Source organism: Arachis ipaensis, chromosome B8 (assembly GCF_059453495.1).
Source record: "Arachis ipaensis isolate K30076 ecotype BB chromosome B8, ASM5945349v1, whole genome shotgun sequence".
Taxonomy (NCBI): Eukaryota; Viridiplantae; Streptophyta; class Magnoliopsida; order Fabales; family Fabaceae; genus Arachis; species Arachis ipaensis.
Window position 1 is genome coordinate 127,735,652 of NC_142443.1, and position 72,089 is coordinate 127,807,740.

The 72,089-nt window shown below is 38.3% G+C and overlaps 3 protein-coding genes and 1 non-coding gene across 4 annotated transcripts; all 4 read right to left on the bottom strand.

The window, feature by feature from the left end:
• Positions 1 to 14,214: 14,214 nt before the first annotated feature.
• On the bottom strand, positions 14,215 to 14,322 carry LOC148549803 (small nucleolar RNA R71). The gene has a single exon (XR_015897670.1). It is a non-coding gene; the product is annotated as a small nucleolar RNA R71 (small nucleolar RNA).
• A 10,818-nt stretch (positions 14,323 to 25,140) lies between these two features.
• On the bottom strand, positions 25,141 to 26,872 carry LOC148549804 (uncharacterized). The gene is made up of 4 exons (XM_088495790.1): positions 26,717 to 26,872; positions 26,521 to 26,613; positions 26,302 to 26,403; positions 25,141 to 25,518 (listed from the first exon to the last, which is right to left on the bottom strand). Exons 1-4 carry the CDS (start codon positions 26,870 to 26,872, stop codon positions 25,141 to 25,143), a joined length of 729 nt encoding a protein of 242 aa, XP_088351916.1.
• A 4,032-nt stretch (positions 26,873 to 30,904) lies between these two features.
• LOC148549805 (uncharacterized) lies at positions 30,905 to 32,600 on the bottom strand. The gene is made up of 4 exons (XM_088496066.1): positions 32,391 to 32,600; positions 32,201 to 32,302; positions 31,983 to 32,076; positions 30,905 to 31,158 (listed from the first exon to the last, which is right to left on the bottom strand). Exons 1-4 carry the CDS (start codon positions 32,547 to 32,549, stop codon positions 30,905 to 30,907), a joined length of 609 nt encoding a protein of 202 aa, XP_088352192.1. The 5' UTR covers positions 32,550 to 32,600.
• Positions 32,601 to 32,967: 367 nt separating this feature from the next.
• LOC148549806 (uncharacterized) lies at positions 32,968 to 34,442 on the bottom strand. The gene is made up of 4 exons (XM_088495791.1): positions 34,162 to 34,442; positions 33,768 to 34,079; positions 33,553 to 33,669; positions 32,968 to 33,487 (listed from the first exon to the last, which is right to left on the bottom strand). Exons 1-4 carry the CDS (start codon positions 34,440 to 34,442, stop codon positions 32,968 to 32,970), a joined length of 1,230 nt encoding a protein of 409 aa, XP_088351917.1.
• Between the last annotated feature and the right edge of the window lie 37,647 nt (positions 34,443 to 72,089).

The following is a 72,089-nucleotide window of genomic DNA, read 5'->3' on the forward strand; positions in this document are numbered from 1 at the left end:
TTTCATATTTATGATTTTTATTTAGCTTTTTACATTCTTAGCTTGAATTGATTAATTGGAGACACTTGAGTTATCAAACTCCTTGTGATTGATGATTGTTATCTTTGCTAGTTGATTTGTATTCCAATAACTCTAGTCTTTTCTTAGGAATTGATTGGACCTGAGGGATCAAATTGATTTATCCACTTAACTTACCTTCATAGTTAGAGGTTAACAAAGTGGGAGCAAAATCCAATTCTCATCACAATTGCCAAGAGATTTTTATAATTATTAATTTATTTTTCTTGCCATTTAAATTACTTGTTCTTCATTTCAAAAACCCAAAAATACACTTTTACTTATAACCAATAATAAATCATACCTCCCTGCAATTCTTTGAGAAGACGACCCGAGGTTTCAATACTTCGGTTATCAATTTTATTGGGTTTTGTTACTTGTGACAACCAAACTTTTGAACAAAAGGATTCTCTGTTGGTTTAGAAACTATACTTACAACGTGATTATATTCTTATAAAATTTCTTTACCGATAGAAAATCCAATCGTCAATCATCATTGTTGGCTTTGATTTTGAAGGATTTGTGATAATTTATGATTTTGATTCCTATGATTTTAATGTGTTAAATTGTTGATTCTGAAATTTTTATTCCTTACTTTGATTCTGAGTTAGGTTAAGTAAAATTTTTATTATATCCTGCATATGTATACAAGAGTTTGTATATTAAATAAACTGGAATTTTGTATTAAAGTTGATGTGTTGATGAAAAGAGCATGATGATGAGATTTCTGTAACTTCTATTTTCTGTATCTTAGTTAGTGGCTAAATGACAAATTCAAACCTATCAATACTATATAGGAGTTTGTGCATGCTGTGAACTCATAATAGTCACTCAGTGCCTCTATTATGACCTAGTGGTCCATTGTTTAGGCGTTGTAATTTTTCCAGTTGATCGTCAATGTTGTGTGAAATCTTTAGTTTTTTTTTTTTTATAACAAATTGTCATAAACAACTCTAGTGTTCTATTTATTCCACCTGGCTACAATTATTGCTGAGCACTACAAAAATGGTACAAATGTTGAGAGGTTACGTGAACCAATAACAAGAAGTGGAGTGATAAAGTAATTAGTGAAAAATGGAGGATTTATGCACAACGTAGATTATACACACTATGTTTTTATATTATTGACTTATTGAGTTATTATATGATTTTAACTTTAAATTGTTTTCTTTTCGATGTAGGATTCAAGTAAGTCGGAATCTACCATCACTACTATTACGGGATGAAAGGAGGATTGAGATTTGAGAATTATGTTTTTACAATGCGATGAACTTTGTTTGGTTCTTTATAGATATGGTTGGTTGTTTATGTAATATTTGGTTGTTTATGGATATGTTTGGATGTTTTTGTTTGTTGTTATTGCTATTTAAGTCTTTAAAGACTATGGATATTATGTTTGTAATGACAATTGAGGATTATCTTTATTTTTTTCTAATTTTTTTATTTTTTTCAATTTTTATTAGTTTTTACAAAAATTCGCGGATATCTGTGGAGACCCAGGTTCCCGGCGGATACGGGGTCCCCATTCAACAACTCCGAATTAGATCGGTCTCTCCTCAACAAATAATTGCTTGGGCAAAAAAAAAAAATCTTACCTAAGCGAACAGATATTGGGGGCGGGAACAGATATTGGGGGCGGGGGGCTGGGCGGGGGGCATGTCCTTACCCTCTTGGGGACCCGTTACCATCTCTACTAAGCTTTGCCTCTCCTCCCACTCATGCATTCCCATCGACATTATCGTCCTAGCTCTACCTCTCCCTGTCCTTCTAAGGTATCATTGATGCCCCTTCTAGTACTTACGTTGTCTCGCTATACTTTTTCTCCCGCTAATTCTCTGTGCTTGGCATCGTTCTTGCTATGTGCTCTCCGTTATTTACATTTGTTACTACTCACGCTGCTATTCTATCTCTGTGTATTGTTGCTTGGATTTTCTTTTGGTTTGGTCATCATTCTACCTCCTCGATCTGCTCGTCGTCTTTTTGCTTTTACCTTTTTTAGACATATACTTTTGCTATTCATTTTGGGGTTTTTATTTTTTTTTTGTAAGAATCGAATACGTTTTGGTTCGAGCGAGTCATCGATTTTTGATCGATTTTTCAATCCAATTTCGGTTTTCAATTTAAACGGTTTTAAAAGTTGATCGAACCAGATTTGAGACCAATTTACACTTTTTTCAAGTTAATCGACCAATCGAGTTCGATTTTAGAACTGGAAATGAATAAATTAAGTTGTTGTAAATAGTTGATGATATTAGTGATGATTATTAATTGATAAATATATAATATATAATGATAATAATTATAAAAATATTTTTTGTGTAAGAATATGCTTATCTTAATTTTAAAATAAATTATAATATTTGAGAATTTTATTACCAAAGAGTGGGCATTTTTAATTTTATCTTCTGCATCTAAATTAACAAGTTCACTCAATGACAAAGAAAATAAATCCAAACAGTTAAAGAATTAAAATCATACATAAGTTTAAAAGGAAAAAAAACTATAGAAGAATGTTCTATTTACCAACAATAGCATGCAACAAGGTTTCTAACGTTTTATTTATCACTTTCACTTCGTAGATGACAAGTAGTAGAGTATAACAATTTTGTTTCCAACTTACTCCATAATACTTTCTAAAAATGACTTAGAAATTTCATATAACGAAAACCATGCAAACGAACAACCTCCTTAAAGAATAGATCAGATATTTGTTGCATCATCAAATTTATGACATGCAATGAAATCATCAATTTTACTAAACCTATCTACCACAACAAAAATTTTATCTCTATCCGTCCTAATTCTAAACAAACCAAGAACAAAATCTATAGAAATATCAATCCATAGATACACAGGAATGAGTAAGGCGGTATACAGACCATGTGGCCATAATTAAGATTTAACTTGTTTACATGTAATATTTAGTATAAAATTTTTCAACATCCCTTTGAATATATGACCAATAAAATTTTTTAGATAATATATCCAAAGTCTTATGTACACTAAAATAACTCATCCAACCACTACTATGTGATTCCATAACAAGTAAGTTTCTAAGACTATATTTAGTTTTGAGAACATAACAAGACATGATACTGAGAACCAGAGATAAAGAGTGGGGACATAAAAATTAGTATGTCTTTTAATCTTACCTTGTACTTTTAGGTGCTTTTAGGATTTATGATCCGTGTGAATCACGAACACTTTAGGTAGCAGGTAATGTCAAACCTTTAATGCTCTACATACAACTCTTTATCATAAGTTGAATATTTGCATTGAGTTAAATTGAACTTTTTACTAAAGTAGGTATTGACTTGCTATTCTTGCATAAAAACAACACATATACCAATAGGAGCAAAATATATTGACTTTTTCAGGATATAAAATACAATTTCTTGTAATTTTTGCCATTTAAATCCAACATCATTTTTTATGACCTCTGCGATAGGAACAACAATAGTAGAAATTCTTTTATAAATTTTCTGTAGAACCTAGCTCAACCATGAAAACTTTTTAGAAGTATTTTGAGCCATTGGCCATTCACGAATAGCCTTCACTTTTTCATAATCAATCTCAGTTCCTCTTGTACACACAACAAAAATTAAGAAACACAACTCTATTAATATAAATGTGCACATTTTAAGATTGACATATAATTTTTTCTTCTAAAGTACCCCTAAAACAATTGAGATATATAATAAGTGATCATCCAAATAAGTTTTATAAATGAGAATATTATCAAAATAAACAGCAAATTTTTTTTTTCAAAAAGTCTCACAAAACATAATTCATTAAATGCATGAAAGTACTAGGTGCATTAGTTAACTCAAAAGGCATTACTAACCATTCATATATCCCATATTTTGTTTTAAATGTAGTTTTCTATTCATCTCTGATTTCATTCTAATTTTGATGATATATATACACTATATAATTCATCAAGCATGTCATCTAATCTAGGGATAGGATAATGATATTTTATCGTAATCATGTTTACTGCACGAAAATCCGCATACATCTTCTAACTTCCATCCTTCTTTAGAACTAACAAAACTGGTATAGCACATGAGCTCATGCTCTCCTGGATGTGCCCGTTAGCAAGTAGCTCATGGCCTCTACTTGCCTTTGAAGCTTCTTCATCTCCTCAAAATTACTCCTATAGGCTAGTCTATTTGAAATGCTAGCTCAAGAAATAAAATTAATTTGGTATTCAATCTCTCATAATGGAAGTAAACTACTTGACACCTCAAAAGAAAATACATCTACAAATTCTTATAACAAAGATTATAATGTAACATAAGGGGAAGACGACATCAAATACGAAAATGAACTGAGGAGCAATAGAAATTATTTTGGTGATAACAAAAGAAAAAATATATATTTTAGTTGAAAAACATAGAAATTATTTTGGATTATATAAATATTTTAGTTGACACAAAAGAATAATATAGACATTTTAGTTAAAAAAAATAGAAATTTTAGTTGAAGAATACAAATATCTAAGTTGAATAACACATGAATTATTTTAAATTATGTAGATTTTGATTGAATAACAGAGGAAGAAAAAAAACACATAGATGTTAGTTATACAAATTAATTTTTAAGCTAAATTTCACAAAAACATTACATATAAATAACAGAATAAAAACACATAAATTTTAGTTAAAGAAAATGAAATTGTTTAACTATAAATATTTTTTAGTTGAATAACATAAAAAGTAATATAAAAACTTTAGTTGAATAATAAAAAAAGAAAACATATAAATTTTAGTTAAATAACACAAATATAATTTGAATAATGCATAAATTCTTCTATTTATTGTCATAAAATTTGTGTTTGTCTTAAAATATTATAGCATTGCTTCCAATATCTCATGCCCCAAAACTTGTGTTTATCTTGAAAAAAATCAAGTATTTGATTCTTATGTTTTCCTTCAAAAATTAATGTGATTTACTTTTAAAAAAAATTAATTTTTGTATTTATTCTCACAAAATTTATATGTTTTTCTTGTTGTTTATAGTATTTTCCAACCCAATAGGCTAACGACTAATCTGCTACAGTCTGAGTTCCATTTAAGGGTCTACTGTTGATTAATGAATTGTTGCATGCACAAAACAATATTTAAATTCTCTGTACTCGTTTAAGTGAACAAGTGAATTAACCCAAGTTATTAGTCAAAATTTCTGTGTTTATTGTAAAAAATTTCTAACATTTGCTTCTTGTGTTTTGGTTAAAAAATTTTCATGTTCACTTTAAATTTTGGGCAAAATACATAAACAAGCTATTAGGGTTTAGAATTTACATGAATGTCCTAAATATAAAGAGAGGACGTGAATGCCCTAAATCTATGTAAATTAAATCCATATAATTTGATTTACCTTCATTTCATGTAAATCGAAGTAAACTAATTCGATATACCTTAGTTTCATGTATATCAAAGCTACTAAATTCGATTTACTAGCAACACTCATAATTCGAATCGTATTGATTCGATTTACGTTTATGCATGTAATTCGAATATAACTAATTTGATTTATGTGGGAGAAATGTAATACGTGTAATTCGAATCAATATTATTCAATTTATGCTCAATAGTCCATCATGGTAAATCGAAGTTATTAGATTCGATTTACTTGGAAAGAAATGAATGTTATTAAATCGAAATGACTTAATTCGATTTACTTAAGGAGATTTACTTAAGGAGCGAGTCCTATATAAGTAGGATCATAATGTGGATAGTTGAAGAAAGGTGAATTCACAATGGCTAGTAAAGAAAGCTTTCTAGTTCTTGTGCACTATAAAGGCACGATTAAGAAAAAAATATGAGCGGGTATAAAATTTACTAATAAGGATCCGTTGAGTGTCTTTATTAGACCTTTTATGAGCCTTATTGATTTTCAGAATACCGTACTACAGAAATTGGGATTGTATGGAATGAAACGAATAGAGATTTTATATTATAGAATTCCAATTTCTGTTGTTCACGATGGGGTGAAGTACGACTCGTTTGTGATAGACAATGACGAGGATCTGCAAGTTTTATTTTATTGTGATTGCCAGTTTCCGAAAGTAAGAATCCCTGATCCATTGGCCAAGTTTGTGGATGTGGTTTCTAGTTCAGGAAAGTCGAACCAGAATTATCAATCAGTACTAATGGCAGCAGCCTCCAGTTCAACTCATGTTGGTGCGTCTTCATCTCTACTTGTAATGGCATCTATAGGAGATTTAGTGGCTTCTTTGTCCTTCGCAACCTATCTGCACCGCGATGAAATTGCTGATGTAGGTGCTTACATCAATACTCCTGTTATGACCTCGCATTCTAGGGAGGTTGGAGAACCGAATGCGGTGGAAGACGTGCTAGGGGATGACGATGATGTCAAGCCCACCATGATTGAGGATGAAAACAATGATGACATAGGGAGGAGTATTCTAGTTAGGGCTGGTAGAGTATCGAGTTCGGGAACTCAACAGTATCCACTGCACTTTTTGAATCTAGACTTAGATGCCATGAGACGTCAGGGGTTCCCGGATGTGGAATCCAATTTTGGGGTCAGAGATTCACAGGACATTGTAGGTATAGCTGAGTTTCAAGTGGGTCAATAGTTTTAGAATAAAGAACAAGTTGTATTCTGTGTGAAGACTTATAGTATCCATCGGGGGGTTGAGTACAAAGTCTTAGAATTGGACCATGCTAACTACTACAAAAAGTGTAAGGAGTTCGGAAACAGCTGCAGATGGTCGATTTGGATCACTCAACGGTAATGTAAGGGTATAAGGGAGGTCAGACGGTATAACGGACCTCATACATGTTTGGCCACCTCGATATCCACTAATCACAGGAAGCTTGACTATCATATGATATCTACTTTTATCCTTCCTATGATCAGAGCTGATGCAGCTGTGTCCATCAAGGTACTGCAAAATACGACAGAGGCACATTTTGGGTTTAGACCTATGTACAAAAGGATTTGGCTGGCTAAGCTGAAGGTCATCGCACAGATATATAGGGACTGGGAGGAATCCTATAATGAGTTGCCAAGGTAGGTACTTGGTGTGCAGATAACGATGCCAGATAGTATTACAGTTCTGAACACAAGTCTTATGCGAGTTGGAGGTCAGATTGATGGGTAATCAGTGTTTTTCCACCGACTTTTTTGGTTGTTCCCATCGTGCATCGATGCATTCAAGTATTGTAAGCCATTGGTCAATATTGATGGAACCCACTTGTATGGCAAATATGAGAAAACTTTACTGGTTGCAATTGTTTAGGATGGAAATTCTAATAACGTTCCCATTGCTTTTGCCCCAATAGAGGGTGAAAATGCGAAGACATGGTCGTTTTTCCTGACTCATTTACGGTAGCACATGACTCCTCAACTTGGCATTCTCGTGACATCAGATAGGCACAACAGCATCAAGGCCGCCTTAGAGGCACCTGATGGAGGATGGGCTCCACCATATGCTTATCGTACATTCTGTATTAGGCACGTCGCTGCGAATTTTGCGCTGCGTTTCAAGGGAAAGAATGCAAGGAGGCTTCTAGTCAAAGCTACTTATGCGAAGAATGAGATCGAATGTGACTATTGGTTTGACATCCTTCAGACCCAAGATCTGGCAATGTGTAACTGGACCACCAGGATGGAGTATGACAAGTGGACTCAGCATCGGGATTAGGGTTGAAGATTTGGCCATATGACTACAAATATTTTCGAGTGTGGTAATTTGGTGCTGAAGGGTGTTAGGAACCTTCCAGTTTGTTCCTTGGTGAAGTCCACCTATGGGAGATTGGCGAAGCTCTTTGTTCGCAAGGGAAGAGAGGCTAAGGCACAGTTGAGGATAGATAAGCAATTTTGTCAGTCACTTGTAAAGATAATGGAGGAAAATATAAAGGCATCAAGATGTTTAATGTGATCGAGACTACTTCATCAGGTAACTTCTCACTTGGTACTTACAGAGTCTCGTTGAGAGATCGGACTTGCAATTACAGGTACTTTCAGTCACTTCACTACCCATGTCACGATGCAGTCGCCTATTGTGCATATGCCCCACTGAGTTAGGAAACTTATATCCACGAGGTATATTGACTCAGTACAGTGTTTAATGTCTATAGGATGAGATTCAATCCTCTGATTCTAGAAGGCTTCTAGCCATGTATAATGGTCCAACAGTCATCCCTGATCCTAGTAAGAGACGTGCATCTAAAGGTCATCCGAGGAGATTTAGAATTTGCACTAGTATGGATGAGGTCGATCCAAATAGACATAAGTGGTGTGGGCTATGCACACAGCCTGGTCAAACTCGGCGGAGTTGTCCACAGGGAGGAAGCTCCGGGGGGTCTGGAGCAGCTAGCGGAGTTTAGTGTTTTCTTTACTGTGTTGCCTTTTGTTATGTCCATTGTATTATGCTTTATTGTTCTTTCTCAATGTATGTAGCATTCTGTGTTGTCTTTTCCGTATTTGTAGTTGTATTATCCGTGTTTGCTAGCAATATCATTGCGTGTTCTTTTTCAGCCCGGTGTTACCATCACTTTTTTTTTTCGTTAAATATCAACTAACATCAATTATGACCATCTTTACTATATAGTTACCAACCTTATTCAAGTATTATATAATGACATAGCATGATAACATAATAACATTATAACATAGCATGATAAAATATTAACATGATAGCATAGCCAGATAACCTAATACTGAATACAACAACGAAACAATAATGACATATCATGAAAACACAATAACATATAACATAACAGTCAACCAAATAGTCATAATAGATGTGTCCTTGTGAAGCAGTGGCATGGGCGCCTGATCCTCTATGCTCTCTAGGCAAGAGGTACCTCATCCTCGTCTCCGGTAGGTCCGGGTGGCCTAGATAGACTTGTACGATCGGGGGGTGCCGCTGCAACTGCCGAGGGAAGAGTGCCCCCAATGCAAATGTCTCGTCTAAAGTCTCTAAGGTTGCGTTTGTTTAGAGAGACAGGACATTGAGACAGGGACACTGAGACACAAAAATGTGTTTGGCAAAGGAGATATGGACAAAGACAATGTGTCCAGAGACACTGAATTAATGTATTTTGTGTCCATCCTGACAGGAAGGACACGGAGACACTAACAAGGGACACAACTTATTTTTTATTTTTTCTTTCATTATTTTTGTTAATTTTTCATTATTATATTTTTTATCTCAAATTTTTTGAATGAAAAAAAATGAGAATAAATTGGATTTTCATAATTTGTTCTAGTTTATCGCCAAACAGAATACAATAACACAATTTTGTGTCTCTGTCCATCAGTGTCTTGTCCTATCCTGTTCTCAGTGTCTTTTCCTGTGCTGTTCTCGGAAACAAACGCAGCCTAACGGATGCTCGTTCAAGTCCACATCAAGGGGCGTCTGGTGTCCGACGACCTGCAGTTCACATTGGACTGCCTCATTGTCCTGGATAATGATGCTAATCTCCTCCAGGAAGTGGGATCCTCCGAAGTCGCTATCAACGCCACCTCCACCACCACCATCACTATCATCTCCACCTCCAGCTCCACCCTCATCCTCATCTCCAATGCTATTTTCTCCACCACCTTTACTGTCATCCCCGCCTCTCCTAATACGTCGTCCTCTACCACGACATCCTCCCCTCCCTGCCTATCAACCGTGACCCCTACCTCGTCGACGGCCTCGACCCTTGCCCTCTATGGCATCAATCGCATCATCGAGCCATCTTCACTCTCGATTGCTGGATCATGTCCCAACACGACATCTCCGCTCCACTTGACGTCTCCACTCCACTCGATGTCTGTCAGGAACATCTGGCACCAGATCCATATCAAGGACCTATCCTAGACCTCTCTGTGTCACCTCGATTGGGATAGCATCTGCTCTGGGGTCCCCAAAAAAGAGCTCAGGCAATAAGAATCTCCTTCCATGCTCATGCCACCACTCCAAGTAAGCCTGTGACGATCCTGGGTCTGCCATCACATCAAATCGTAACACATTGTCGGCCCACTAGGTCCAATGTATATGTGATGAGCGGATAATTTATACGCTTTTTGGCATTGTTTTTAGTAGGATCTAGTTACTTTTAGGGATGTTTTCATTAGTTTTTATGTTAAATTCACATTTCTGGACTTTACTATGAGTTTGTGTGTTTTTCTATAATTTCAGGTATTTTCTGACTGAAATTGAGAGACTTGAGCAAAAATCAGATTCAGAGGTTGAAGAAGGACTGCTGATGCTGTTGGATTCTGACCTCCCTACACTCAAAGTAGATTTTCTGGAGCTACAGAACTCGAAATGGCGCGCTTCCAATTGCGTTGGAAAGTAGACATCCAGGGCTTTCCAGCAATATATAATAGTCCATACTTTGCCCAAGTTTAAACGACGCAAACTGGCGTTCAACGCCAGTTCTCTGCCCAATTCTGGCGTCCAGCGCCAGAAACAAGTTGCAAAGTGGAGTTCAACGCCCAAACTGGCACCAAAACTGGCGTTCAACTCCAGGAATGACCTCTACACGTGTAACACTCAAGCTCAGCCCAAGCACACACCAAGTGGGCCCCGAAAGTGGATTTACGCATCAATTACTTACTTCTGTAAATCCTAGTAGCTAGTTTATTATAAATAGGACATTTTACTATTGTATTAGAGATCTTTTGAATCATCTTTGGACGCCTGGTTCTTAGATCAGAGGGGCTGGCCATTCGGCCATGCCTGGACCTTTCACTTATGTATTTTCAACGGTAGAGTTTCTGCACTCCATAGATTAAGGTGTGGAGCTCTGCTGTTCCTCAAAGATTAATGCAAAGTACTACTGTTTTCTATTCAATTCATCTTATTTTGCTTCTAAGATATTCATTCGCACTTCAACCTGAATGTGATGAACGTGACAATCATCATCATTCCCTATGAACGCGTGCCTGACAACCACTTCCGTTCTACTTTAGATTGAATGAGTATCTCTTAGATCTCTTAATCAGAATCTTCGTGGTATAAGCTAGATTGATGGCGGCATTCATGAGAGTCCGGAAAGTCTAAACCTTGTCCGTGGTATTCCGAGTAGGACTCTGGGATTGAATGACTGTGACGAACTCCAAACTCGCGAGTGCTGGGCGTAGTGACAGACGCAAAAGGATAGTAAATCCTATTCCAGTACGATCGAGAACCTCCAAGATGATTAGCCATGCAGTGACAACGCATCGTACCATTTTCACAGAGAGGAATAGGATGCAACCAACGACAAGGGTGATGCCTCCAAACGATTAGCCGTGCTGTGACAGAGCATTTGGACCATTTTCCCGAGAGAGATCGAAAGTAGCCATTGGCACCGGTGACATCCTTACATAAAGCCAGCCATAGAAAGGAGTAAGATTGATTGGATGAAGACAGCAGGAAAGCAGAGGTTCAGAGGAACGAATGCATCTCCATACGCTTATCTGAAATTCTCACCAATGATTTACATAAGTATTTCTATCCTTATTTTAGTATTAATTTCGAAAACCCCATTACTATTTTATATCTGCCTAACTGAGATTTACAAGGTGACTATAACTTGCTTCATACCAACAATCTCCGTGGGATTCGACCCTTACTCACGTAAGGTATTACTTGGACGACCCAGTACACTTGCTGGTTAGTTGTGCGAAGTTGTGAACCATGGTATTGGCATCATGTTTTTGGCGCCATTGCCAGGGAAAGAAAGAGCAATGAATTTTACATAATCAAAGTGTAATCACAATTTCGTGCACCAAGTTTTTAGCGCCGTTACCGGGGATTGTTCGAGTTTGGACAACTGACGGTTCATCCTGTTGCTCAGATTAGGTAATTTTCTTTTCGTTTTCTTTTCAAAAAGTTTTCAAAAATTTTCAAAAAAAAAATTTCTTTCAAAAATTTCTCCTTTGTTTTCGAAAAAAATAAATAAAAATGTTTTCAAAAAAAAATGTTTTCAAAAATATATTTTTCTTCAGAATTTTTAAGAATGAATTCTAGTATTTCATGAAGCATGTTGAAGCCTGGCTGGCTGTAAAGCCATGTCTCAATTCTTTTGGACTCAAGAGAAGAGCTTATTTATCTTTCTTAGCAAATTGGCTGCTGAACGTAAAGTTCTGCTAAAGCTTGACTGGCTATTAAGCCATGTCTAACCCTCAGATTGGAGCTTTAGACTAACATGGCAAGATTCCTGGAATTCATATTAAAAATTTTGGAATCCTTATTTTTGTTTTTCAATTAATTTTCGAAAAAAAAGACAAAAAAATTAGAAAATCATAAAAATCAAAAATATTTTTTGTGTTTTTTGTTTGAGTCTTGAGTCATGTTATAAGTTTGGTGTCAATTGCATACTCATCTTGCATTTTTCAAAAATTTTCATGCATTCATAGTGTTCTTCATGATCTTCAAGTTGTTCTTGGTAAGTCTTCTTGTTTGATCTTGATGTTTTCTTGTTTTGTGTTGTATGGTGTTTTTCATATGCATTCTTGAATTCTTAGTGCCTAAGCATTAAAGATTTCTAAGTTTGGTGTCCTGCATGTTTTCTTTGCATTAAAAATTTTTCAAAAATGTGTTCTTGATGTTCATCATGATCTTCATAGTGTTCTTGGTGTTCATCTTGACATTCATAGCATTCTTGCATGCATTCATTGTTTTGATCCATAACTTTCATGCATTGCATCATTTGTCTTGTTTTTCTCTCTCATCATAAAAATTCAAAAATAAAAAAAATATCTTTCCCTTTTTCTCTCTTAAAATTTCGAAAATTAGATTTGACTTTTTCAAAATTTTTTAAAATCTAGTTGTTTTTATGAGTCAAATCAAATTTTCAATTTAAAAATCTTATCTTTTTCAAAATCTTTTTCAAAAATCAAATCTTTTTCATTTTTCTTAGTTATTTTCGAAAATTATAAAAATATTTTTCAAAAATCTTTTTCTTAATTTTATATCATAATTTTCGAAAATAACATCATCAATTAATGTTTTGATTCAAAAATTTCAAGTTTGTTACTTACTTGTTAAGAAAGATTCAAACTTTAAGTTCTAGAATCATATCTTGTGATTTCTTGTGAATCAAGTCATTAATTGAGATTTTAAAAATCAAATCTTTTTCAAAAACTAATTTCTATCATATCTTTTCAAAAATATCTTCTTATCTTATCTTTTTCAAAAATTTGATTTCAAAATATCTTTTCTAACTTCCTAACTTCTTATCTTTTCAAAATTTGTTTCAACTAACTAACTAACTTTTTGTTTGTTTTCTTATCTTTTTCAAAACTACCTAACTAACTCTCTCTCTCTAATTTTCGAAAATATCTTCCCTCTTTTTCAAAAAATTCTTTTTAATTAACTAATTATTTTAATTTTTGATCTTTTATTTTCGAAAAATTACTAACCTTTTTCAAAAACTATTTTCGAAAATCACTAACTCTTTTTCAAAAATTATTTTCGAAAATCCTCTCCCTCTCTCATCTTATTCTATTCATCTACTAACATCTCTTCCTCACATCACTCACCAAATTCGAACCCCCGCTTCTATCTGTGTTCGAATTTTTCTTCTTCTCTTCTTCTACTAACAATAAGGAACCTCTTTACTGTGACATAGAGGATTCCTCTTCTTTTCTTTTTCTCTTCTCTTTCTTATGAGCAGGGACAAAGAAAAAGGCATTCTTGTTGAAGCTAATCCAGAACCTGAAAGGACTCTGAAGAGGAAACTAAGAGAAGCTAAATTACAACAATCCAGAGACAACCTTATTGAAAATTTCGAACAAGTAAAGGAGATGGCAGCCGAACCCAACAACAATAATGCAAGGAGGATGCTTGGTGACTTTACTGCACCTAATTCCAATTTACATGGAAGAAGCATCTCCATTCCTGCCATTGGAGCAAACAATTTTGAGCTGAAACCTCAGCTAGTTTCTCTGATGCAGCAGAACTGCAAGTTTCATGGACTTCCATCTGAAGATCCTTTTCAGTTCTTAACTGAATTCTTGCAGATCTGTGATACTGTTAAGACTAATGGAGTAGATCCTGAAGTCTACAGGCTCATGCTTTTCCCTTTTGCTGTAAGAGACAGAGCTAGAGTGTGGTTGGACTCTCAACCCAAAGACAGCCTGAACTCTTGGGATAAGCTGGTCACGACTTTCTTAGCCAAGTTCTTTCCTCCTCAAAAGCTGAGCAAGCTTAGAGTGGATGTTCAGACCTTTAGACAGAAAGAAGGTGAATCCCTCTATGAAGCTTGGGAAAGATACAAACAGTTGACCAAAAAGTGTCCTTCTGACATGCTTTCAGAATGGACCATCCTGGATATATTCTATGATGGTCTGTCTGAGTTATCAAAGATGTCATTGGATACCTCTGTAGGTGGATCCATTCACCTAAAGAAAACGCCTGCAGAAGCTCAAGAACTCATTGACATGGTTGCTAATAACCAGTTCATGTACACTTCTGAGAGGAATCCTGGAATAATGGGACGCCTATGAAAAAGGCAGTTCTTGAAATTGATACTTTAAATGCCATATTGGCTCAGAATAAAATATTGACTCAGCAAGTCAATATAATTTCCCAGAGTCTGAATGGAATGCAAGCTGCATCCAACAGTACTCAAGAGGCATCTTCTGAAGAAGAAGAAGCTTATGATCCTGAGAACCCTGCAATAGCAGAGGTGAATTACTTAGGTGAACCTTATGGAAACACCTATAACTCATCATGGAGAAATCATCCAAATTTCTCATGGAAGGATCAAAAGCCTCAACAAGGCTTTAATAATGGTGGAAGAAACAGGTTTAGCAATAGCAAGCCTTTTCCATCATCCACTCAGCAACAGACAGAGAATTCTGAGCAGAATCCATCTAGTATAGCAAACTTAGTCTCTGATCTATCTAAGGCCACTGTGAGTTTCATGAATGTAAGGAGAGTGTAAGGCCATTGACATAACCAAAATGGCCAAACCCAAAGAGGGAGAGGAGGACGTGAATCCCAAGGGGGAAGACCTCCTGGGACGTCCAGTGATCAATAAGGAGTTTTCCTCTGAGGAACCAAAGGAATCTGAGGCTCATCTAGAGACCATAGAGATTCCATTGAACCTCCTTATGCCCTTCATGAGCTCTGATGAGTATTCCTCTTATGAAGAGAATGAGGATGTCACTAAAGAGCAAGCTGCCAAGTTCCTTGGTGCAATCATGAAGCTAAATGCCAAATTATTTGGTATTGACACTTGGGAAGATGAACCTCCCTTGTTCACCAATGAACTAAGTGATCTGGATCAACTGACATTGCCTCAGAAGAGACAGGATCCTGGAAAGTTCATAATACCTTGTACCATAGGCACCATGATCTTTAAGGCTCTGTGTGATCTTGGTTCAGGGATAAACCTCATGCCTCTCTCTGTAATAGAGAAACTGGGAATCTATGGGGTGCAAGCTGCTAAAATCTCATTAGAGATGGCAGACAATTCAAGAAAACAGGCTTATGGACAAGTAGAGGACGTGTTAGTAAAGGTTGAAGGCCTTTACATCCCTGCTGATTTCATAGTCCTAGACACTGGAAAGGAAGAGGATGAATCCATCATCCTAGGAAGGCCTTTCCTAGCCACAGAAAGAGCTGTGATTGATGTGGACAGAGGAGAATTGATCCTTCAATTAAATAAGGACAACATTGTGTTTGCAACTCAAGGATCTCTCTCTGCATCCATGGAGAGGAAGCAGAAAAAGCTTCTCTCAAAGCAGAGTCAAACAAAGCCCCTACAGTCAAACTCTAAGTTTGGTGTTGGGAGGCCACAACCAAACTCTAAGTTTGGTGTTGAACTCCCATATCCAAACTCTAAGTTTGGTGTTGGCGAGTCTCAACAAAGCTCTGCACATCTGTGAGGCTCCATGAGAGCCCACTGTCAAGCTATTGACATTAAAGAAGCGCTTGTTGGGAGGCAACCCAATTTTTATTTATCTAACTATATTTTTCTTAGTTATATGTCTTTATAGGTTCATGATCATGTGGAGTCACAAAATAAATATAAAAATTGAAAACGGAATCAAAAACAGCAGAAGAAAAATCACACCCTGGAGGAAGCATCTGCCTGGCATTCAACGCCAGAACAGAGCATGGTTCTGGCGCTGAACGCCCAAAATGGGCAGTATCTGGGCGCTGAACGCCCAAAATGGGCATCATCTAGGCGCTGAACGCCAGAATTGCACCCTGGAGAGGAGCTGGCGCTGAACGCCTAGAACAAGCATGGTTTTGGCGTTCAACGCTAGAAATGGGCAACAAATAGGCGTTGAACGCCCAAAATGGGCACCAACCTGGCGCTGAACGCCCAGAGTTGTGTGCAAGGGCATTTTACATGCCTAATTTGGTGCAAGATTGTAAATCCTTGAACACCTCAGGATCTGTGGACCCCACAGGATCACCTCAGGATCTATGGACCCCACAGGATCCCCACCTACCTCCACTCACTTCTTCTCACCCCTCCTTCACAAAATCCCATAAACACTCTTCCCCAAAACCCTTCACCAATCACCTCAATCTCTCTTCCCCATCACCTCCTCACCACTCACATCCATCCACTCTTCCCCATAAACCTACCTCATAAACTCCACCTACCTTCAAAATTCAAAATCAATTTCCCACCCAAACCCACCCTAAATGGCCGAACCTTCACCCACCTCCCATCCCTATATATAACCCTCCATTCTTCCTCATTTTCATACAACACAACCTTCTCTTCTCTTCTTGGCCAAAACACAACCCCTTCTCCCTCTCCTCCATTTCTTCTTCTTCTTCATCTAATTCTTTCTTTTCTTGCTCGAGGGCGAGCAATATTTTAAGTTTGGTCTGGTAAAAGCATAAGCTTTTTGTTTTTCCATTACCATTGATGGCACCTAAGACCGGAGAATCCTCTAGAAAAGGGAAAGGGAAGACAAAAGCTTCCACCTCCGAGTCATGGGAGATGGAAAGGTTCATCTCCAAAGCCCATCAAGACCACTTCTATGATGTTGTGGCCAAGAAGAAGGTGATCCCCGAGGTCCCTTTCAAGCAAGAGAGCCCATTCATGGATCTCAAGAGGCGCAGGAAGCTCATCACCATGAGATCCCGGAGATGCCTCAAATGCATTTTCCTCCACAAAACTATTGGGAGCAAATCAACACCTCCCTAGGAGAATTGAGTTCCAATATGGAACAACTAAGGGTGGAACATCAAGAGCACTCCATCATCCTTCATGAAATAAGAGAAGATCAAAAAGCAATGAGGGAGGAGCAACAAAGACAAGGAAGAGACATAGAAGAGCTCAAGGACATCATTGGTTCCTCAAGAAGGAAACGCCACCATCACTAAGGTGGATTCATTCCTTGTTCTTACTTTCTCTGTTTTTCGTTTTCTATGTTAAGTGCTTATCTATGTTTGTGTCTTCATTACATGATCATTAGTAGTTAGTAACTATGTCTTAAAGTTATGAATGTCCTATGAATCCATCACCTTTCTTAAATGAAAAATGTTTTAATTCAAAAGAACAAGAAGTACATGAGTTTTGAATTTATCCTTGAACTTAGCTTAATTATATTGACGTGGTGACAATGCTTCTTGTTTTCTGAATGTATGCTTGAACAGTGCATATGTCTTTTGAAGTTGTTGTTTAAGAATGTTAAATATGTTGGCTCTTGAAAGAATAATGACTAGGAGACATGTTATTTGATAATCTGAAAAATCATAAAAATGATTCTTGAAGCAAGAAAAAGCAGCAAAGAACAAAGCTTGCAGAAAAAAAAATAGGCGAAAAAAAAATATATATATAGAAAGAAAAGAAAAAGCAAGCAGAAAAAGCCAAAAGCTCTTAAAACCAAGAGGCAAGAGCAAAAAACCAATAACCCTTAAAACCAAAAGGTAAGGGCAAATAAAAAGGATCCCAAGGCTTTGAGCATCAGTGGATAGGAGGGCCTAAAGGAATAAAATCCTGGTCTAAGCGGCTAAACCAAGCTGTCCCTAACCATGTGCTTGTGGCGTGTAGGTGTCAAGTGAAAACTTGAGACTGAGCGGTTAAAGTCAAGGTCCAAAGCAAAAAAAGAGTGTGCTTAAGAACCCTGAACACCTCTAATTGGGGACTTTAGCAAAGCTGAGTCACAATCTGAAAAGGTTCATCCAATTATGAGTCTGTGGCATTTATGTATCCGGTGGTAATACTGGAAAACAAAGTGCTTAGGGCCACGGCCAAGACTCATAAAATAGCTGTGTTCAAGAATCATCATACTGAACTAGGAGAATCAATAACACTATCTGAACTCTGAGTTCCTATAGATGCCAATCATTCTGAACCTCAATGGATAAAGTGAGATGCCAACACTATTCAAGAGGCAAAAAGCTATAAGTCCCGCTCATTTGATTGGAGCTATGTTTCATTGACAGTTTGGAATTTATAGTATATTCTCTTCTTTTTATCCTACTTGATTTTCAGTTGCTTGGGGACAAGCAACAATTTAAGTTTGGTGTTGTGATGAGCGGATAATTTATACGCTTTTTGGCATTGTTTTTAGTATGGTTTTAGTAGGATCTAGTTACTTTTAGGGATGTTTTCATTAGTTTTTATGTTAAATTCACATTTCTGGACTTTACTATGAGTTTGTGTGTTTTTCTGTAATTTCAGGTATTTTCTGACTGAAATTGAGGGACTTGAGCAAAAATCAGATTCAGAGGTTGAAGAAGGACTGCTGATACTGTTGGATTCTGACCTCCCTGCACTCAAAGTAGATTTTCTGGAGCTACAGAACTCGAAATGGCGCGCTTCCAATTGCGTTGGAAAGTAGACATCCAGGGCTTTCCAGAAATGTATAATAGTCCATACTTTGCCCAAGTTTAGATGACGCAAACTGGCGTTCAACGCCAGTTCTCTGCCCAATTCTGGCATCCAGCGCCAGAAACAAGTTGCAAAGTGGAGTTCAACGCCCAAACTGGCACCAAAACTAGCGTTCAACTCCAGGAATGACCTCTACACGTGTAACACTCAAGCTTAGCTCAAGCACACACCAAGTGGGCCCCGAAAGTGGATTTATGCATCAATTACTTACTTCTGTAAACCCTAGTAGCTAGTTTATTATAAATAGGACATTTTACTATTGTATTAGAGATCTTTTGAATCATCTTTGGACGCCTGGTTCTTAGATCAGAGGGGCTGGCCATTCGGCCATGCCTGGACCTTTCACTTATGTATTTTCAACGGTAGAGTTTCTGCACTCCATAGATTAAGGTGTGGAGCTCTGCTGTTCCTCAAAGATTAATGCAAAGTACTACTGTTTTCTATTCAATTCATCTTATTTCGCTTCTAAGATATTCATTCGCACTTCAACCTGAATGTGATGAACGTGACAATCATCATCATTCCCTATGAACGCGTGCCTGACAACCACTTCCGTTCTACTTTAGATTGAATGAGTATCTCTTAGATCTCTTAATTAGAATCTTCGTGGTATAAGCTAGATTGATGGCGGCATTCATGAGAGTCTGGAAAGTCTAAACCTTGTCCGTGGTATTTCGAGTAGGACTCTGGGATTGAATGACTGTGACGAACTCCAAACTCGCGAGTGCTGGGCGTAGTGACAGACGCAAAAGGATAGTAAATCCTATTCCAGTACGATCGAGAACCTCCAAGATGATTAGCCATGCAGTGACAGCGCATCGGACCATTTTCACAGAGAGGAATAGGATGCAACCAACGACAAGGGTGATGCCTCCAGACGATTAGCCGTGCTGTGACAGAGCATTTGGACCATTTTTCCGAGAGAGATCGAAAGTAGCCATTGGCACCGGTGACATCCTTACATAAAGCCAGCCATAGAAAGGAGTAAGATTGATTGGATGAAGACAGCAGGAAAGCAGAGGTTCAGAGGAACGAATGCATCTCCATACGCTTATCTGAAATTCTCACCAATGATTTACATAAGTATTTCTATCCTTATTTTAGTATTAATTTCGAAAACCCCATTACTATTTTATATCTGCCTGATTGAGATTTACAAGGTGACTATAGCTTGCTTCATACCAACAATCTCCGTGGGATTCGACTCTTACTCACGTAAGGTATTACTTGGACGACCCAGTGCACTTGCTGGTTAGTTGTGCGAAGTTGTGAACCATGGTATTGGCATCATGTTTTTGGCGCCATTGCCAGGGAAAGAAAGAGCAATGAATTTTACATAATCAAAGTGTAATCACAATTTTGTGCACGAATATGCCAGCTCTGTAACGTGTTCGGAAACCATCAGTCTCCACCTCGACCATTCTTAGACATCAGAAAATCAATGTCGAGTGCGGGTAGTGGGGGATGATGTACTCCACCAAGCTGTGGTAGCACCCTATCCACCTGATGCCACTCTATCATAGTAAAATAGATCAATGCCGTCATAGCCCTCCATAGTATCGTATGTCGGGGATCCAGTATCTCGGGATGAACGACCTAAAAACATGTGGTCCACTATATGGCATCCACACGAACTGGTAAAGATCAGACCAATGGGTATTGCACGTCAATTTACATCCAGTAAGTATGTTAAAAAAACTTTACATTGAATTCTTGAAAGCTAAACCACTCACACCCGCAATCTGGAGTAAATCTATCCTGAGCCTCCACTGCACGACTCTCGGCCCCTTCTCGCTCAATGTTGGCTGAAAACCAGACCACCTGACACCCAATACATGTTATAAATAACGACAATAATATTTAATATAAATTACTAAATATAACAACTATAAACCATTAAGTACCTCATCGCCAACGGCCAATGAAAGGCGTTAAACCCATCAGGCCTGAAACCCAGGAACTGCAGAAGATCTATGACTGGAAAAGCTGTAATAGAACGGCCAACTTAACCACGTTCCTGTTGGACATACGGCATAAGCACCAGTATAACCACGATAGAGCAGCGGATCCCCAACTATATCTACCCATGTCCTCTAATAATCTTGCTACGTACGGTGGCTACCTAATATGCATGTGTGTACCGGACTTGTCACCGAAGAACTGCGTTGATAGTAGCATCATGATGTACGCTCTCGTGTACCTCCTGACTGTCTCCTCATCCACGTCCTGGGGAAGGTCACTGAATGTCTCCTTCATCCAAGTGCACTTCACAGTGAACTTGTCGATGCAGTCTGCAGAGACAACACACCCAATAACTCCACAAACCAATCCCATGCAGGTTAGCCACTGTCAATGTACTGCTTGAAGTCTGTCAGATATCCACTAACATACTCTCCGTCTATGGAGAGGTCTAACTGGTATGCCACATCCTGTAGTGTAATCGTGCACTCCCCAAATGGCATATGGAAGGTATGGGTCTCAGGATGCCATCGCTCAACAAAAGCACTGACCAACCGCTCATCCAACCTAAACTAGTGGTCGTTGAGCCTCGCTAAATGGGCTAAGCCGGCCATCTGTAGATACAGCATGATCCTTTCGTCTAAGGGCATACCATGCTACTTTCTCATTCTAGTGATACAACGGTGGGCTGCATGACGATGAAAAAGTTTTCTAAGAACCATAATAATTTAGAAAACAAAAATCACCTAAAATTGAGACTTCTAATAAAAGCATACTTTAATGTAAACTATATTGCAGACCTAGACATAGATAATGTAACATTTAAGAATTAAATTAAATTAAACTTAATTATCCTAAATTAAATTAAATTCTAATATAACATACTTAATCTAATATTTAAGACGTAAATTAAAAAATTAAACTATAACTAAACTTGTAGCGCCTTGTTAATCTAACATTTAGGAATTAAATTAAATTTAAATAAATTAAATCAAATTGATTCCTTCATAACCTTCTACTACCTAGTTAATCTAACACTTGAAACCCAAATTAAATTAAATTAAACTCTGACAAAACTTCTACCCTAGCTAAACTTCTAACATTTAAAAATTACAAATTCTAACCGAACCTCATATCACTACTCTAACTAACACTTATTTATCACTCCTCCAACTTGTATTTGTAGTCTTCAATGTTCTAACAAACTACTAAATCACTACTCAAGCTACCATTTGAAGTTTAAAAATTCTAATAATGCGTACAATCAAATTCTAATCGAATTAATATTATTAACAATTCTTTATTTCTTAACGAAATTAAATTTCATTAACTAACCTCTTCATGGATGCTACCAGCAATGTGGGTGACTTCATCCAATCAATAGATACGATTCAGATCGTCTTTTATTTTCACAGTTTGAATCTTGTGATTTTTTCCCTAACTTTTCTCTGAAACCAGCGTTTTGGAGGGTGAAATTTAGTGAAATATAATTCGAAATAAGTGAATTCAAATTATTTATATAGCCATATATATATATATATATATATACTAAATCGAAGTTAGTGAATTTGATTTACCACTATCGAAAGTTACTGCTAAATCGAAGTCATTGAATTTGAATTACTAGGGGGCATAAACCATGATATTAGATCGAAGTACCTTGTTTCAATTTATCATGGGTAGAAAAAATTCAAATTGCAATCCATAACAAATCGAATCTACTAATATCGATTTATATATACACCTAGTAATTTGAATCTTGTTGATTCAATTTACTATTATAGTGGATAAATAGAATTTTTTAGTTAATTCAAATTATACATAAATGTGAATGAAGATATATACGTAACTTTTTTTGTTTTAGGGGATCCATGTAATTTTGACATCTAATTTGTTTTTTTATGTGATTTGTCTTTAAATTTTTTTGTGAGTTTAAAGTTCTATGTTTATCTTGAAAAGTTATATATATATATATATATATATATATATATATATATATATATATATATATTTGTTTACCTAAAATAAATTTTTTCTTTGTTTTTATAAGTGAAGAAAGAAAGAATGAATGAAGGAGAAGAAAAAGGAGGGGACGCACGTAGTGAAAGAGAAAGAATAAAATATAGAAGATGTAAAAGAAGTAGAATAGATAAGAAAAATTGGAGAAAAATACAGTAGAGCATAAGAAGAATAAGGAAAAGACATAAAAAAAAAAGAAAAAGAAAAAGAAAGAAGAATGAAAGGAAGTGTAAACGGTTAAAAAATACAAAGCGAAGAAAATCTTATTAGATTTTATTTCAAAAAAGTCGTGCTTATCTAACATTTTTATAGAGGCTATTTTAAATGTGGATAAATTAGTAAAATATAATTTGAAAGTTTATATAGTTAAATGGGGTAAGTATTGTTTTGGTTTCTAATTTTTAGGATTGGAATTAAATTTGTTCTCAATGTTATTTTGGATTTAAAATCGTCTCCAACATTTTAAAACGGTATTAAAGTTGTCTTTTTTAATAATTTTTTTAAATGACAAAAATGCCTCCTTTCCACCGATTCACTACTCTTCTTCCTCATCTTTTTCTACTATTAACAAAATTCAAATTATAAATCCTTCTTCTTCCATTAACAAAATTTAAAATTACAAATCCTTAAATACAATTAACAAAACTCAAGATTATGATGAACAAAAACAAGAACAAAAATTAGAAAATTAGAGATTGTGATGAACAACATTAAATTTTCAAATCCAACAATAACAACAACAACAGATTCAGATTTAAAAACAAAAATAAAAAGAATAAAAAAAATAATAGCATCCAAAAGCAATCCAGAAACAACAACAGAACAAAAACAAGCTTCAAATCTAAGAACAACAACAACAGATTCTGATTTAAAAAAATAAAAAATGAAAAATGAAAAAAGCAACAACAATTCAAAAACAAGAACATAACAAAAACAAGAACAAAGATTAGAGAAAGGTGCGTGGTTGCAGTAACAGCAGCGATGTAGGGAGGAGAGCAGTTCGGTGACAACCTCCTTCAGCCTCAACGGAAACCACTGCATGGGTTTATGATGAATTTGAAAAGTAGGAATTGTGATGAATTTGAAAATTAGGGATTGTGATGAAATAGAACAGGAATTGGAAACTTGAATCTTAACTTACCTGTGATGGCAGTGACGGTGGAGCCGCATGGTGGTGGTGGCAGTGAATTTGGATAGTAGAGAGTAGGGAGGGAAGGGAAAGGGAGGCGCGGCGGTGATGCTGAAAACGCGAAGAACATTACCACCACCACCACCACCTCCCCGACGACGACGAGGAACAAGAGGCGAGGGCAAGGGCCAGGTGCGGTGAGGCAAGGCGAGGCGAGGGCGAGGGCGAGGCACGGTGAAGCAAGGGTGAGGGAGAAGGCGAGGCGAGGTCGAGGGGGAGGGCGTCGGTGACCATGACAACGACGGCGAGACTTTTTTCTCTCCTTCTCTCTCTGAGTCTCTGTTCTGAGTTTCTGCTTCTCTCTTCTCTGAATGTGAGTGAGAAGAAGTGAAGAACGAAGAAGAGCCTTACTTCTCTGTCTGTCTTGTGACACTACAGCACAGGCGGGGCTTAGAGGCGCTTTTTTATCCTTTTAGCGGCGGTTTTAAACCGCCGCAAAATAGATTTCCGGCGGCTATGGTGACCGCCCTGGTTATGAGCGCTGGGACTGAGTTCAGCGGCGGTTTCCAGCAACCGCTGGTATAACCGCCGCTAAATACGTACTTCGCGGCATCTGTTAAAAAACCGCCGCAAAATAAACGTTCTACGATTCTCTACTTTATTTATCAGCGGTTTAAAAACCGCCGCGAATCAATTCAGTTTCCTCTAAATCAATGTATTTTGCGGCTTTCGTACAACCGCCGCAGTATAGGTCCGGTTTGTCTCCATGTTTATAGGCGGTTGCAAACCGCCGCAATCCACCATACAAGTGCCATATATTTTTAGTCTTTCTGGCGTTTTAAAAACCGCCGCCAAGTTAAGGAAAAAATTAAAAAAAAAACGCAGAATTTGGGTTTTTATTTATGAAATCACATAAAATTTTCTTAAATATTATAATAAATTTGGTTCCTTGGATCTCTAATTATTTTAGGAGTGACTGTATTGACGGATAGAATCTAAACTTGTGACAAAACCAGAAAAATATCCAAAAACCAAAATGTATTTATCAAAATATCAACAAAATAGATCTCTTGCTAAGAGTTACCTAGTCTACTTCAAAAAAAGTATGCATCCATCCAAAACAATTTAAATCCTAAACTACTATTTTCTACTGCATCATTCCACTGAACACATCTCTGCAGCAATCTCTGGTGGCAGCTCCTCACCCTGTCGTTGAAAAAGATAAATCAAAGCACTCTCCATTACCTTTATCCTTTTCTTGTCTGCTGCTGCTTCATCTTCCATCGCCTTCCTTTTCAACTTCTCGGCTTCCAGTTCTGTCTGTAGTTCATTCAGCTTCCTTTGCGTCTCCTCTTCTAGGACTCTGTTTACTGATGGTTGCAAATTTGTACCAAAGAGTTGACTGGGAGTCGGTCCAATACCCATTCCACGCACTCTACCCGGTTTCTCTCTTCCGAAAACCTGAGCAAGGGAATCATTTTGAGACAAGACTCTAGAAGTTTCATCTTGTTGCTCAATCTCCAGAAGTCTTTCCTACAGACATAAAACAACAATATAGATCCGATTCATGTACATTCAACTTAACTAAAACTTAAACTGAGTTTATATTTGAGGCATACGATAAGCATAAGCATGCATAGGGATATACATCTGAAGTGAGAGCAGAGAATAATTTTGAATGGATTGGATTCCAGTTCTGTCACAAAATCAATTTGAGGAACCACAAGACACCCAAGTACGCTATAGATTTCATTATTCAGATCTCCCTGGATTCCAAGACTTATACTGTTCTTTCTCTATTACTAAACTTGGATTCCAACCTTCTACTGTTCTCTCTCTATTACTAAACTTATGCATATTACACGCTCTCAGAATATCGCTCATTTAAGTAAATGTATAAATACATAAATAAATAAATAAATAAAATGGGCAGAGAAATAATTCAATACTAGTTACAGCATGTAATTTTGATAATTTCTCCTAATCATGTGTTACATATATATTTTGAAACAAATAATTAGAGCTGTTAAAACATCATTATTCATAACACACTTATCAAAAGTTCTGCCCAAATAAAGAACCTTTTTGAAAATTCAGATATTTTGTAAATTAATTGAATCTTTCAAATGTATCAAGTGTACTTCATGATGTATAAGCGTTGGACCCAAAAGCTTATTTGTAAACATCGAATGAAAAGAAACCCACAACCTATTTTCAGCTCAGCACACAAGGAATAGGCAACTAAGAAGCAGCAATGAACTATGGATGCATTAGAAATCATAAATGTAATGACTAAACATACTAAGTTGTACTTACACCAATTTCTCTCGCCTCATCATTAATATAAGAGCCATCCCTTCTTTTGTGAACCTTGACCCACAACTCTCCTCTACTGACTATCCTTCCTTCTTGTTCTGACTGAAATAACAAAGTTTAATCCATCACCGAAGACCACGCAATCAGGGAGAATAAAAAATTAAACGGGGATTATGCAGAGCAGTACAATACTGAACAGTGAATAAAAAAGTACACTACCTCTTCTTCCCTCCGTCGAGCCAGGCTTTTTGAACCGCCAGTATGGGTATACAGCTGTTTTTTTCGATTTAACGCATTTTTCCTGCACTTCTCCTATTGGTCCATAAGAGATAAACGGGGATTAGAAACTGTTTTAAAAAAGACACAATGCAAAGGTGATTGTACTATGTTATACCAATATAAATACTATTTTTACCTTCGTCTCAGGTTTAGTGCGATAATCAAGGTACCATCTCCAGTGATCTCGATCAATTCCTGGTGGATGGTTCTCGATATTTTCTTCAGTCGACAGTGTTGGCTCGTAGTAATCATCATACAATCTCAGCCTTGTATCTTTCCAGGACTTTCCCATACTTTTCAAAATATTTTTTTTATAACCCCGTCACTATCTTCATCAAACTCAAAGATTTGCTGCATAAATGACACGATTTGTTAAAAATATTTGTTGTAACACTCCCTGGTCAAGGAGCAGGTAAAGGTAGCCATCCATTACAAAAATATCTTTTAGCAATAAAGAATAAATCGAAGAAGCTGCACCAACCGACCAGAACCCAAAAAAATGGAGTAAAAGATGTTTATTGACTCATATATAATATTGATTAAAAAAACGCACAAAGGGATTGAAAATTGTATAATGTCATTAACAGAAATCCACAAGCTAACAAATTAAAAAGGAAAAATTCCAACTCATATCTTAAGAGTACACAGAAGTTTGTGAATAAAATCGGTATATTCATGAACCACTTTATATCCAAACACTTTGTGTTATATTTAAGTTACTTTTAATTTAAGAATAAATTACTATTCCTAAAATAATCAATTCTAATCATGAATAAGCAGATGTAACTTAGATCGGATATAAACTCTTACCTTAACACATTCGAAATAAACTTTTTCTTTAGTGGTAACGTGACGCCAACTTTCCTCGCAGATAGGAAATTTACCGTAGTCAGATCCAAGCATACCGAGAACGCCACTCAACAGGCCAGCTTCGTCTCCAACTGCCTGCTTTTCATTGTTGAACCTAAGCACGATCCTTCTACCATTGGGCCGTTCCATAGCCTCCCTCACACTCAGTTTAGCCGGCTTGATTGTGCCATTGGAATCTACAAGCCAATTATAAACCTTTATATATGTCTCCATTGTAGACCGTTTGCACGAAGAAAATTAAATAACACATACTATAGCGCAAATTGAAGATGGTAAATCAAAAAGAAAGTTACCGATGGTCTTAACAGTCCAATACTCTGTTGTCTTCCGTCCTTTGCGACTCTGAGCTTTAGAAGCAACAAAGCTGTCGTCAACTTCTTGATCAATAGAATCCACTTCTTGAGCATTGGCGTCCAAGTTTAAGTGTCCCGGCTCCGAGTTTTGACTGCTATAAGTGCGCGTCTGTGGAGCAGGCCTTGGTTCACTGCGCGGTGGACGAAACGGGCGTACGGTTGTATGAACACTACCACAGCTTGCTTGGGGAATTTCAGAGTCATCTTGGTGGAGAGCCGAAGTCGGAGACGGAACTGAAGCCGGTGCCTTTTGAGACTGCTAGCATGCTGGTCCTGATTTATCCTTTTTGGTAAATCGGCCTTTCCTAGCCATCTTATATACATAATAACATGATGCAGGCCAAAAATCGAAACATTAACTCCAGCAACATATAATGCGGGTAAATTTTGTTTATATATACTATAACCCACAAAATTAACTTGTATACAACGCTATGAGTTACTCAGCACAAGACATGGTTATAAGCTCAGATACTCTACTTGTTTTTTATAAGCGAGATTCATAATTACAGGAGCAAATTTAGAACCTTAAGGCCAAAAAGAAGTTATAACACCAAATGAAACCAAAATAAACAAATGAAGTAACGTGTTCTCAGGGGGGAAGGTACAAGACATAACACGCCTACTGTGCAGACCAAGTAACTATGTATATACCACGATATGCTTAAATCAAATGCACATGGAATGATCACAGCCATTGGTGCTTCGCGAGTGCTGTATATCTTTATGTAATAATGAAGAACCTTTTTTTTCGCATTTTTCCTTATGAAGTTATGATAATTTCATTACTATAAGAAATTAAGTTTCGTTAGTTTAATAATTAGTTCATTAATTTATCTTAAAAAATGTTAGATACCGATTTTAATTTTGTGTATATAAAAACTGGTTAAAAAACAAAATTTCGAACTACAGCGGTGTGTTCTTAATCTCCCAAATCCCTACCCTTCATCTTTTCTTTTCAGTTAGATTAAACTCCCAAGCATACCCTAAGAGAATATTAACACAGTAAAGAAAAGCCATCACAGTATCAACACATAGATGGAATAATGATATGAAAAATTCCTAAACTGTAGCACTACTCATGAAAATATCAGCAATGTAAAAGGGGTTAAGATTTAAAATACACTTATGAGAATCAAATTCATTCAACGCCTCCCAGAACACCTAATGCAATCACATTAGAACATCACAAATGGCCATTGGAAGAAACAGGGGTGGTTACCAGAACAAAGAGGGCGGGCCTAACAGCCTTTCCAAACCCACGACTACGAAAATAATAGGGAGAGCGACGTTACCTGCAGGTTCTGGAAGCTGAAAAAACAAGGATACAGAAGAGCAGTTCTCCTCGACGACAACAAATACAGGCCAGATCAGGGAGCTATGGTTGCGCGGGTTATGAAGTGTTTGAGAAGTGAGTAGAAGTGGTAGGGCGCAGGAGATGAGGATTTTGAAATTAGGTTGAAATAGGTCCAAAACTTGTTTCCCCAAGTTACTATTGCCTAAATAAAACGAAACTGAGACGCGGGAGTGATAAAAGTGGGAGAAAACTGATATATTAAAAATTCAATGGTACATAAATTTAGAACTTATTCTTTAATTTTACAAAAACAATAATAATAATAATAATAATAACAATAATAATAATAATAATAATAATAATAATAATAATAATAATAATAATAAGTGGAAGATCCTAAAATCTTATAAAGAGGGGACCGAAATGATAAAATTGGAAGTATCATATTAAAATTCAAAGTTAAAAAAAATGTTGCTTTTAATAATATTATTTTAAACTAAATTTAATTTTAAAGGAATCATTTCTATCAGTTTTTTAAAAAAAAAAATTCTAATTTTTATCCAAATTATAAAAGATACAAGTCATATAACGTAAATAATATAACTTTGTTTCTCCATTACGTTTAATATATGTATTTAAGATAAATTAAAAAATATAAAATAGATGATAAATTTATATTAATAAATAATTCACTTAATATATTTTGATTTTAATATTATAAAAAATAAACTTTAATCTAATATATTATGTATATAATTTCTTACATTCATTTAGAAATTATTATAAAAACTAAAGTATCTTTATATAATAATAAATAGAAGAATTACAAAAAAAAAAATTGATAGAACAGTAGCAAATAAATTTAAAACTCATGAAATGGGATTTGAACCCATGCTTTTTGGAGTATAAATTGTCTTCATTTTAACCATTGAATTAGAAGCTATATTATAAAAATTTACTAAACATTATATTGATAATCTTTTATGTTTTTATTAGCGGGCCATTGACCACTATCACATTCTCATTCATTTTAAGAGTTATCAATATATTACTTGATCAGTCAATGTGTCATTGAATAGTGTTTTAGTGGAAACAATTGATTATCAACTTGGAGAACCAGTTCTATCATAATTGGAATTGATGGGGGAACATGCTAGAATGGTCATGACTATAGCATCACATCTAATAGTGAAGAAGTGTTTCTAAAAATATACAAACATTATATTAAATTTGGCATAGCATAGGTTTTTTTTTTTTTTTTTTTTTCGTAATTGAGGATGGCATCTTAGCGTATATTATTTAATTTGATTAATGGATATGAATAAAGCTGTTCTAGTTTTGCTATGTGATCAGAGGTTTATTATATTTATATATATAAGCCCTTCAAAAGACTTTGCAGTCCCTTTGGGAAAATATATAAAATCAAAATGACAAATGACTCTAAAGAAGGCTTAAATATAAAAATCAGATGACAGTAATCATGAATTCAGCATATTGCATATGGCCTAATATAGGAATGAATTATCCACTAAACTTCTACCTAAGAAAAACAAAAAAACACAGTAAATTAAAACCACTACCAGTGATGGATGTATTAGTCTAGATAAATCAACTATAGTTCATTCATAATAATATAACTGGCATTAATAATAAGAAGCTAGTAGATTAGTGGCTTTCTATGTAGCATAATAACAATCCAAGGTAATACAGAAAATAGTTATAAAGTCAAGATAAAGTTCAACCACCACGTCCTGGCTACCCTGTACAACCTAGACCGCAATTCTTCAGACTAACCAACATATTCTCAAGGGTTCAAGTATCTAGTAGCCCACACAGCCAAGTGCCATGCATTCCTCTTCTCAGGAGACATTCCACTATAAGGATCTTCATTCTCTTCTGGCGTCAAATTCAGATCATATGATAGAGTGGAAGCCTTGGGTCCATCAGCATCCTCGCCATCAGATCTATCGGAAGGGACAACATCCTCTCCATCCAATGAATCTGGAACCACCTCCCCCGGTGCTTCAGACTCCTTCTGAATATTCTCACGAGACATTCCTGATAGTTGCAAGGTAGCCAAGCAAGCCCGGATTAAGAGGATTAAGTGTGTGAATTGCGTGATAAAAAATCTTAACATCTAAGTCAATTGCTTCTTTAGTCAGCCAACAATGGGATAACTAGTTAGTGAAGACACAAGAGTATTGATAGGAAGAAAATAAGACACAACTAATAAGCAAAAAGAACGTGTTAACCCAATTTTCAAATTGATCCGGAAAAAGATCAAACCAGACAAATCAGAACAGGATGTTCTGCACAGATTGGAACTGAGGTAAAACACAATAATATGAGTAACAGCTAATGTACTGCTACGAATTATTTGCCATTTTGGGTTTATGACAAGGGTCAATGCCACTATTATCTCAGGTGAGTTCCTTAGGGTGTATCTATTGGTTGAAATCATGAAAAGGAAGGGAAGACAGTGAGGGGACTAGGAGAGTGAAATTAAGCAGAATTTATTCATGAAACCATTCATTTTCTCCCTTCCCTTCCCTTCCAACATCTTAACTCTCAGAGGAACACTTAGGAAGTTATTTATTTCAAATAAGACCAACATGTGATAAAATTTTCGTATGCAACCTAACTAGGCCGTAAAATATTATGGTTTACATCAAATTAGTTATCATGAATGTATATATATATATATATATATATATATATATATATATATATATATATATATATATATATATATATATATATATATATAAGTCTGAATTCATATATGTGTTAATATTTATTTTAAGTGATTGAAATAGTTAAACTCATAGTGGATTAAACATATTCAGATCATATAAATATCTTAAAGGCCGAGTCTTTCTTACTGTCCCATAGTCGATCAAGGCCTTGTACTATGAGGTTGAATTCCTCCCGTGCCGCAATTTCCAGTTCAACAACAAGGGAGTTTTCATGCCGTGACTGCAAACATACACAAGTGATTCTAATTTATCACAGCAGCAAAATTGAAATTAGAATTGAATTAAGTAGTTCGAGAACTTTCATGTACGCTATTTAAATACTTTTGTAAATCATGAACATTTACCTTCACCTCGTCGAGTATTTCCTGTGAGCACCACGTATCCGTACTTGTTATAAACTGAAACCCAAATTTTGCCCAGTACATACGGTCCCATTGATTCAATTCCTAAAATGTAAGCATAATCAACTGAATTGGATTTCATACACGAACATGAAAAAGAAATTGGTTAGAAAGTGGGCAGCAACATTCAAACCTTCATCATTGAACCCGGCGCATGACCAATGGCTTGAGTGAGGTGTCTGCGACCAGAAAAGGCATCCAGCCATGATTGTATACTGGACTCATTGAACCACAACTTCCTTGCAAATGATGTTGCGTCATCCAGGGAATAGAATGGGGACGCCTTTATCATCTTCTCTCCGAAACAGCGGCTGCTGCAAATGAGATAGAAGTCTCGGCACTCCAATTTTCCTGATAGGCCAAAGACATAGAACCATTAGAAGAAGGACACCAAAAAAATGTGAGTGTAAGAAGACTTGAAGGAGAAGTTACAGCAATGTGAAGATCCAGTTAAATCTAAGAGCTTTGTACTAGAAGATAAGTTATAAAAAAATCGACAATAAGTCGATATATTCGTCCCTTCTTTAGTATATTAAAATATGAGCTACATGATTGATGGACATCTAGTGTTTTAGGAATCGGCGGCCTCATCACAATCTTCAACCCCGTCATTAGTGGATTCCTCTAAATCGCCGTCTCTTGTCAGCCGCAGGCCTTCGACATCAAACTCAGGCATCGTAGTCATACAAGCCTGGGGGTGAAGGTCGACCTCACAATGATTCAAAATCCTCGCCCATGTCAAACAAATCTCGTGGCTTCACATGGAATACTACACTCCATCCGTTGTCCACCTCATCCTCCACGTAGAACACAAGACGCGCCTCAGATGCCAGGATGTACGGCTTATCGTCTTCTCGATCACCGGTGTGAATCGAAGTGGCAAAATTGACGCAGGTGTGGCCCAACACGTCGTGTCGGATGCCTCTGCCCGACGTGGTGTCTGCCCAAAGACACTTGAACAACACAACAATGAATTGACCACTGTAATTCAGTTCGATGATGTCCAATAATCTCCCGTAGTACGAGACACCGCCAACAGCAACATTGGCATCCCGTTTACTTGCATAACTTCTAGTGTCTGAAGTGACATAGACACCGCTATTCTGTGTTTTCATTCCTTCCTCCCTCGACATGGTTCTGAATTTAAATCCATTGACGTTGTAGGCCTGATAGCGTCTGGCCTGATCAAGGGGACCGCATGCAAGCCACTGCAACTCGTTTGAATGACTGGTGCTTCCAAATGGGACCTGGCATTGAACCATTAGAGCCAAGTAATCATCAAACGGTATTAGGATCCTGAGATAGTAAGGATTACCTGATGCCTGAACCAGTTCGGAAATTCTCTGTGCACAACACTATCTATGTGAGACTGGGACCTGGTTCTAGTTCGCAGTTTTCTCTTTGTGATAGCTCTGTACTCACTATGCATACAGTAAGTTTTATCAAGTTCAATACTATCACATCCATATTGGCTGACGGTATAAATTTAAAACTCAGGCTCTGTACTTACTCCAAGAATTTCTCAACAGCACCGCAGTTGACAAGTACATGACGGTGTGCTTGAAACTTTTCTATTGCGGTTAGAGTAAAAAATGAAGATGCCCCAACCGCCTTTCCGACATCTGGGATCATGCTGGCAATCTCGCTCGGCAGATCATCACTCGGCCGATCGTCAACACGCGTTGGTCGGTTGATCCTAGTCTCGACATCATCTAGGTATCTTGAACAGAATGTGAGAATCTCCTCGGATAAGTAACCCTCTGCAATCGATCCTTCAGGTTGTGCCCTATTACGCACATACTGTTTGAGACGACATAGGTACCTTCGGAAGGCAACAACATATAAGTTACTATATGATAGCTATCCCATTAAAACAGAACACGCAAGTTTAAGTAGATCTTTACCTCTCGATTGGGTACATCCACCGGTAATGCACTGGGCCACCAATACGTACCTCGTCGACTAAATGAACCGTTAGATGAACCATGACAGTGAAGAAGGAAGGTGGAAATATCATCTCCATGTGGCATAGAGTATTGACCACACGATCCTGAAGGAGAGAAAGTTGTTGAGGATCTATGGATTTACTGCATATTAGTTGGAAAAAGGTTGATAACTCAGCCAGGACGACGGCCACTGTGGTGGGCAATACATGTTTTGACGCAATTGGCAATAGATGTTCCATCAGAATGTGGCAGTCATGACTCTTCAACCCGTGTAACTTGCGATGTTTTAAATCAATGCAGCGAGAGATGTTGCTAGAGTACCCGTCAGGAAAGACCACATTCTTGATAATCCTAAGAAAGACATCCTTCTGTGGATTGGACATGGTAAAGACTGCAGCGGGATACTTTCCACCTTCAAGTGGCTACATATCTTGCCTGATTCCCATCAATTGGAGATCTTTTCGAGCTTTTAGGTGGTCTTTGGATCTACCGCTCTCGTTCAACATGGTGTAAACAATATTGTCGCATACATTCTTCTCTATGTGCATCACGTCAAGGTTGTGACGTAATTCGTTGTTCTCCCAGTAGGGCAGATCAAAGAATATACTCCTCTTTTTCCAGGGAGACTCATCTTGCATCACGGTTTGCTGTCCGCGCCTTCTTTTGCCGCCCACCGCTTGCACCTTGCCCTGTGAGACGGGCACACCTTCCAATTGTCTCAGGACATCCCTGCCAGTCAATTTGGTAGGTGGGGATCTATCCTCTACCTTGCCATCAAATCTACTCAGGTCCTGTCTATACCTGTGATCGCAATGCAGGAAGCGACGATGACCCATATAACACCATTTCTGACTGAAGGTGAGTCGCTTAGTCTCGGCGTCCAAATTGCACGTGGGGCAAGCTCTCCCGCCGTACGTATTCCAGCCAGATAAATTGCCCAAGCCAGGAAAATCACTGATAGTCCACATCAACGCAGCACGCATCTTGAATGTTTTCTTCTCACTGGCGTTGTAGGTATCAACACCGGCCCACAACTGCTTCAACTCATCGATCAGGGGCTGTAGGTACACGTCTATGTCATTGCCAGGCATTTTAGGACCGGGAATAATCATAGAGAGAATAAAGTTGGTTTGTTTCATGCAAATCCATGGGGGTAAGTTGTATGGAATAAGAATCACTGGCCATATTGAGTACTTTGAACTGAGGTTTCCATAAGGATTGAAGCCATCACTGGCCAGGGCTAAGCGAACACTGCGCGGATCACATGAAAAGTCAGTATATCTCATGTCAAATGCTTTCCAACCCTCGCCGTCTCTGGGATGCCTCAGGAAACCGTCAGAGTTGGTTCCTCTCTTGTGCCACAACATGTCTACTGATGTCTTGCTAGACATGAATAATCGCTGCAACCGTGGAATCAGAGGAAAGTAGCGGAGAATCTTCGCCGGCAGAGGTTTCCCATTCTTCTTGACAACGGCATTGATCCTTACTATGGAACTCTTCCGGGTCTTTTGTTTCCACCTGGATGCTCCACAATGTTTGCATCTAGACAGGTCTTGATCGGAGCCCCGATATAGCATGCAGTCATTTGGACATGCATCTATCTTCTTATACTCAATACCGAGCTTTCTTATGATCCTCTTGGCATCGTGCAACGTCTTTGGAATCGCTGCATGCTCAAAGGCATCCCCCAGTAGCTCTAGAATCAAACTGAAAGCCTTGTCACTCACTCCGCACATGCACTTGATATGGTAGAGCCTCACTAAGAAAGACAGTTTCGAGAATCTTGAGCATCCCGGATACAATTCCTGCTCGCCATCCTCCAGCAAGTCGTGAAAGGCACGAGTCTCGCGGCTAGGTTCGTCAGATATGTACGGCAACCCCTCCGCAACGTCTTCGACGTGACCCCTCATCGAGTCTTCATCGTCACTCTGCAGTCCCGGCAAGTTGAATGCATCGTGGACCATGTCACGAATTTGATCGCCTGAATTTACAGTGGGTTCTAATTCTTCCCTACCGCTACGTCTCTCGTCTACTATCCTCTCACCGTGATGTAACCAGAAGGTATAGTTAGGGGGAAAGGGTTTCATCAGAAGATGATCGTAGGCATCCTCTCTAGTTTGAAAAAATCGGAACCCACACAAAGGGCATGGACAATGTATCATCCCATCGGATGATGAATTGGCAAATGCAAAGTCAAGGAATCTATTCAAACCATCCCTATACTCTACACTACCTCGTGACTTTGTAATCCAGCTCTTGTCAATGTCTAAATAAATGAAATAGCACAGATAACTAAATGAATAGTAAAAAATTACATTAAACTAAAAAAAGAGGAAAAAGATGGGGTGCGTGTCAAGAAGACCAGTAACAGTTTATCGCAATTAAGATGGGAGAGTACCATATGTAATAGACTAGACAATATATTGCTTTCAAAACTATGTAGCAAGCGACGGAATAACTCAAAATGAAAACAACATTAAAATTACTTGCATCCCAGATAACATGTAGCTCACGAAAAGTATTGGGGAGGAGGCTTACTCATTGCAAAATTCTGTGCTTTCTTAAAAGAATACTTCTATAAAGAATTGCTGGTTCCAAGCCCAAAAAATGAAAAGATAAAGAAAAGGGTCCTTAAAAATTGAAAAAGAAAACAGGAAAAACTGTTAAAATTAAAAAAATAATCAAAAAATATAACTAAACAATCATAATGTACAGAGAATAAAATCTTCAAAATATCTTGAAAAATGGAAAACATAACAGGAATGATAGACAGATTTAAAAGACAACAAAAAAAATATAAAAAACAATTATAACAGATGTAGTAGCTTAGAATCTTAAAATTGTAGATATGTTATCTTAGATATGCTTCTAAGAAAAATACCAGGTGAACTACGACGAACTCCTTTCTAAAAAAATTACAATTGCGTCGATATATTACTTTTCATATATTCAAATTTAAAATGAAAATTTGTTACCATCTCCAATTAGTCTCAATTTTTCATGAACATAGATATACCTAAAATCTAATTTAACAGCATCTATATCCTACCCATGATAGAAAATATATAATCCAAATATGTCTACGTCAAGTATATAAAGATTTCTTTCATTAGATATTTTGAGTATTAGGAAAATAACTCATACAGCACAAGATTGATGAGAGAGGCCGTAAGCATCACAATTCAAATCATACTCCCAGTGTCCAGCATGAAAGAATTCGCTAATAATATACAACCTCCGAATTAAAAAAATGAAATTATAGTGGAGCAAGAATAATGACACAAATTAAAGAGGAAAAAGCCAAAAACACATAGCTTAAAATACCAGATTCAGTAAAAGACGACAAATAGTTGGTTCAGTGAAAAAAAAAATTATTAAACCCCACAATGTTACAAGACTCCCAGAGTGTAGCTTATAACACTTTGATAGTACTGATAAAAGGCAAACGTTATGGTGTTGAGAGGTTGCCAATGCTGGGTATTGCTTATAACACATTCAAAATATTATCATATGCATCATGCCCAGTTCCTTCATATTATTTTCCTTTTCCTAACTAGGAGATTGATCAATTAAAATACTCACATAGGCAAGAGATGAATAGAAGAATGTTAATAAATCAAAATTGTCATACATAACCTTGATTAGATTGTCCTCTAAAAGCTTCTCTACTGCAAGTAACTTTGCAATCCTTAACACCTGCGAAAACAGACACACACTTGGGTTACGACGTTGCTTCCTGCACCAGAATCTTCTTCGTGGAAGAGCCTATGTGCAATCTCACCTTCAAATCAATCTGCATTGGAAGAGCACAATTTCAGAGAGATTGAAAATATTACCATTTTATTTACCTTAAAAGAATGAGGGTTTATATAATTTGTGTTTTGTTTTCTTCCTTTTTGAGTTTTCGTATGTGAATTTCAGGAAAATAGCTCTTCAGAGTTTAGCACTAGCTTCAGAGGTGATAATGAAAGGGGGTATGGTAATGTATTAAGAATTAATGTCACTTCTTTAGTTATATACATGACCATGATTTCCGTTATCTCCAATTATGCCACTTTAAAGATAGATGAGATTAATTACAACAGAGCTTCTAGATGAGAGATAGATGACATTTCTCTACATTTATTGTTGAACAAAATAGATAAATCCCAAGAGCAGAGACATTGAGACATCAAAATCAAATCCAAAAGAGACTGGAAGAACAGATAGATGTATTTATCATTTATACAATTCAGATAATAGTACAGTTGGTATTTTTATGCATTTATTTTTGGTTCTTTTATCAAACCTTGAAATAAAAATATTATAATTTGGCATAGTTTAACTGAACAAATTGAAAAATAAAAAATGAAACATGCTTCATAACCAATAGGTACAGAAGAAATTGCAGATGAGAATAGAGGCTCAAGGAAAGTATTTGCATGATGTGTTAGAGAAAGCTCAGAGGACACTTTCCATGAAAGGTTCAGGCAGTGACCTAGAACCATCTTTTTACTCAATTGACCGAATTCAACTTTGTCTTGTCCAGTTTCATGGAAAACATGAACAACAAAGATAGCAAACAAAGTCTTAATAAAACTATTGTAGTCTTAATTTCATATAGGATACTAGCATCTAAAGTCTAAAGTAGTATTTATTTATTATGTTTATCTAAATTGAGATACTGAATCTTATTATTTAAAATTTAATTAAACTAATCCAATTTAGTTGATGTTTTATGAAAGAAATAAGATGATTATAACAAAGTCTTTGATTTTTCTTCCATGATTCAAATCCAAAACTTGAAAAATCAATAGATCAAAGTGACTACCAATTGGATGATGAACGTGTGCTCCTTAAACTGTTCTACATCGAAATGACCTAAGTCAACCTAGATTAATTAAACTTTACTATTATTTAATTAATTTAATGACAGTTAAATAAAAAGAAAAAAAAAAGAATCTACTCGCCTCGAGATCCTAATCTGTGAACATTGAGGTATAATCTAACAAGGTAACATCTTACAATTCCTAGCACATAATCAGAATTTTTCTTTCCATATGATGAAGCAAGAGTTAAATTGAAAATAAATACTATTTTTGTGAACAGATGATTAAAGATTCGGTCCTTTATGTTGGAAATTCTTCAACAAGAATCACATGACATATGCTCATCTTCACAAGTTAATTAGTGTTTTTTCTGGGAAGTTGTAGCTAACAAATAAAATGTGTAACTCTTCTAAATCATGAGTATGGTTCAACATCCCCAACTCTTCTAAATCATGATGTTAATTACAAAGATGTATGGATTGAATTGGCTTAATGTAGATCCCAAAAAATATTCTGTCAACAGTGAATAGTTGTTATTGATAGTAGTTTCGTGAGAGAGATCACGTTTGATGTAAAGGAATTATAAAATATTTTACACAAGATACATGATTTTCACTGAAATGGCATTTTTTAAATTTTAAAGTATTTACAAAAAGCTCACTTAGCCAAACATCTCAACATTATATTCACAACCGAAGATGCACCATGTTCATAGACATGAGTTATGCTTTTTCTCTAATAATGTCAACAACATTAATTCCAAAGCCAAAATCTTTGACACCAAATATTCCCTCAATTCTCCAAAATACTCTAACATAGTCTCAAAACAGAGAAATCCCAATAGCAGCAGGCATTGAGACATCAAATTGAAGTCCAAAGAATTTTGAAGAACAGCTAGATGTACTTTTCACGTATAAGATTCAGATAATAGTATACTTGGTATTTTTATCAAACCTTGAAAAAAATGGTACAAATTGGCATAGTTTAACAGAAAAAATTAAAAAATAAAACTAAAACATGCTTCATAACCAATAGGTACAGGAGAAATTTCAGATGAGAATAGATGCTCAAGGAAAGTATTTGCAAGCTGTGGTAGAGAAAGCTCAGAGGTCACTTTCCATGGAAGGTTCAGGCAAAAATCTAGAAGCATCAAGAGCTCAATTGTAGGAATTCAACTCTAATTTGTCCAATTTCAAGGAAAACATGAACAACAAAGGTAACAAACATGGAAGGTTCAATTCAGTTTGACTTAACCAGCAAAAGAAGCTATGATCTTGTATCTGCAAGTGGTGGTGGATATGAAATTGAATCCAAATTCCTGTCATAAAGGCTATGATCATTTTGAACTATCATATGTTTTTTTTCTCTTTTATATTGTTTAACTAAAGTTACATATTAGGAATAAAGTTTATCTGATTCACTGCACAATATCTTTAATGATCTTAACGTCATGATAAAATCTTCATGAAAAATGAAACATTTATATTTATGATTCTACATGAGAGATAGATTAGATTAATTAAAACCAATCAAGTCTCATCACTTGAGACAGGAACAAAATAACAGACTGCAATTCATTCTTGCTAATCAACACACCCGTTTCAAGTAGTTAAGGTATGACAGAAACAGGATGGCGAACTAACCAGGGAACGGGAGAGGCCGCGATAGCTCAGGATGGCGCACAGTGGAGGGTGGCTCAACAATTTCGTGCACGGCGGGCAGAGTACCCACGATCGGCAGCACCTTCGCGGTGGAGCAGCGACGGCAGCAGAGTTCGCGCGCTACCAAGGACTCTAAGCGGGTTCTGCTTAATCTGGGGAAGAATGAATTAGACTTTATAGGAGAAATTAAAAAGGGGGAAAAGGAGAAATTGTTAACAAATCCTTCACAACCTTGTTTTGGAATAGCAGCAATGAGTGTGCTTCGCGGGCTACCGAGTACTCTTCGCGGGTTTTCTGCAAATTTGGGGGGAACCAACTCAGGTTTATAAGAAAAAAAGAGGGCAAAACAAAATTGATTTTAGATTGGATCCTCACCTGGCGGCGTTTTTGATGGAGTCGCCGCTGATGATCAGGCAAGCGAAGGAGTTCTGCTTCCCCAGCATGTTTTGCGGCGGCGAGGTGTGTGGCCTCCAGATCTTCGCCGCTATTTACCGTGCCTGGCATAGTCCTGGCGGCGTTTATGATGGAGTCGCCGCTGATGATTGTGGCACGCGAAGGAGTTCTGCTTTCCCCAGCAAACTTTGCGGCGGCGAGATGTGTGGCCTCCAAATTTTTGCCGGTATTTACCGTGCCTAGCGTAGTGTGATATACCCAAGGGTAAAATCGTTCAAAAAGACGATTTTAATACTAAATAAAACGTTGGGGACGATTTTAAATCCAAAATAATGTTAGGGATGAATTTAATTCCAACCCTAAATGTTAGGGACTAAAAGAATACTTACCCCTTAAAAAATATAACCCAAAAAGTTTAGAAAACAAAAAAGCCTCCTAAATATTTAAAATGTGACAAAGATATATTTAAAAAACCAATTATTTTTATTCATGAATTTTATGAATACTAACAAAATTATCCATATAAAAAAAATTAACATTTTACTTATAAAAGACGAATTATGTGTGGTAATAATAATAGCTAAACGTCAAATTTTATTTGACTTTGTGAAAAAATTATCAGACTTTCTTAAATTATCTTAATCTTTTCCACTATTATCATTGTTTTCATGAAACCCTCTTGTCTTACCTTCATCTCCTAACCTATAACCAATACCCATGCCGAACCCCCCTCACTCCACCTACCATCCCTTGCACTTTTTGCCATTGCTACCACTTTCTGACTGTTATTGTCGCCACTGAAGTTTCTCAATTCTCTGTTATTCTCACCCTAAATCACCACTACCACTAGGGGTGTGCATGGTTCAGTTTTTCCATAAACTGAACTGAAACTGCACTAAACCATTTTAAATGGTTTAAAAACTGAACCAAACTGCTTTGTCATATAAGAAACTGGTTTTAAACCAGTTTATAATACAGTGCACCAGTTTAAACCAGTTCATAAAAATAAAACTGGTTTTAATTAAAAAAACCAGTTTAAACTGGTTTATGCCTAAAACTAGTTTTCACACCCTCTCTCTCACTCTCTTCCCTTCCTCTCTCTCTCTCTCCTTCCTCTCTCTCTCTCTCCCCTTTTCTCTCCCTTCCCCTCTCTTTCTCCTACCCTCCTCTCTCTCTCTCTCTCTCTCCCCCTTTTCCCATTCTCTCTCTCCTCTCTCTCCTACCCCCCCTCTCTCTCTCTCTCCTCTCTCTCCTACCCCCCTCTCTCTCCCTCCTCTTTCTCTCCCCTTCCCCTCTCTCTCTCTCCACCTCTTTCTCCCCCTTCCTCTCTCTCTCTCTCTTCCCCCTTTCCCACTCTCTCTCTCTCTCTCTCTCTACCCACTCTCTCTCCCTTCTCCCTTCTCTCTCTCTCTCTCTCTCTCTCTCTCTCTCTCCTCTCTCTCCTACCCCCTCTCTCTCTCCCCTCCCTTCCTCTCTCTCTCTCTCTCTCTCTCTCTCTCTCTCTCTCTCTCTCCTTTCCCACTCTCTCCCTTCTCCTCTCTCTCTCCCCCCTTCCTTTCTCTCTCTCTCCCCCTTCCTCTCTCTCCCTATCTCTCTCTCTCTCTCTCTCTCTCTCTCCCTTTCTCTCTCTTTCGCTTTCTCTCTCCTCCCTTTCTCTTTCTCTCTCTACCCACTCTCTCTCCCTTCTCCCTTCTCTCTCTCTCTCTCTCTCCTCTCTCTCCTACCCCTTCTCTCTCTCCCCTCCCTCCCTCTCTCTCTCTCTCTCTCTCTCTCTCCTTTCCCACTCTCTCCCTTCTCCTCACTCTCTCCCCCCTTCCTTTCTCTCTCTCTCTCCCCCTTCCTCTCTCTCCCTATCTCTCTCTCTCTCTCTCTCTCTCTCCCACTCTCTCCCCCCTTCCTTTCTCTCTCTCTCTCCCCCTTCCTCTCTTTATCCCTCTCTCTCTCCCCCTTTCTCTCTCTCTCTCTCTTCCGCTTTCTCTCTCCCCCTTTCTCTTTCTCTCTCTCTTTTCCTTCTACTTTCTCTCTCCCCTCTTTCTCTAAATCAAAAGTTGAAAGAATCATAAAATATTCACATACAACATACTAATAAACTAAAGCATAGTCTTACTTTTTGGTCAATGACAACATTCAAAATATGATATAATATGATACTAACCTAAATGAAGTTAAAATAAACTAATTCAAATCTAACAGACTAACACAATATTGGCCCATTACAATATTCTAATCATCTTCAAGAGAAACAAGCGTGCCAACATTTGTTGAAGAATTTCTCCCTACATAAAAAAAATATCTCATTAATTATAGAAAACTAACAATTAGTAACAAACAAGCAATAAGAAAAAAAATATATATTACCTTGTTCAGCTTTTTCAATCTCTTCAAAATTTTCAATTAGTCCAAATGGGTCATCTATTACCCAATCTTGAGTGCATACAAGAGCTTCCACCATATATGGTGTCAAGGAGCTCCGATAAGGGTCAATAATCCTTCCTCCTGTACTAAACGCACTCTCAGAAGCAACTGTAGAAACCGGTATGGCTAAAACTTCTCGAGCCATACGTGCAAGAATAGGAAATCGGGTTGAATTTCCCTTCCACCAACCCAAAATATCCAACTCTGCCGACTTGTTTCTAGGCTCACAATCTTCTTTCAAATATCTGTCAAGTTCAGATTTAGCATCTGAATCACGTCCAGTTGACTGCAAATAAATATTCAGGATATCATCTTCATCCTCTTCATTGATCATTGCATCTTGATTGCTTTGAGATTCATCTTCTTTGCCTTGGTAGTGATTATAAAGGGAATTCAAGCAAGTAGACAATTTTGACTTGAGTTCTCCTCCCTTTTCAACACCAAATGACTCATCCAAAATCCAATTTACAAAATCCAACTTGTGACATGGATCAAGCACAATTGCAATCAACAACAACATGTTAATGACATTTGGAGTTCCCCAATACTTGTCATATTTCCTTTGCATCTTGGACGCCATTAACCTTATGCTCAAATCAGTATTTTCACAATGCAACTTGATTTTTCTTCCGATGCTAAAGACTTCTTTCATGTATTTATTACTAGTGACATACAGACTCCCAGAAATGCGCAATGTAGCATCATAGAATATTTTCAAGAATGGTAAAATTGACTCCGCATAAGTCCAATCATCATCTGTAGGCACACCATAAGATTTGCTCAGCTCATTAATATATTTATCATCTTGCAACTCAAGCAAATCAAACGCTGCTCGAAGCTTCAATGCTGCCTCCAACATTAAATATGTCGAATTCCACCGAGTTTCGACATCCAAAGAAACAAGCCCTTTATAATTGATGCTCTCCCGCTCAATGCACGCTTTGAAGCTTTCACATCTCATAGGAGATGATTTGACATATTTTACTGCATTGCGAATTCTTGTAATTGAATCATCAATCTCTTTCAAGCCATCTTTCACTATCAAATTTAGGATATGAGCACAACAACGCATATGAAGATAGTCCCCCTTTAAAACAAGACTATTCCATGCATTTAATCTCTTTTTCAAGTATAAAATTGCACCATCATTAGAAGTTGCGTTATCAACCGTTACAGTAAAAACTTGATGCAATTTCCAAGCATCCAAACAACCTTCAATAGCTCTACCAAGTACTTCTCCTGAATGACCCTCAACCCGGCAAAAATTCAATATCCTCTTTTGCAACTTCCAATCATTGTCAATAAAGTGTGCCGTTAGAGACATATAAGTCAAATTTTGACTCGATGTCGTCCAAGTGTCAGTTGTAAGGCACACTTTTTGACAATGATGAGAGAGATAACTTTGTAACTTTATTTTCTCTGTTTCATAAAAAGAAAGTATATCACGGGCCAATGTAGTACGCGAAGGGATTTTAAACTTAGGTTGCAAGCTATGCAATAGCCTTCGAAACACATTTCTTTCTACAAATCGGAAAGCTAGCTCTTCAGTCACAAACATCTCAGTGAGGATACTTCGAGATACTGCTTGGTCAAACTTTGTAACACTTGGTGTAAGACCCAGTTAATTAACGGCTAATTAACCCATAAATGAGAATTTATTCTAGAAAGCCAAAAATGTTATTTTTATGGCTAAATGTGATAGAGGAGATTGAGACGAGAATTTCGGTACTAATTTTATAGAAATCGGACCAAGATTGGACCAAACGGGCCAAACCGGTCCAACCGGACCCAAAGTGGGCCCTTGGCCCAACTAAACTAAACCAAAACCCTAGTTTTCAGCACTCTCTCTCCTCACAACACACTAAACACGCTGAAAATGGAGGCTATGGAGGGAAGAACACTCTCTCAAGTTCTTTCTCTCACTTGATCTTCAAACCACCATAACTTTTGATCTAGAGCTCCGATTGCCACTCCGTTTGTGGCCACGCGTTCACCGCGGAGAGCTCTACAAAACCCATACAATTAATCTTGAGGTAAGCCACGTTTTACTGTTCGAAATTCCAGCCCTTGATTTCGAGTTTCATGAGCAAAAATGTTGAGATTTTGGGTTCTTTGATGTTATAGGACCCAACTCTCTTGAAGGAGAAGGTTAATCTTGTCTCCTTGGACCTTGGGTGTGGTAAGATTCTCAACCCTAGTGTAATTTGTTGTTCTATGAGGTTTGGGCATTGAGATGTTGTGTATGGGTATGATGATTGTGGCTTAGGTTGTGTATATGTGAATATTGGAGCTTGATTGGTGATTTTGGAAAGCTTGGAAGAGGGTTTTGTGTGACAAAATCTGTTCTTGGAGGTGTTGAGGCCTTGAGAGCTTGAGGACAAGTGGTTTGGAAGTGCTCCGGTTGAGCTTGGGAAATCGGCTAAGGTATGGTTTTGGTTTCCCGTATCTAATATGTAATGTGGTAGGAAATACTTAGGCTAGAGGCCCTAAGATAGGCATTGAATTGTTGGTGTTGTTGAATAGTTGAGATATATGATGTGTTCATATATGTGATTATGAATATTGATGCCTTGATTGTGTGATGTATGAGAAATGCATGTTGTGATATATGCTTGATGGGTGATTGAGGTTGAATTGATGGGTGGTACCATGTTGATGGTGAGTATGATGTTGATCATGTATAATGATGGTTGATTTGGAAATTAATATTATTGGAAATTGGGATGAGAAGGATGTATGACATGAGATTGTGTTTGTCCTTTAGCCATTGATTAAGAAGTGTTAAAATGGTTGGAGGTAGTTTTGGAAATTTTGGTAAAATGTCAATGTGTGAGTTGAGGATGGCTTGTTGTTGATTTTGGTACATTTCGAATGATTTCAAAGAGAAGGGTTGAAATTGGCATGTTTTGATTGATTTTGAAAAGAGTTGAAAGTGGCTTGTTTTGAAAATGGCACTTTGTGGTTTTGAATGAAAACATGGTTTTTGGGCATACTTTGACGGGACATAACTTGGACTACGGATTTCTGATTTGTGCCAAATCTGTTTAGAAATGAAATTGGATCCGGGATGTCCATGCCGTTTGAAGAACGGGTGAAAAATGATTTAAAATGAGAGAGTTATGACCGTCGGAAGATTGGGGGTTGAATCTGTGAATTCTGCAGTTTTTAACTTAGAAAATTTTTAGCAGAATGACCCCCCGCGTGTAGGCGCACTTGGCGCGTACGCGCCGTTCTTCCAGGAAGTGCCATCCACGCGTGCGCGTGATGTGCGCGGGCGCGCCGAATGTGCTGCACCCAATGCCCAGCCATTTTCCAGAGAGTTGTGCCAGAGTTGTGCCAGTTTTGTGCCTGGGGCACAAGAGTACCCACGCGTACGCGTGGCTGACGCGTGCGCGTTGTTTGGCTAATTTTCAACCCGCGCGTTCGCGCGTATGACACTTGCGCGTAGATGAGTTATAAGGCCATCCGCGTGTGCGCGTGGAGTGCGCGTACGCGTGGCCCTGTTTTCATCCCAAAGTTGATTTTTGAGTTTTAAAAGCCAAATTTCATACTTCTAAGCCTCCGATCTCACCACTTATGTCTTAAATCATTATGATATGCATAGCATGAGAAAAAGGGCTAGTGACTGTGGTAACTTACGAGTGAAGCAAGGGGAAAAATGAATGATCATTGAGGATCAAAGATGATTATGTGAGATGCGGAGAATGGCGGTGGAAGTGCTTGTTATGCCATGGGCCGAAGGGCCATAATTGTTAATGAATTGGCTGGTTATGGATTTAACCGTGAGCCGGATGGCTAGATTATTGCCGTGTTACGGCGGAGCCATGTTTATGGCCAAGTATAAATGCATATATGCTGTTGATTGAATTGTGTATGTTTGCACTTCCACCATTGGAGATGAGGGTTTCCCTGGGTAGTAGCAATGGCTAGCCACCATGTGCTCCAGGTTGAGACTCGAAGCTCTGTTAACCCAATGTCGTAAGTGTGGCCGGGCACTGTGAAAGGCCCGGATGAGCTCGCCCCCATAAATATTCACCAGTGATGGTGATGGATAAATATTCACCAGTGAGGGTGATGGATATGGATCATGATTATGATCAAGTTTATGATGAGTATAACTCGAGTTGGGGATGCACGACAGAGGGACAGTCCAATGGTTAGCTACCAGGACTTGTCGGGTTGGCTCTATAACCGACAGATGATATCATCAGCCACTAGGGACAGGCATGCATCATAAGCATACTACATGAATTGTTTGAGATTGCCTATTGACTGCATATTACTTGCTAATTGCCTAAATGCCTTATCTGTTCCTATTTGTAAATCTCTTGTCTGATATAACTGTGTTTGCTATATTATACTTCTGCTGGTGGTTGGGAGGTCTGAAGGAATTGGAAAGGAAAGTATTAGTTAGAATGATGGATCTTTAGTCAGTTGCCACTTACGGTTTAGCTTGTTTATAAGCTTTGATATTACCTGGAGGAAGTTCTAGGATTGCCTTCGGCTTTCCTCTATTATTATGTATTATATATGTGGAAGCTGTTACCGTACTGGGGACCTCTGGTTCTCACCCATGCGGATTTTGTGGTTTTCAGATGCAGGACGCGAGGCTTCTCGTTGAGGCATGCTGGAGACTTCTGGATTAGCGAAGATCCTTTGTTCTTGGGACTCTGTTTGGTTTATATATCTTGTTTAGATACTTTTATCTCCATTAAATAATACAAACTGTGATGACTCCTTCTAGAGGGGATTTTGGAGAATAGGTTGTATGTATTTGTGTCCCTTTGGGTTTCCTTTGGGGTTTCCTTATTTTATTATATGTATATATTATTATGCTCGGACCGGTTATCTTCGCAGCCGAATTTTGAGTCTTGATATTCCCGTTTTTGACACTCCTTATATATATGATCTTGCGTTAGCTTATCCTTTGCTCGTTACGTTATCGATCGGAGTGTTGCGCGTTCGAGTTACGATTTTTGTTTACCCCTTTTTCTACAAAGGCTCCTAGCTATAATCAATTATTCATACTACTATACGTACTAAATTTTTGTTTTAGAGGTCGTAATACCTTGCCATCTCTGAATTATGACTTAAGCATAAGACTCTGTATGGTAGGGTGTTACATTATGGTATCAGAGCAGTTCGTTCCTGTAGAGCCTGAGGAATGGACTGACTATGCTTCTGTGCATTCTCTGTATGTGTGTTATGTGCTGTTAGTATATCTGCTTGATATAATTGGCATAAACGTTCATGAGCATGCATTTGGGACTTTGAAGCACTAAACTTCCGATATTAAGACTGATCAACTTAATATCGATTGTTTGGTGTGTATAGGAACTAGATGGCGCCTCGTGGACGCGGTAGAGGCCGTGGGAGAGGACATACGAATGCTCGTGCGCCGGAGACTAACCCTAATGACCCGGTGAACTTTATGAATGTGTTGGAGAACATGGCTGCTGCTATGCAAGCCACTGCTGAGGCTCTTGGCCAACAGATGAACAACCATGGTAATGATGGAGGTGGAGTTCAGGGCCCGATGACACTGGCAAACTTTTTGAAGGTTAATCCACCGAAGTTCAAGGGAACTACTAGCCCGACTGAAGCCGATACATGGTTTCAGGCCATGGAACGAGCACTGCAAGCGCAGGTGGTGCCTGAAAGGCAGCGTGTAGAGTTCGCTACCTATTTGCTCACTGGGGAAGCGTCGCATTGGTGGCAAGGAATCCGACGCCTTCTGCAGCAGGATGATGATTATATCACCTGGGATGTCTTCCAAGAGGAGTTCTATAAGAAGTACTTTCCGACTTCTGCTAGGACGGCCAAGGAGCTTGAATTGTTGCAGCTGAAGCAGGGTACTATGTCCATATCTGAGTATACTGACAAGTTTGAGGAGCTGTTCAGATTCTCTCGTATGTGTCAAGGGACTCCGGTGGAATATGAGGAATGGAAGTGTGTTAAGTACGAAGGAGGACTCCGGAGTGATATTTTCGGTTCGGTGGGGCCAATGGAGATTAGGACTTTCTCCGAATTGGTGAACAAGTGTAGGGTTGCTGAAGAGTGTGTGAAGAGGGCAGCCGCTGAGAAAGGAAGTCACAAAGGATCATTTCCACGGAACCGAGGGAAGAGCTTTGCACCTAGAGGTCCGTCTTTCAAGAGGGGAGGTTCTTTTAGGAGGCCCAACAACAACTACTCCCAAGGGAAAAGGTTTGGGAAGCAGCCTCAGAATGATCAAGCTTGTACTAGGTGTGGGAGTCACCATCCGGGAGTACCATGCAAGGCCGGATGGGGTTTGTGCTACAATTGTGAAAAAGCGGGGCATAAAGCCACAAGTTGTCCGGAGAAGCAAAAGCAAGGTGCTGGGAAAGCACAACAGACTGGTCGGGTGTTCACCACCTCAGCTGTGGGTGCAGAGGGATCTGAGACACTCATTCGAGGTAACTGTGAAATGGCTGGTCAAACTTTAAATGCTTTATTTGATTCGGGAGCATCACATTCATTTATTGCATTTGAGAAAGCCCATGAGTTAGGATTGAAGATCGTAACCTTAGGTTATGACTTAAAAGTGTATAATGCTACCCATGAGGCCATGGTAACTAGGCTAGGATGCCCGAAAGTTTCGTTTAGGTTCAAGCAGCGTAATTTTGTCCATAATTTAATCTGCTTACCGATGATCGGTCTTGATCTTATCTTGGGATTGGACTGGTTATCTGAGAACCATGTCCTGCTTGATTGTTCTACAAAGTCGGTGTACTTTATGCCGGAAGATACAGAAGGGCCGGTCGTGGTGAATAATTATTACTTGAATTCGATGATGGTGAACTGTTCTGGAATCGAATGTCAGGGTATCCTGTTGTTAACCGCTGGTGTTTCGGGTGATGATCAAAAGTTGGATCAGATTCCGGTAGTGTGTGAGTTTCCGGAAGTGTTTCCCGATGATATTGAGGAATTTCCACCTAACCGAGAGGTCGAGCTTGCTATTGAGTTGGTGCCTGGGGCGGGACCAATCTCAAGTGCTCCTTATAGGATGTCACCGTTAGAGATGGCCGAGCTAAAGTCTCAGTTAGAGGAATTGTTGGGTAAGAACTTTATCCGACCAAGTGTTTCCCCGTGGGGTGCTCCAGTGTTACTGGTAAAGAAGAAAGATAGAAGTATGCGGCTCTGTGTGGATTACAGGCAGCTGAACAAGGTCACCATAAAGAATAAGTACCCATTGCCAAGGATTGATGATCTCATGGATCAGTTACAAGGAGCTGGGGTTTTCTCTAAGATCGATTTGCGATCCGGTTATCACCAAATAAGGGTGAGGGGTGAGGATATCCCTAAGACCGCTTTCAGGACTCGTTATGGTCATTACGAGTATACTATGATGTCTTTTGGGTTGACGAATGCTCCTGCAGTGTTTATGGATTACATGAATAGAGTATTCCGTCCGTTTCTGGATAAATTCGTTGTTGTCTTCATTGACGACATACTGATTTACTCCAAGACTGAAGAAGAGCATGCGGAACACTTGCGGACCGTGTTGCAGATTTTAAAGGAGAAGAAACTCTATGCGAAACTGTCTAAGTGTGAGTTTTGGAAGAGTGAGGTAAAGTTTTTGGGTCATGTGGTGAGTAAGCAGGGAATAGCCGTAGATCCAACTAAGGTGGAAGCTGTGATGGATTGGAGGAAACCAACCACAGTAACTGAGATAAGGAGTTTTCTGGGTTTAGCTGGCAATTACCAAAGGTTCATCAAAGGCTTTTCGCGATTAGCCTTGCCATTGACAAAGTTAACTCGCAAAGACACTCCGTTTGTTTGGACTCCTGAGTGCGAGGAGAGCTTTCAGGTATTGAAGAAAAAGTTGACCACTGCACCTGTGTTAGTGTTACCTGAGCCGAATGAACCTTTTGAGGTGTACTGTGATGCCTCACTAAAGGGTCTAGGATGCGTGCTGATGCAGGATCATAATGTGGTGGCGTATGCCTCACGACAGTTAAGACCTCATGAAGTTAGTTACCCTACGCACGATTTGGAACTCGCTGTGGTTGTGTTTGCCTTGAAGGTGTGGAGGCATTATCTCTATGGGGTTAAGTTCCAAGTCTTCTCTGATCACAAGAGCTTGAAATATCTCTTTGATCAGAAAGAGCTTAATATGAGGCAAAGGAGGTGGATGGAATTATTGAAAGACTACGACTTTGAGTTGAATTACCATCCGGGAAAGGCAAATATAGTGGCGGATGCGTTAAGTCGGAAGTCGTTATATGCGTCTTGGATGATGCTTCAAGAGGAGAAGTTGCTCAAGGGATTCGAGAGTCTAAAAATTGGTGCTCGAGAAGTATCTGGAACCTTGTGTTTGAGCCGATTAGAAATCTCAAGTGACTTTAAGTCCGAACTCCTAAAGGCTCATGAAAATGATGAAGCGTTATGGAAGGTGTTACCGGCTATCGAGCAAGGAAAATAGTGGAGAGTGTCGGAAGAAAAAGATGGGTTATGGAGATTCAAGGGTAGGATCATTGTGCCGGATGTTGGTACTTTGAGGCAAGATATCTTAAAGGAGGCACACAAAAGTGGATTCTCCATTCACCCGGGAAGTACTAAGATGTACCATGATTTAAAGGCGATATTTTGGTGGCCGGGTATGAAGAATGATGTGGCGGAATATGTTTCAAAGTGCTTAACTTGTCAAAAGGTAAAGATTGAACATCAAAGACCTTCCGGGATGTTGCAACCTTTAGAGATTCCGCAATGGAAGTGGGAAAGTATTGCAATGGACTTTGTGTCGGGATTGCCAAGGACTAGGACTGGTTTTGATGCTATCTGGGTGATTGTGGACCGACTGACAAAGTCAGCTCACTTTTTGCCCATTCGGATGACTTACACCCTTGAGGAGCTAGCTCGGTTATACATAAAGGAGATTGTGAGACTCCATGGTGTACCTGCTACTATAATCTCTGATAGAGATCCTCATTTCACTTCGAGATTCTGGGGTGCATTTTAGAAAGCTTTTGGAACCCGATTAAACTTGAGTACAGCTTACCATCCTCAAACAGATGGTCAATCTGAGAGGACGATCCAAACACTAGAGGATATGTTTAGAGCTTGTGTTTTGGATCAACCGGCAAGTTGGGATTGGTATATGCCGTTAGTGGAGTTTGCATACAATAATAGTTACCATATGAGCATCGGAATGGCTCCGTATGAGGCATTGTATGGGAGGAAATGTCAATCTCCGCTATGTTGGTATGAAACTGGAGAGAAAGGCTTGTTGGGGCCGGAAATGATAGCTGAGACTACTGAACAAGTTAAGAAAATCCGAGATAGGATGCTTACGGCGCAGAGTCGCCAAAAGAGTTACGCCGATCAGAGGCGGAAGCCCTTGGAATTTGAGGAAGGAGATCATGTTTTCCTTAAGGTTACTCCGACCACAGGAATAGGTAGAGCGATTAAAGCAAAGAAGTTGAATCCTCGATACATTGGTCCATTTCAGATCCTGGAGAGGATTGGGCCGGTGGCGTATCGCGTGGCTCTACCACCTCATCTTTCGAACCTGCACGACGTGTTTCACGTGTCGCAGCTTCGGAAGTACACCCCTGATGCTAGCCATGTGTTAGAACCCGAATCGGTTCAGTTAAGGGAAGATTTGACGCTTCCAGTGGCTCCAGTCAGAATTGATGATACTAGTATCAAACGACTGCGTGGAAAAGAGGTTTCATTAGTCAAAGTGGCTTGGAGTCGAGGCGGTGTTGAGGAACACACTTGGGAACTTGAGTCGGAGATGCGAATGGATTATCCGCACTTATTCTCAGGTAATTGCATTTGAATTTTGTGGGCAAAATTCCCAATTAGGTGGGTAGAATGTAAGACCCAGTTAATTAACGGCTAATTAACCCATAAATGAGAATTTATTCTAGAAAGCCAAAAATGTTATTTTTATGGCTAAATGTGATAGAGGAGATTGAGACGAGAATTTCGGTACTAATTTTATAGAAATCGGACCAAGATTGGACCAAACGGGCCAAACCGGTCCAACCGGACCCAAAGTGGGCCCTTGGCCCAACTAAACTAAACCAAAACCCTAGTTTTCAGCACTCTCTCTCCTCACAACACACTAAACACGCTGAAAATGGAGGCTATGGAGGGAAGAACACTCTCTCAAGTTCTTTCTCTCACTTGATCTTCAAACCACCATAACTTTTGATCTAGAGCTCCGATTGCCACTCCGTTTGTGGCCACGCGTTCACCGCGGAGAGCTCTACAAAACCCATACAATTAATCTTGAGGTAAGCCACGTTTTACTGTTCGAAATTCCAGCCCTTGATTTCGAGTTTCATGAGCAAAAATGTTGAGATTTTGGGTTCTTTGATGTTATAGGACCCAACTCTCTTGAAGGAGAAGGTTAATCTTGTCTCCTTGGACCTTGGGTGTGGTAAGATTCTCAACCCTAGTGTAATTTGTTGTTCTATGAGGTTTGGGCATTGAGATGTTGTGTATGGGTATGATGATTGTGGCTTAGGTTATGTATATGTGAATATTGGAGCTTGATTGGTGATTTTGGAAAGCTTGGAAGAGGGTTTTGTGTGACAAAATCTGTTCTTGGAGGTGTTGAGGCCTTGAGAGCTTGAGGACAAGTGGTTTGGAAGTGCTCCGGTTGAGCTTGGGAAATCGGCTAAGGTATGGTTTTGGTTTCCCGTATCTAATATGTAATGTGGTAGGAAATACTTAGGCTAGAGGCCCTAAGATAGGCATTGAATTGTTGGTGTTGTTGAATAGTTGAGATATATGATGTGTTCATATATGTGATTATGAATATTGATGCCTTGATTGTGTGATGTATGAGAAATGCATGTTGTGATATATGCTTGATGGGTGATTGAGGTTGAATTGATGGGTGGTACCATGTTGATGGTGAGTATGATGTTGATCATGTATAATGATGGTTGATTTGGAAATTAATATTATTGGAAATTGGGATGAGAAGGATGTATGACATGAGATTGTGTTTGTCCTTTAGCCATTGATTAAGAAGTGTTAAAATGGTTGGAGGTAGTTTTGGAAATTTTGGTAAAATGTCAATGTGTGAGTTGAGGATGGCTTGTTGTTGATTTTGGTACATTTCGAATGATTTCAAAGAGAAGGGTTGAAATTGGCATGTTTTGATTGATTTTGAAAAGAGTTGAAAGTGGCTTGTTTTGAAAATGGCACTTTGTGGTTTTGAATGAAAACATGGTTTTTGGGCATACTTTGACGGGACATAACTTGGACTACGGATTTCTGATTTGTGCCAAATCTGTTTAGAAATGAAATTGGATCCGGGATGTCCATGCCGTTTGAAGAACGGGTGAAAAATGATTTAAAATGAGAGAGTTATGACCGTCGGAAGATTGGGGGTTGAATCTGTGAATTCTGCAGTTTTTAACTTAGAAAATTTTTAGCAGAATGACCCCCCGCGTGTAGGCGCACTTGGCGCGTACGCGCCGTTCTTCCAGGAAGTGCCATCCACGCGTGCGCGTGATGTGCGCGGGCGCGCCGAATGTGCTGCACCCAATGCCCAGCCATTTTCCAGAGAGTTGTGCCAGAGTTGTGCCAGTTTTGTGCCTGGGGCACAAGAGTACCCACGCGTACGCGTGGCTGACGCGTGCGCGTTGTTTGGCTAATTTTCAACCCGCGCGTTCGCGCGTATGACACTTGCGCGTAGATGAGTTATAAGGCCATCCGCGTGTGCGCGTGGAGTGCGCGTACGCGTGGCCCTGTTTTCATCCCAAAGTTGATTTTTGAGTTTTAAAAGCCAAATTTCATACTTCTAAGCCTCCGATCTCACCACTTATGTCTTAAATCATTATGATATGCATAGCATGAGAAAAAGGGCTAGTGACTGTGGTAACTTACGAGTGAAGCAAGGGGAAAAATGAATGATCATTGAGGATCAAAGATGATTATGTGAGATGCGGAGAATGGCGGTGGAAGTGCTTGTTATGCCATGGGCCGAAGGGCCATAATTGTTAATGAATTGGCTGGTTATGGATTTAACCGTGAGCCGGATGGCTAGATTATTGCCGTGTTACGGCGGAGCCATGTTTATGGCCAAGTATAAATGCATATATGCTGTTGATTGAATTGTGTATGTTTGCACTTCCACCATTGGAGATGAGGGTTTCCCTGGGTAGTAGCAATGGCTAGCCACCATGTGCTCCAGGTTGAGACTCGAAGCTCTGTTAACCCAATGTCGTAAGTGTGGCCGGGCACTGTGAAAGGCCCGGATGAGCTCGCCCCCATAAATATTCACCAGTGATGGTGATGGATAAATATTCACCAGTGAGGGTGATGGATATGGATCATGATTATGATCAAGTTTATGATGAGTATAACTCGAGTTGGGGATGCACGACAGAGGAACAGTCCAATGGTTAGCTACCAGGACTTGTCGGGTTGGCTCTATAACCGACAGATGATATCATCAGCCACTAGGGACAGGCATGCATCATAAGCATACTACATGAATTGTTTGAGATTGCCTATTGACTGCATATTACTTGCTAATTGCCTAAATGCCTTATCTGTTCCTATTTGTAAATCTCTTGTCTGATATAACTGTGTTTGCTATATTATACTTCTGCTGGTGGTTGGGAGGTCTGAAGGAATTGGAAAGGAAAGTATTAGTTAGAATGATGGATCTTTAGTCAGTTGCCACTTACGGTTTAGCTTGTTTATAAGCTTTGATATTACCTGGAGGAAGTTCTAGGATTGCCTTCGGCTTTCCTCTATTATTATGTATTATATATGTGGAAGCTGTTACCGTACTGGGGACCTCTGGTTCTCACCCATGCGGATTTTGTGGTTTTCAGATGCAGGACGCGAGGCTTCTCGTTGAGGCATGCTGGAGACTTCTGGATTAGCGAAGATCCTTTGTTCTTGGGACTCTGTTTGGTTTATATATCTTGTTTAGATACTTTTATCTCCATTAAATAATACAAACTGTGATGACTCCTTCTAGAGGGGATTTTGGAGAATAGGTTGTATGTATTTGTGTCCCTTTGGGTTTCCTTTGGGGTTTCCTTATTTTATTATATGTATATATTATTATGCTCGGACCGGTTATCTTCGCAGCCGAATTTTGAGTCTTGATATTCCCGTTTTTGACACTCCTTATATATATGATCTTGCGTTAGCTTATCCTTTGCTCGTTACGTTATCGATCGGAGTGTTGCGCGTTCGAGTTACGATTTTTGTTTACCCCTTTTTCTACAAAGGCTCCTAGCTATAATCAATTATTCATACTACTATACGTACTAAATTTTTGTTTTAGAGGTCGTAATACCTTGCCATCTCTGAATTATGACTTAAGCATAAGACTCTGTATGGTAGGGTGTTACACTTGGTGAGGATATAGGACCACTTGTTCCCCCTTCTATCCTTTGTCTCTTGTTCTGTTCATTGTTCGAGTCAAAACATCGCTTCCAATGTTGCCGCATAGCACTTGTTCCCCCCGCATATTTTATTTGACCGTTGCAGTTTTTACATCTCGCATATTTCTCTATCCCTTCGATTGGAATGAAATGTTCCCATATCTCTGATCGATTCTTACGCCCAGAAGAACCACTAGGTTGAGGAGGTAATGAGGGATGAGCAGGAAGAACAGCAGGATTTGAATGCTCCTCTCTCTCAGACATTTTTAATATGAGCAGCAAACCTAATTGTAAAATATAAAATATATACCAAATTAATTACCAATGTACAATATACATTAAAATATAAAATACAAACTAAAAATAGGTTAAATAATATATATTATATAAATATATAATAACTAATTTTTTGTGTGTCTAAACTATTTTCGTTATTCAATTTAGAACAAACAAAACCTCATTTATTGGAGATATGGCAGCAACAGAAACCAAAGAAAACCACATTCACCTGATTTGAACATGAACTCTTTCTAATAAAGAATGAGGTTATTTAATTTTTTACTCATGAAATTAAATTCTTTATAAAGTTTCAAATTAACTCATACATTCAATTTACCAAATGCACTAACTTAAGATTGTATGCTTTCACAGATTTTAATTGGGAAGAAGACTTAGAAGATAGAAAATCTGTTACTGCTATTGTGTGTATTTGGAGAGTAATTTAGTGTCTTGAAAAAGTAACAAACAAGATAAAGTGAGCAGGAGCAGTACCAAAGCTGTTAGCATTAACTTGAGTTAGTTAGAATTAGTTTTACCAGCTGTGATTAGTGTATGTTTAAGCTAATCTCAGTTGACATCTCATATATACAACCAATTCAGTGTAATCAATATACAGTAAATATACTCTTAGATCGATTGCCAACATCATATTTCATAGGAGAGCAAGATTTTGTTGCCCCGTCGGAACCAAACAGCATCCAAAAATGACACATGTGACCAATGCAAACAACTAAACAACACTTTAAAAAGGAAAATAAATAAATAAAATGACACAAACTATGAAGTAATAAATACATCATTACATGCTAACACTAACAGGGTTACTTAGACCAAGTTTGGAACTTACTTTTTCTTCAGCAATGTTCTCTTTAGAAATCTGAGAAACGCCTCCAAAAAATGAAAGCCGCAGGAACCAGTTTGCAAGTCAACAATGCAAGGGCATTCTAGAGCTCTCTGAGCTTTCACCTCATCTAGTCTACAACAACATCAACAATAAGCAAACGTAAGAGTACTGGAAAACAAACAGAAGAAATAGCACAGTTAAAACTAATAGTGAACTGGAATGAAACTATAGACCAGAATTATAAAACAAAGTTTATAAGATCTGACAGAAAGCTTTTCTACAAATTGCATACCAACACATTAATTGGGTATTAGTTAGAATTATTGTATCAATTCCTAAGGCTATCCTGTACAAAATTAATCACAGAACAAGAATACCCTACAGAGGATGCTAACAAAAAGTTAAAAGATATAACTGGACATAAAACTAGAATAAGCAACAGCGTCCACCCAGTCCGGGAGAAGACCCTTTAATCTCTTTGCTGGATCAACCAATTTTTGGTCTAAAACTGCCAGATTCACTCTTAATGGTTCAGAACTGTTGGCCTGATTAATTAAAAACAAGATTAAATTGCAGGTTCAAAGTGGTGTCCAGGTCTAAATACCAAATCCATAGGCTAGCTCATTTCAGGCAGCATTTAGAATGAACATAAAATTGCACCATATGAAAATAGAATGCCAAATGAAGGCAAAATCCAAGCTCTTATGCTGATCAAACAAAGAAATTAGATCAAAAACCTCATTCAAGCATTTTAACAAGCATGAGATATGCAAATTATGTGCAGAATATAGTTCAGTATTCATGGCAGTATTAACAGACACAGTAGGTACAGGTTATACACAGCAACATTCCCAGTTTCAGAAAAATCTAAACAATCAGCCATCATTAATCAGCATTCAAAAGTCATCTAGCCTATAACCACCTAGTTACTAAAGCAAAATCAAAAGGCAGAATTAAAAAGCAGTAGTAAAAACGAAACAGAAAGTAAAGGAAGCAGGGCAGGGACAGGGATGAAAGGGAAACCTGCGTTGTTGAAGAGAGGAGAAGACGAAAGGAAGTGAGGGCGAGGTGGGGAGGGCCGCAACGGCACAGGGGTCCGTCACTGCTGGGTGCTGCTCGCCAGAACGGAAGGAGATGCGGCTAGGGCTGGCTCGGTGACTGGGAAGAGAAGAAGAAGGAAATGTAGAACAGAGAGAAGAGGGAAAAAGAAAGAGAGAAATGGAGGAGCAAGCGACGGCGGTGTGGTTGTCGCCGGCGGCGCCGGGGTGGATGGTTGGTGGGGAAGGTGGGTTGGTTGCGGCGGCAGAAGGGCAGAGACGAGAGGATGTTCGTGATTAGGGTTTTTGAGTTTGGAAGATTGAATTGAAGTTACTGATGTGAATAAACCAGTTTTTATTTGGTTTAAAACTAAACTGAACCATAAAAAACTGGTTTTTAATAAACTGGTTTTTATAAAAAACTATGGTTTCAGTTTAGTTTTTTATTTAAAAAAACTGGTTTATTTAAAACAGTTTCAATTCAGTTTCAGTTCAGTTCAGTCAAACCAGTTTTTTTGCACACCCCTAACTACCACAAAGAAAAAGCATATTTAATAACGATAACGAGGGAACTCTCTTCTTCTTGCAGAGAGCTGGCCAAGGAACTTTGACTTGGAAATCGCACCCGCAACCCCATCAGAGCCACAACAAACCTCCCATGACCACTATTCCAATGCCACAACCACAAAAAATCGCTCCTACAATCCTTCATCATATGGCCACCCACACAATGCACCTGTGACGCTATTATTAATTGTCTGATCAAAATCTTATCCACTTCTTTTGTGCTCTCCAAGCGTTGTCGATAATATTGGAGCTCAGGGTGATGCCTTTGACGTTGCCCCTCCACTAGCTACAGAGAGTAAACCTAATTCAGTATACTGCGTCTTAGAACGTCATCATTTTCGGTTACTTCTCATTTTTAATTTTTGTTTTCTTGTTTTTGAAATCTTACTGCTGTTGTTTAGGGTTTGTAATTGGGTAGCCATAATTGAATGTTGATAATAGGATCTTGAAGTTGGCGGTACGATGTTAAAAGCTAGTGGTGAACGAGGAAATGGTGGTGACGTTGGTGATGTGGAGTTGTGGAGATTTCTAAAAATTTGAAATTTGAAAAAAAAATGGTGGTGGTTTAGAAATTGATGATAATAGGTAGGTGTAATTTATAAATTTTGGTTAATTTTCCAAAAAGTTAACGAAAATGTAAGGTTTTAGTATTTTTGACTTTTTGTCATATAAAACTTATCTTTTATGAAGAAAAAAACACACTAGTTTCGTTCTTTTTTATAGGTAATTTTGTTAACATTATGAATTTTTATAAGTATTATTAGAAAAATAAAATATTTTTATCTTTAAAATTTGTTAAATTTACCAAGTGATTTTTTTAATTTTTTTTTGTTAATGACCTTTTTTAATTAAAAACAAGAGATTGTATTTAGCCTCTATTTTTTGCATGCGTATTCCATATTATTATCCAAATATTTTTATAAAAATTCGAATCAAATAAACAAGCCGTTTGTTAATTATCAAAGTTTGTTTGTCATTTATAAAAAAACTTACGATTTTTTAGTTATTTTATATATTTTTAAATTATTCAGGAATTAATTTATTATTTATACCTTTTAAAATTATTTTTATCAATTATATTTATTTTTAAGTACAAAATAGTTTAACGATTGAATGATTAAATTAGTCCCCAAAAAATTATTCATTTTTTAAATTAGTTCTTAAATATTTTTTTAGTCAAATTCATCCTTTAAAGATTTAAGTTAGTCATTTTAGTCCTTCCATCACTTTTGTTGCTAATGACATCAAAATTTGTTAATGTGACACGTTAAATGACACTACAACACACACCTAGTAGTCCTAATTGGTGGCTAATATAATAAGTTTATGAAATTAAATCAAATCAAATCAACTCCAAACTGAGGAATTCTAATGTTTCTATTTTTCCCTCAGTTAGGTTTTGATCTGATATAATTTCATAAATTTATCATGCTAATAATCAATTAAGACTTCTATGTGTGTTGTAATATCACTTAGCTTTTCACATTAATAAATTTTGGCGTCATTAACAAAGAAAATAACAGAAAGACTAACTCGATTCATTTAAAATTTTTAAAGGATGAATTTGATTAAAAAAATTTTTGGAGGCTGATTTGGAAAGGGAGTCGTGAACAAGTGGTCTTTCAGAGACAAATTTCATTATTATCCCATAGTTTAACCAAATTTTTTAAATAAATAAAATAAGTATTTTATTTACCAAAATAAACAATTTATGCGTTGCATCTCTCACTGTAAACGAGATAAGATTACACGTATTTCGTTTACACTGGAAACGAGATAAGGTCACATAGAAATGAAGTGTATATATCGTGTGAAAATGAGATACGTGTAATCTTATCTTGTTTATACTATAAACGAGATAAGTGAATAATTATGACATTTATATTGCAAACGAGATACATAAAGACAAATTTTCAGCAGCTATAAAAGGATGTGCAATCCTTTGTGTTCTCCACAAATATTTTACTACTTCTTTTCTACCTATTTCTTTCGAAAATAAGTCAAAATGTCTAGTAGTAGTGGATACTTGGTTGTAAGTGTGTATCCGAATTGCTGTATGAGAAATAGTGATAATGGAGTGATTTGAATGTGAGAATCCCGTTCTGTTACGTACCCGACGAGTAAGTTCTTTGTCCAAGTTGAAGAGTTTGATATTGAGTAGCGTTGGTGGTAGCGGGAGAAAAGAGATCAGAAGGGTGGGGTATAGGTTGCTAGCATTGATGAAAATTTGAGTTTTTCAGTTTCGTCTATTTTGACTCCATGGCGACGAGCATGTGCGCCTGATGTTTGACATCCATGGGAGAATCATAGCAGAACGAGTGATGGAGCTTTCTGCGAAAGTTGGTGATGTCGGTGGCGGCGAATCTGGCTCGTCAGACTTCTTCTAGGATGACCCACCACCTCTCGCACCCAAACCGTTGCACGTTGCTAGTCCAGTGGAAGACATAGACATTGATGGTGAGGACAATGACGAGGAGTATGTTGCGGATAGCAATGAGAGCGATTCCTCTGAGGATGATGATGATGAGGAGTTTGTACTAGAGACCCCCAGTTGAGGCATCACATCGGTATCTTCTGCCTGCCCTGCACCCATTTTTGGCCTTATCATCTATACCCAGTCACTACGGTACGTTGGATTTGGACGCAATATGAGAGAAGAATCCATTTTTCAATATAGGTGAAGACGGTTACAACTTGGACGACGATGGTGTGGAGTTTAGAGTTGGCCATAGATCAAAAGCAAAGATGCAATAATACAGGATGCGAAGAATTACAGCATTCGCAAAAGTGTTGAATACCGAGTAGAGGAGTTGGATCGATTAAAGTATCATGTGCGTTGCTGACAACATGCAAATCTGTCACTCAGGTGGACACCACTTAGGGAACCTCTAGTATATCCAAGATACCAGTAGAGGAGTACAGCCTGCGATGTCTGTGTTGGAGCGGTGTGCCGCAGAGCATAGGAAATGGTACGTCCATACTAGCACCACAGATCTCCAAGATAGAGATCGACACCTCTGAAAGTCATCCAGTAGTGGGAGCCACTAGAGATGAACCTGATTATTGGACTTATCAGTCATCAGGTGACCCCCGATCGTCAACAGTATGTAGCACCTCGCATACTGTTAGAGGGTGGCTGGATCATCAGTATCGGGCAGCATCTGTCAGATACGCTCCTGAAGCCATGTCAGCTTTAGGGAAAAAGACTCCTTCCTCTGCGTTTCCTGCTGCTGGACTATAGGAGGCTTGGCACCGAGTATCTTCTCAACCAACTCCCAAGCCTCAGTTTCGTACCATGTATGAAAGTCACGAAAGCAATCACCCATGGGCTCTCCATTAGCGTGCAACCCAATGTGGTATGCGACATCCTGTAGGGTGATCGTGCATTCAGCCTACGGCAGGTGGAAGAAATGGGTCTCTAGACGCTAGCGTTCAACAAATGCCGTGATAAGGGAGTTGTCGAACACAAAATCTCTAACTGGCAACACGTCGTCGAACCCAACCTCCCTCAGGTATGGGATAATGGAGTTTGGTGGTGGGAGTGTGTGACTCACTCTCTTGGAAAGAAGTCGGCGATGCCTCTGGTAAACAATAAAAAAACCAAATCAAGAATGGGTAAACCTATAAAGCTATAAGAATTTCAACGTAAAACATTCTACCGACAAACGTATACATAAAGGATTAATTTGATTTATAAATAAACTATTTTAACAAATAACTACAAATATTTAAATTATAAATTTATTTACATAAAAAATTTTACTTAAATAATGAAAATGTTTAGTAAAATAATTAATTTAAACGTCTGTATAACGTAATGCAGATGAAAATATTTCGTAAGATACTTAATAACTAAATTAATAAATGTCTATTTTATTTAATTTAAATAAAATTATTTAGTTAAATAGTGAATAACAAATTTCATTTCACATCTCCTTTGTAAGTTAGATTAAGTGAAAATATTTACTTGAATAACCAACAAATACACTATAAACTTGATAACTTAGTTAAGTAACAAGAAATTTAAGAAAAAACCATTTACTTAAATATTTAGTAAATACAAACATAAACATTTTTCTACTTAATTATGTTTATTAGAAATTGTTAATAACCTAAATTAATAACTAAATCGATAAACATATGCTTAATAATATAGTTTTTATATATAAAAAATCCTCAAAATAAAAATAGCAAATATTAATATCAATATATGCTAATTAATTTTGACATTATCAATATTTAGATTGCGCGTACACTATCCTCATTGACATCGGTGCTTTTCCCATCTCCCCCAATGTCTTCGGCTTCATTGTTTGTGTCAATCTCGAGGAGGTCGAAGCCGATACATTTGATGTCTTCCTCCGACTCATCGTCTTCGACGGTGCCCCCGCCGTGATCGTCGTCGTCCGAAACGCCGAGGATGTCTATGTCGGTGTCATAGTCGTTGTCCCCGCTGTGTCGGTATCGCTACCTCCATCATTGCTGCTGTTACTGTCGCTATCTTTGTCACTACTGGCAATGCTGTTGGGATAGCTGACGAACGGATTCTTGCTAGTAAAGAATTTTATAAGAATAATTACGTTGTAAGTATAGTTTCTAAACCAACAGAGAATTCTTTCGTACAAAAGTTTTGGTTGTCACTTAAACAAACCCAATAAAAATAATAAACCGAAGTATTGAAACCTCGGGTCGTCTTCTCAAGGAATTGCAGGAAAGCATGATTTAATATTGGTTATGGAAAAAGGTATATTTTTGGGTTTTTGTAATAAGGAACAAGTAATTTAAATGTAAAAAAGAATAAATTAATAATTATGAAAGCTCTTGGCAAGGTATAAGAACTAGAAATTCTATCCTAGTTATCCTTATCAGGTGTGATGAGAATTGGCTTTTGCTCCCACTTAGTTAACCCTTACTAAATAAAGGAAAGTCAAGTAGACCAATCAATTTGATCCTCAAGTCCTAGTCAACTCATGTGGAAAGACTAGCTTTAGAGCGATCCAAATCAATCAGCAATTCCCAATTTTCAATCAACTGCTGAGTCTGATAACTCAAGTGTTACCAATTACTTAACCAAAGCAAAAAGGGAATAAATCTTAAATTAAATTGAAGGCATTATAAATAGAGCAAAACAATCATAAATCTGAAATACCTCAAATTATATTAAATAGAATATTCAAATCTAACATGGAAAGATTCATAAGCCAATTTGGCAACATTAATAAATAAAAGCATTAGAGTATCTAAAAGTAAAAGAGAAATATAAATTAAAGTTGGGAAGATTGAACCTGGAATGAAGAAAACGAAGGAATCCTAATCCTAAAATCTAAGAGAAATCCTAATCCTAAATCTTAAGAGAGAGGAGAGAGCCTCTCTCTCTCTCTGAAACTACATCTAAAACCCAAAATTGTGAATTGAATGTTGTATTTTGTTGTATGAATGAATGGATCGATTTCCCCACTTTATAGCCTATAATCTATGTTTTCTGGGCCGAAAACTGGGTCAAAAATAGCCCGAAAATCGCCCCCAGCAATTTCTGGTACGTACAGATCGCTGCAAAGTCACGCGGAAGCGTCGTCCACGCGTTAGCGTGGATTGCGTTTTTTCCAAGTCACGCGTCTGTGTGATCCACGCGTTCACGTCACCTGGCTTCGGGGCAGCTATGGCAAATTATATATCGTTGCGAAGCTCCGGATGTTATCTTTCTAACGTAACTAGAACCGCATCAGTTTGACCTTTGTAGCTCAAGTTATGGTTGATTTAGTACAAAGAGGTCAGGCTGGACAGCTTTAGCAATTCCTTTAGTTTCTTGTATTCCTTCCACTTTTGCATGCTTCCTTTCCATCTTCTAAGCCATTCCTGCCCTATAATCTCTGAAAACACTTAACACACATATCAAGGCATCGAATGATAATAAGAGAGGATTTAAACATAGGAAATTTAATGCCAAAGAAACATGTTTTCAATCATAGCATAAAATCGGGAAGGAAAATGTAAAACATGCAATTTACATAAACAAGTGTGAGAATAGTAGATAAAATCCACTCAATTAAGTACAAGATGTACCATAGAATAGTGGTACATCAATAGCCGTTTTTGACGGGCCCGTTGGAATGGCGGTTGGGGGTAGCAAGTGGGGATGGCGGTTGGCGGGCGGATGACCGTTGGCACGCCCGTTCATTTCCATGTAGCTAGAGTGAGAATAACGAAGGAAAAAGGAAAACTGAGATCAGAAGTGTGAAAGAGGAGCAGTGAGAGAGAGAAGTAGAGTGGACTAGTCGTCCAACGAAGTGGGAATGAAGGTTGTTATAACAATATTATTATTATCATTATTATTATTATTTTTGTCACTATCCTCATTGACCTTGGTGCTTTCTCCATCTCACTCAATGTCTCCGGCTTGCGTTGTCTGTGTCAATCTCGAGGAGGTCGAGGACGATACGTTCGATGTCTTCCTCCGACTCAACGTCTTCGACGGCGCCCCCGCCGCGGTCGTCGTTGTCCGACACGCCGAGGAAGTCTATGTCGGTGTCATAGTCGTCATCCCCGTTGTGGTCGGTGTCGCTGCCTCCATCATTGCTGCTGCTACTGTCGCTGTCCTCGTCACTACTGGCATTGCCGTTGGGATAGCCGTTTTCGACGGGCCCATTGGAATGGCAGTTGGGGATGGCGCTTGGCGGGCAGATGACCATTGGCACGCCCGTTCATGTCCATATATCTAGAGTGAGAATAATGAAGGAAAAAAGAAAACTGATATCAGAAGTGCGAAGGAGGAGCAGTGAGAGCGAGAGAAGAGGAGAGGACTAGTCGTCCAACGAAGTGGAAATGAAGGTTATTATAACAATATTATTATTATTATTATTATTATTATTATTATTATTATTATTATTATTATTAGGGATAAGTATTATTTTGGTCCCTCACGTTGAGGGTCGGAATCGAACCCGTCCCCGATCTAATTTTCGATTTAGAATCGTCCTTAACGTTTTTTTTCGTATTAAAATCGTCCTTTTTATTTTTTTGGACAAAAATACCCCCCTCCCCCCCCCAACCGGTCTCCCCTTCCCGCCTCCCCCTCCCTCCCCCACCCTCCGGTCTCCCCTTCCCGCCACCCCCACCCTCCGGTCTCCCCTTCCCCCCTCCCCCACCCTCCGGTCTCCCCTTCCCACCACCATCCACCCCCACCCCACCCCCGGTCTCCCCCTCCTCGTCTCCCCTTCCCGCCACCCCCACCCCCACCCCCGGTCTCCCCCTCCCTGTCTCCCCTTCCCGCCTCCCCCTCCCTTCCCCCCACCCCAACCCTGTTTTATTTTTTTTTAATTTTTTAAATTTTATTAAAGTAAGGGTAGTTTAGGAATAAAATTAAAAATTTTATTAAAAAGGACGATTTTAATACGAAAAAAAAACATTAAGGACGATTCTAAATCGAAAATTAGATCAGGGACGGGTTCGATTCCGACCCTCAACGTGAGTGACCAAAACATACTAAAATATACTAAAAACATACTAATAAAAACTAATAAAAATATAATAAAAACTAACGTCCAGAAATATAATTTTTATTTAAAAACTAATAAAAATATAATAAAAACTAACTAAAATATACTAAAAACATACTAAAAACAACGCCAAAAAGCGTATAAATTATTCGCTCATCAGATAGCCATTTTCGACAGGCCCGTTAGAATGTCGGTTGGCGAGCAGCAAGTGGGGATGGCGGTTGGCGGGCGGATGACCATTGCCGTACCCGTTCATGTCCATGTAGCTAGAGTGAGAATAACGAAATAAAAAGAAAATCTGAGATCAGAAGTGTGAATGAGGAGCAGTGAGAGAGAAGTGGAGAGGACTAGTCGTCCAACGAAGTGGGAGTGAAGGTTGTTATATTATTATTATTATTATTATTATTATTATTATTATTATTATTATTATTATTATTATTATTATTATTATTATTATTATTATTATTATTATTATTATTTCCGTCACTATCCGCATCGACCTCGGTGCTTTCCCCATCTCCCCCAATGTCCCCAGCTTCGTTGTCTGTGTTAATCTCGAGGAAGTTGAGGACGATACGTTCGATGTCTTCTTCCAACTCATCGTCTTCGACGGCGCCCCCGCCGCGGTCTTTGTCGTCTGAAACGCCGAGGATGTCTACGACTTTGTGTCATAGTCGTCGTCCTCACTGTGGTCGGTGTCACTGCCTCCATCATTGCTGCTACTACTATCGCTGTCCTCGTCACTGCTGGCATTGCCGTTGGGATAGCCGTTTTCGACAGGTCCGTTGGAATGGCGGTTGGCGGGCAGCAAGTGGGGATGGCGGCTAGCATGCGGATGACTGTTGGCGCGCCCGTTCATGTTCATGTAGCTAGAGTGAGAATAACGCAGGAAAAAGGAAAATTGAGATCAGAAGTGTGAAGAAGGAGCAGTGAGAGAGAGAAGTGGAGAGGACTAGTCGTCCAACGAAGTGGAAATGAAGGTTGTTATAACAATATTATTATTATTATTTCTATTATTATTTCCGTCACTATCCTCATTGACCTCGGTGCTTTCCCCATCTCCCCCAATGTCTCCGGCTTCATTCTCTGTGTCAATCTCGAGGAGCTCAAGGACGATACGTTCCATGTCTTCCTCTGACTCATCGTCTTCGACGGTGCCTTCGTCGCGGTCGTCGTGGTCGGAATGCCGAGGATGTCTACGTCGGTGTCATAGTCGTCGTCCCCGCTGTGGTCGGTGTCACTGCCTCCATCATTGCTGCTACTACTGTCGCGGTCCTCATCACTATTGGCATTGCCGTTGGGATAGTGGTGCACGAAATTGTGATCATCAATGGCGCCAACAACTTGGTACGCACAATTGTAATCTCAGCTCTTTATCACAACTCTGCACAACTAACCAGCAAGTGCACTGGGTCGTCCAAGTAATAAACCTTACGTGAGTAAGGGTCGATCCCACGGAGATTGTCAGCTTGAAGCAAATCAACACCTCCTTAGGAGAATTAAGTTCCAATATGGGACAACTAAGGGTGGAGAACCAAGAGCATTCCATCCTCCTCCATGAAATTAGAGAAGACCCAAGAGTCATGAGGGAGGAGCAACAAAGGCAAGGAAGAGACATTGAGGAGCTCAAGCACTCCATAAGATCTTCAAGAGGAAGAACAAGCTGCCATCACTAAGGTGGACCCGTTCTTTAATTTCCTTGTTCTTAATTTTCTGTTTTTCGAAAATCATGCTTTATGTTTATCTATGTTTGTGTCTTTATTACATGATCATTAGTGTCTTAGTGTCTATGTCTTAAAGCTATGAATGTCCTATGAATCCATCACCTTTCTTAAAAGAAAAATGTTTTAATCACAAAAGAACAAGAAGTACATGATTTCGAATTCATCCTTGAAACTAGTTTAATTATTTTGATGTGGTGACAATACTTTTTGTTTTCTGAATGAATGCTTGAACAGTGCATATTTTTGAATTTGTTGTTTATGAATGTTAAAATTTTTGGCTCTTGAAAGAATAATGAAAAAGGAGAAATGTTATTGATGATATGAAAAATCATAAAATTGATTCTTGAAGCAAGAAAAAGCAGTGAAAAGCTTGCAGAAAAAAATGGCGAAAAAAATATAAAAAAAAAAGAAAAAAAGCAAGCAAAAAAAGCCAATAGCCCTTTAAACCAAAAGGTAAGGGTAAAATAAAAAAAGGATCCAAGGCTTTGAGCATCAGTGGATAGGAGGACCTAAAGGAATAAAATCCTGGCCTAAGCGGCTAAACCAAGCTGTCCCTAACCATGTGCTTATGGCATGAAGGTGTCAAGTGAAAGCTTGAGACTGAGCGGTTAAAGTCATGGTCCAAAGCAAAAAGAGTGTGCTTAAGAGCTCTGGACACCTCTAATTGGGGACTTTAGCAAAGCCGAGTCACAATCTGAAAAGGTTCACCCAGTTATGTGTCTGTGGCATTTATGTATCCGGTGGTAATACTGGAAAACAAAATGCTTATGGTCACGGCCAAGACTCATAAAGTAGCTGTGTTCAAGAATCAACATACTGAACTAGGAGAATCAATAACACTATCTGAATTCTGAGTTCCTATAGATGACAATCATTCTGAACTTCAAAGGATAAAGTGAGATGCCAAAACTGTTCAGAGGCAAAAAAGTTACTAGTCCCGCTCATCTAATTGGAGCTAAGTTTCATTGATATTTTGGAATTTATAATATATTCTCTTCTTTTTATCCTATTTGATTTTTAGTTGCTTGGGGACAAGCAACAATTTAAGTTTGGTGTTGTGATGAGCGGATAATTTATACGCTTTTGGCATTGTTTTTAGTATGTTTTCAGTATATTTTAGTTACTTTTTATTAAATTTTTATTAATTTTTAAATAAAAATCACATTTCTAGACTTTACTATGAGTTTGTGTGTTTTTCTATGATTTCAAGTATTTTCTGGCTGAAATTGAGGGACTTGAGCAAAAATCTTATTCAGAGGCTGAAAAAGGACTGCAGATGCTGTTGGATTCTGACCTACCTGCACTCGAAGTGGATTTTCTAGAGCTACAGAAGCCCAATTGGTGTGCTCTCAATTGTGTTGGAAAGTAGACATCCTGGGCTTTCCAGCAATATATAATAGTCCATACTTTGCCCAAGATTTGATGGCCCAAACCGGCGTTCCAAGTCAGCATAGAAATTCTGGCGTCAAAACGCCAGAACAGGCATAAAAGCTGGAGTTAAACGCCCAAACTGGCACAAAAGCTGACGTTTAACTCCAAGAAAAGTCTCTACGCATGAAAACTTCAATGCTCAGCCCAAGCACACACCAAGTGGGCCTGGAAGAAGATTTCTTCATTAATTACTTATTTCTGTAACCCTAGGCTACTAGTTCTCTATAAATAAGACTTTTTGCTATTGTATTTTCATCTTCGGATCAATCTTTTGATCATCTTTGAATCATGTTTTGATGATTGAACCCTCTTTGGGAGGCTAGCCATTCGGCGATGCCTAGACCTTTTGTTCTTTTGTATTTGCAACGGTAGAGTTTCTAGACACCATAGATTAAGGTGTGGAGCTCTGCTGTTCCTCATGAATTAATGCAAAGTACTATTGGTGCACGAAATTGTGATCATCAATGGCGCCAACAGCTTGGTATGCACAATTGTAATCTCAGCTTTTTATCACAACTTCACACAACTAACCAGCAAGTGCACTGAGTCGTCCAAGTAATAAACCTTACGTGAGTAAAGGTCGATCCCACGGAGACTGTCGGCTTGAAGCAAGCTATGATCATCTTGTAAATCTCAGTCAGGCGGATTCAAATGGTTATGGAGGATTGATAATTAAAAGATGAATAAAACATAAAATAAAGATAGAGATACTTATGTAATTCATTCGTAGGAATTTCAGATAAGCGTATGAAGATGCTTTGTTCCTCTTGAACCTCTGCTTTCCTATTGCCTTCTTCCAATCATTCATACTCCTTTCCATGGAAAGTTTTATGTTGGGCATCACCGTTGTCAATGACTACTTCCCATCCTCTCAGTGAAAATGTTCCAAATGCGCTGTCACCGCACGGCTAATCATCTGGCGGTTCTCGATCATGTTGGAATAGGATCCATTGATCCTTTTGCGTCTGTCACACGCCCAACACTCGCGAGTTTGAAGCTCGTCACAGTCATCCCTTCTCAGATCCTACTCAGAATACCACAGACAAGGTTTAGACTTTCCGGACCTCAGGAATGGCCGCCAATAATTCTAGCCTATACCACGAAGGTTTTAATCTTAGATTAGAAACCCAAGAGATACACATTCAAGCATGTTTGCATGTAGAACGGAAGTGGTAGTCAAGCACGCGTTTATAGGTGAGAATGATGATGAGTGTCACGGATCATCACATTCATCAAGTTGAAGAATGAGTGTATATCTTAGAGAAGAAGTAGGCGTGAATTGAATAGAAAAACAGTAGTACTTTGTATTAATTCATGAAGAACAGCAGAGCTCCACACCTTAATCTATGGTGTGTAGAAATTCTACCGTTGAAAATACATAAGAACAAAAGGTCTAGGCATGGCCGAATGGCCAGCCTCCCAAAGCGTGAACATACAAGTTCCAAGATGAAAAGTATGATCAAGTGTGTAAAATACAATAGCAAAAGGTCCTATTTGTAGAAAACTAGTAACCTAGGGTTTACAGAAATGAGTAAATGATGCAGAATCCACTTCCGGGCCCACTTGGTGTGTGCTTGGGCTGAGCATTGAAGCTTTCACGTGTAGAGACTTTTCTTGGAGTTAAACGCCAGCTTTTGTGCCAGTATGGGCGTTTAACTCCAGCTTTTCTGCCAGTTCTGGCGTTTTGACGCCAGAATTTCTATGCTGACTTTGAATGCCGGTTTGGGCCATCAAATCTTAGGCAAAGTAGACTATTATATATTTCTAAAAAGCCCAGGATGTCTACTTTCCAACGCAATTGAGAGCGCACCAATTGGGCTTCTGTAGCTCTAGAAAATTCACTTCG

What these genes read in the sequence shown, in the direction of transcription:
- LOC148549804 (XM_088495790.1), bottom strand. Translation starts at nt 26,872, where the DNA reads ATGGGAAAGTCCTGGAAAGATACAAGGCTGAGATTGTATGATGATTAC. An exon ending in GCACTAAACCTGAGACGAAG is followed by an intron (nt 26,614 to 26,716) that starts GTAAAAATAGTA and finishes ATGGACCAATAG; the next exon opens with GAGAAGTGCAGGAAAAATGC. An exon ending in ATGAGGCGAGAGAAATTGGT is followed by an intron (nt 25,519 to 26,301) that starts GTAAGTACAACT and finishes TTATGTCTGTAG; the next exon opens with GAAAGACTTCTGGAGATTGA.
- LOC148549806 (XM_088495791.1), bottom strand. Translation starts at nt 34,442, where the DNA reads ATGGAACATCTATTGCCAATTGCGTCAAAACATGTATTGCCCACCACA. An exon ending in TGGATGTACCCAATCGAGAG is followed by an intron (nt 34,080 to 34,161) that starts GTAAAGATCTAC and finishes TGCCTTCCGAAG; the next exon opens with GTACCTATGTCGTCTCAAAC. An exon ending in GCTGTTGAGAAATTCTTGGA is followed by an intron (nt 33,670 to 33,767) that starts GTAAGTACAGAG and finishes TAGTGAGTACAG; the next exon opens with AGCTATCACAAAGAGAAAAC.
- LOC148549805 (XM_088496066.1), bottom strand. Translation starts at nt 32,549, where the DNA reads ATGATAAAGGCGTCCCCATTCTATTCCCTGGATGACGCAACATCATTT. An exon ending in CGCCGGGTTCAATGATGAAG is followed by an intron (nt 32,303 to 32,390) that starts GTTTGAATGTTG and finishes CTTACATTTTAG; the next exon opens with GAATTGAATCAATGGGACCG. An exon ending in CCTTGATCGACTATGGGACA is followed by an intron (nt 31,159 to 31,982) that starts GTAAGAAAGACT and finishes TGCAACTATCAG; the next exon opens with GAATGTCTCGTGAGAATATT.